General features: G+C 40.0%; 4 protein-coding genes and 5 non-coding genes across 9 annotated transcripts; 6 read left to right on the top strand and 3 right to left on the bottom strand.

The window, feature by feature from the left end:
- The first annotated feature begins 8552 nt into the window (after window positions 1-8552).
- Window positions 8553-14768, top strand: tmem33 (transmembrane protein 33). The gene is made up of 8 exons (XM_018735629.2): window positions 8553-8670; window positions 9768-9847; window positions 10501-10595; window positions 11596-11783; window positions 12381-12448; window positions 12607-12740; window positions 13439-13522; window positions 13633-14768. The coding sequence occupies exons 2-8, from the start codon at window positions 9800-9802 to the stop codon at window positions 13760-13762; spliced, it is 747 nt and encodes a 248-aa protein (XP_018591145.1). The 5' UTR covers window positions 8553-8670; window positions 9768-9799; the 3' UTR covers window positions 13763-14768.
- A 397-nt stretch (window positions 14769-15165) lies between these two features.
- On the top strand, window positions 15166-15238 carry trnaf-gaa (transfer RNA phenylalanine (anticodon GAA)). Its single transcript has one exon. It is a non-coding gene; the product is annotated as a tRNA-Phe (tRNA).
- A 349-nt stretch (window positions 15239-15587) lies between these two features.
- On the bottom strand, window positions 15588-15660 carry trnaa-agc (transfer RNA alanine (anticodon AGC)). The gene has a single exon. It is a non-coding gene; the product is annotated as a tRNA-Ala (tRNA).
- Window positions 15661-15855: 195 nt separating this feature from the next.
- Window positions 15856-15927, top strand: trnaq-cug (transfer RNA glutamine (anticodon CUG)). The gene has a single exon. It is a non-coding gene; the product is annotated as a tRNA-Gln (tRNA).
- A 383-nt stretch (window positions 15928-16310) lies between these two features.
- trnai-aau (transfer RNA isoleucine (anticodon AAU)) lies at window positions 16311-16384 on the top strand. Its single transcript has one exon. It is a non-coding gene; the product is annotated as a tRNA-Ile (tRNA).
- A 274-nt stretch (window positions 16385-16658) lies between these two features.
- trnaa-agc (transfer RNA alanine (anticodon AGC)) lies at window positions 16659-16731 on the bottom strand. Its single transcript has one exon. It is a non-coding gene; the product is annotated as a tRNA-Ala (tRNA).
- Window positions 16732-17378: 647 nt separating this feature from the next.
- Window positions 17379-22411, bottom strand: exosc9 (exosome component 9). The gene is made up of 12 exons (XM_018735751.2): window positions 22189-22411; window positions 21672-21766; window positions 21437-21556; window positions 20870-20972; window positions 20386-20523; window positions 19960-20042; window positions 19654-19786; window positions 19326-19414; window positions 18673-18819; window positions 18239-18408; window positions 18048-18126; window positions 17379-17681 (listed from the first exon to the last, which is right to left on the bottom strand). Exons 1-12 carry the CDS (start codon window positions 22252-22254, stop codon window positions 17603-17605), a joined length of 1302 nt encoding a protein of 433 aa, XP_018591267.1. The 5' UTR covers window positions 22255-22411; the 3' UTR covers window positions 17379-17602.
- A 1051-nt stretch (window positions 22412-23462) lies between these two features.
- On the top strand, window positions 23463-38465 carry LOC108924354 (annexin A6-like). Its single transcript, XM_029259292.1, has 27 exons — window positions 23463-23562; window positions 23807-23846; window positions 27315-27399; window positions 28514-28608; window positions 28808-28921; window positions 29078-29168; window positions 29337-29416; window positions 29554-29604; window positions 30064-30157; window positions 30292-30387; window positions 30652-30710; window positions 31094-31216; window positions 31466-31522; window positions 33632-33710; window positions 33863-33903; window positions 34823-34907; window positions 35074-35168; window positions 35360-35473; window positions 35711-35801; window positions 35991-36070; window positions 36267-36317; window positions 36547-36640; window positions 36745-36840; window positions 37131-37189; window positions 37441-37563; window positions 37650-37728; window positions 37946-38465. The coding sequence occupies exons 2-26, from the start codon at window positions 23835-23837 to the stop codon at window positions 37710-37712; spliced, it is 2028 nt and encodes a 675-aa protein (XP_029115125.1). The 5' UTR covers window positions 23463-23562; window positions 23807-23834; the 3' UTR covers window positions 37713-37728; window positions 37946-38465.
- Window positions 38466-40443: 1978 nt separating this feature from the next.
- Window positions 40444-45616, top strand: LOC108924355 (annexin A5-like). Its single transcript, XM_029258898.1, has 12 exons — window positions 40444-40488; window positions 41640-41724; window positions 41902-41996; window positions 42154-42267; window positions 42471-42561; window positions 42790-42869; window positions 43065-43115; window positions 43674-43767; window positions 43876-43971; window positions 44225-44283; window positions 45119-45241; window positions 45347-45616. Exons 1-12 carry the CDS (start codon window positions 40486-40488, stop codon window positions 45407-45409), a joined length of 954 nt encoding a protein of 317 aa, XP_029114731.1. The 5' UTR covers window positions 40444-40485; the 3' UTR covers window positions 45410-45616.
- Window positions 45617-55941: the final 10325 nt, after the last annotated feature.

The following is a 55941-nucleotide window of genomic DNA, read 5'->3' as shown; positions in this document are numbered from 1 at the left end:
GAGGAAGATGCAGGGTTCAAAGTACAGGATGGGGACACGGCAGAGTCGGCTGTGTGGAGCTCTGAAGTTCAAGAACAGAGCAAACAGAGCATGCCAACAAAGAGAAAGGGACAGCAGTCAACTGCAATGGAAAATAAGTCAAATGATGCCGAAGGGAAAAAAAGGATTCCACATTAGATATGGGAAAGTTTAGGGAAGGGGTCATCAGGTCAAGAAAAGTCAACAAGAGTGCAGTCTTTATGACAGAAGGAATTTAATATTAAAAATACATAAATCTTCAAGTGAGGGCAGCAGCATAATGGACACAAAAGGAGGGAGTGTTGGAGTCAACATTGATTTGTTAACAGCAGCAAAATGGATTGTTCCAAGTTGTTAACATTTAACACAAAAGTTAACACCCGAATAAAATGTTGGGTGAAATTGAGCAGCTTCTCCTCTTTAAAAAAACTCTGCAAAAATGTAAAAATGCAGCACTCAGCTAAAATGATGAATACAAAATATATTTTTTATCTTTTTATTCATTGATAGGTGACACTGAAAATGATAAAACATCCTGTTCTAAATATAAAATGTTAAAATGCATTTAATTCCTCAGATACTGTGGGCTAAACAGGATTTTTTTTTTCCATTATCTAAAGTTTGTTTCCCAGTAAAAAAATAACAAAGCTTCTTATTTATAAGAATTTACCCAAAATTTGTTACATTCAATAATTTACACAAGAAATATATATATATTTTTTTATCCAACACTAAGTATTATTTCAGCTGTTTTCAGTTTTATCTTTGAAATGTTACTGAATATTCAGACTAGTGCAGAGATATATTAGAAATATTTTAGATTCCACATAATTATAGGCCTACATAAAATCTGTAGAAACTTGTGCATAAAAATATAAATTGCAAGTGGTTCTCATTGATTAATTACTTTAATACTTCACGCAGAAATCACTGTACCGAGAGGCAGAACCAGAATGCAATGCATTAGACATAAAGCAGATATCATCACACTGGAGAGACACCCTCTGGGCTAAGCAGTAACCCATACACCTCATAAAGAGACATGGCCCTGGGTTTGGTTAAATGTCCTTTACCACCATTCATCAGTCTCTATCCATTTATCCTTTTCACCAGCCGTGTACTAACACGTATGTATCGATTGCACACCTTGCAAAATCTTTCATCATTTTTTCAGTTTTTCTTAAAGTTTTTTTTTTGTCCCGAGTCTTTAAATCCCGGTACCCTGTGCCTGAATGGACGAGTATGACGATGTTTCATTTGTTTACACAACTTTTTCTTCATTAATCATAAAACACATCTTTGTAACACATTCTAGCAGCAATATTAAATTGTAAATTCTCTTTTAAATAGCTGGTCAACCTATGTTTCCAGTTGGACTAGTCACATCATAAAGTTAATTATATAATTTTTTTTATTATATGAAAATTTAATTAATTCTTTCTTAATAATGTTTTACATTATACATTTACATGATAACTGTTGATGCAGTAATACCCCCTAAGAAATGTATGGTCTAGGATCATGTATTAGAAAGCAGTCAATTTGCTGTAAAGTCACTGTGGTACTTTACAAGGATAGAACCCACAGCAAAGGACCATTAATCGCATTTAGTTGAATATATGTACATACAGGACAGTTATGTTTTAGATTTTCTCTTACATTAAAATGAATCACAGTTTTAAAACTAATGCATTGCCTCTTTTATGATTTTAATAATATATTTAGGCATTTTGAGACACAAAAGGATTCCTGTATATTGCAATGAATTTGCATAGAAATCAATATCAGTTACAGGAGGTTCAATCTTTTTTGTGTGGCAGAATGTTTATAAATCACATCTGCTGCCACAGTGCCATTCCTTCAACTAGCTGCCATCTAACAGTCCTACTGAGAACTGAACTGTACAGAACTGGACTGTTAATTTGCATAATGGGGAAGGGTTACATCTTTTCTGTTTGTTTTTTAGTAATGAATTGTTTATGCGTGGCCCTCTTTGTGTCGTTGCATTGTTTTCTAAGTGTACTTTTGTCGTGGGTGAGTCTTCTGTTATATATTGTGTTTTAGTGATGAAGGCACGTACCAGCATTGGATTAAGTGACAGAATCTTGTATAAAGTAAAGCAGCCGTTCCTTATAACTAGGACTGATGGTAGAGTTTGTGACTGTAACAAATAATCTAATAACAGAATTCGAGATTTAACAAAAAATACATAATGTTGCTGAATTGTCATTATAGTGTCAAGCACCGTAATGTGTATCAGTCACTTGTTGTGAACAATCGTTGTTGGCACATTACCTGTTTTATGTATTAGATTGCAATTCTAGGGTTAAATTACTGGTAACTCTAATATCATGCATGTAACCGTAGAAATACCTTGTGGTTTGTAGAGCGATGTAGAATGTAAATGTAATAAACATTTATCTAGAATTCATTTGATTTTTCTTGCACAGTGGGACCACATGAACACAGTATTATCATGGGAATGTCAGTAAACCACCACACATGGGTACTTCTCAAAAATAATGTTCTTACTTTTTTTTCTGAAGAGCTACATGTGACCTTGGAGTTTAAGGACCTTCTCCATCCTGCCCTTTATTAGCTTCTGACGTGTCTACAAATTCGTAAAATGTCATAACTCTTCATCATGTGCCTTATTAGGGAAATCATTTCTTTCTGACAGAGTAATTTAACCCTTTCATGACACCAGTCATTTGTCTTTGGAAATGAGGCACACATGCAGGATAGGGTTCTCTGCTGTTTTTTATAATAAATAAAAACCTTGATTTCTTAACATCTTGACTATACGAAAGAGACCGAGCACGATGAAAATGCCAGCGCGCGCGCACACACACACACACACACACACACACAGCCCTAACACCCTTAAACCCAAAACATAACGACTATAACGGATTAAATCCCCACTTCTGTCACAAACTGCTCAATTTAGCGATCCTTTAAGCAATTTTTGAAATATTTTCCCAGCGAGAATAATACACAAACACCGAATCCGGGGAGACCTCACCTTCCTCATCGCCTCAATAAAATAAGCATAAAGCCCGGTCGATGAGTGTATAATTTTTAATATATATGCAATACATGTTCACTTTGTTACCTTGACTGACAGAAAATAATATGGGCAAATCGTAATATCCATCCATTACTTGCAAATGATGTGCACGTTGGATCTGCTTGCGTTTGATTAATCCATCCCCCGATTGAGTGTGATGAAGCAATAACTATGTGCCTATGGCTTTGACATTTGCTCTTCCTGGGGGGAGGAGTGGGGGGGGGGGGGGATCAAACGACCCCACCTTAGGGAGCAAGATGATAGAGTTGTTTAAACCTTATATATTTTTAATGCGATATAATTAATTTTTGCCTTGTCCAGAAGGATGCTCGCACAACACTGCACTCCTTCGGAAGAGACGGGTTGGGGGGGGGGCACCTATTTCTGATGCTTTTCCACCAACATCACTTGTCACTCAACCTTATATTTCCATTCAAAACGCTTACGGTCCCTTCACTCTAACTGTATGTTAATCGAGAATTAAATACGTTAATGGCATCTTAAAAAGGCAATAAAGTATGATGCCATCGATACATTTTATTCATTTAGCTGAGGTTTTTCTCCAAAGTGACTTACAGTGTTAATCTATGTACAGTTTTTTTCCCCCTCATTTGTACAGCTGGGTAATTTTACTGGGGCAAATTAAGGTATGTACCTTGCTCACGGGTACTAGAGCCGAAAGTGAGATTCGAACTTGCATCCTTCGAGGCCAAAAGGCAGCAGCTCTTCTTACATTTATAAATAATAAATAAGTACACACCAGCATACATGTACAAATTCGCGCACGTGTATCTATTTAGTGTATACCATAATTGACTGTAGTCAATAGTGTTTCGTATTATATTATTGTAATATTAATAGTGTATACCATAATTGACAAATATGTAGCGTTAGGGCGAGAAAATAAGAGAAAAGCAACAGAACATTACAAATGTGACTTTTTAGAGATGAGCAGATCCTGCAAAACTGTGACTGAAGAGGCGGAATTTGCAATGTGGAGAAGTGAAGAATTGCTCCACCCTGTACTGACACTGTCACCAGACACCGGACTTTGATGTGTCCACAAGCATCCGCACACTTCTCTTTCTACTTGTACAAGAACAGGTCAAAAAACAGGTGAGTGGATTAAATAAAAAAAAATAAAAAAAAAAAATAAGATGGGCGTTTTCTTAGTTCTGCCAATGAAATATATTCACTCCAATTTCCTGCAGTTGGAAATGAGATATTAATAAATAATAATAAAAAAACACACTTCCTCTTAATACACTATTATCCCGTAAACAGGGTACATGAACGAGGAAATGAAGGTGATAAGAGAAAAAGAGCAGCGCAGAATACAGTTGGAAGGTGTGCGGTTCCGCCCGGTCTCTGCGAGGACGCGCACTGCGCATCGGAGCGCCTTCAATGTGAAAAACAACTACAAATGTCACACACACACACACACACACACCTTTTTTAAAGTCTTGCACTATTTTTGTCTTCCAAGAGATTTTTCCTTTTTATTTACATTTCAGCAACGCGTTAAGAAATGCGTTTTAACTATACGAATATAATTACAATTATTTTATATGCGAATAAATCACATTATCGCTTTATACTTCTATGCGCAGCACTACGCAGGAAAAAACAATGTGGAATAATAATGCTTAGAAATGCGATATTTAATAGCAGAATATTGTTACGAATTAGGCAGAGGTATTATATAAACTACAGCTACAAATGGTTAAATGCTGCAGTTAAAATAAGCTGTATAAAATATTTGTTCTAATCAGAAAAGCTGTTTTTTTTTTTACTGCGTTACAGTGCAACCATTATAATTTCCTGTCTTCTATTTTAAAGAAAAGCTAACAAAAACTTTTCTTCGGTCATGTCATGTGATAATATTGAGAAAGTGAGAACACTTTGATCCTTGTTTCTTTCATTTGAATATTTTACATGGGTGTTTTCCAGCCCAAAAAGCTTCAGTGTCCTGAACAAAATATATTCCCTTATTTACCATGTTCCTGCCACCCTCATTTCAGCCCTCTTTTCTCTTGTCATCGTTCCTGTTTGTGGGCTTTCATCTCTATTCTCTCCCCTGTTTTGCTTTAATTCTTTTTATTCCAATACAGCTGGGGAAAGAATACAGGCTTTTTTTTCCGGATTCTAGAACTAAACCTCTTTAGAAGCTTTGATTTCTTCTTTTTAGAATTCCTTGGGTTGACTTGTCGATCGTTTCCTTTTGTTTAATCCACTTCTCTACACCAGATTCTCGTGAAAAACGCCTGGTACCCGTTGATGGATCAGTTCTAAAAACAGGATACAAAGAATGCTTTATAAAGGACATAACAGAGAGAGTAACAACTTTAAGGGCTATTTTGCCCTTTTATTTTGCTGTAAATATGTTATTTTAAAATAGTGTACCATCTAAACGTATTCCCTTGAATACAATCAGTTAAATGGAAAAAAAATATATTTTATTTAAAGAAAAATTCGATATAGCCACGGATAGTACTAATACTATATTCTTTTTTTTCCCCTCCTGGTTTATTATTGTATTATAATTTGTTGCAACTTCTTATTCTTTCCTTTTCCATCTTTCACCGTAGATGAACAATAATAATAGTAGCTAATATGCACATATAATATATAGAAAATATATTTCAACTGTCCGAAGTTGGATATTTGGATGCGATACTGTATGCTGTACATTATACAATAAAAATGTCAATGAAAATAAAATGCAAAAAAGTTGTTAATGAAATCAGTATAAATTCTGTTTGAAGAAACTGCAGCAAACCGAGAAGAAAAGGTATAACTATGATTTAATTCAACCTGTTGCGCCTTTAAATAGACAAAAAGTAACGAATGCATTTTATAGTCACATCTTTTAAGATCCAAAAATGTTTTATAAGAACTCCGCAATCATAATTTTTCCCCGCTACAAAAATAGGCCATATAGCCTTAAAATAATCCATAACTCCAATGAAGCACTGACAGTGGAAAAACATTCCGAGCGATTTTTTAAAATTATCTTTTTATTGCTTTTTTCCCTGTTTTCATCTGTAAGGTTATTATTATGATTTTAAGGAAGCAAAGGCGTACAATGTCTCCCAGAAGTGCATGTATAATAACAATAATTCGGTGCCACTGAGTCTCCAAGGTGATTTCCAGCAACAGTGAACTTAATAGCTGTATGGAAAAACAAGGACTTCTAAAGACACATCTTACATTGTGCGAAAAAATGAAACGCACATATCATAAAACGCCAATGCAATATGAACACAGACAAAGCAGAAGGAAAAAAAGATTAAAATCGCCATAGCAGCAGATACTTACAGTGAATGTGCACCACCCTGGTGGTATACTATATATCCATTTTTGTTCCTATATGGTGGGATTTGTCTGTTTCTCTGTTACACTTAAACAAGTGGGAACTTTGCATCCTTCTGCACCATTTTATACATGATGAGCCGTCAGTAATAGGATTATTAAACAAAAACCGTCTCAGGCGCTGGCGTTAACCTTTTTAAATGCCTAATTAGGTTTTTGCACAGAAACAATTTGATTTAACATTGCATTGCCCACATTTTCGGTAGATGCTAAAGCAATTGCAAAATGCATTATCCGGCTCTCTGCCAATAATCAAAATATACATATTTTCACAAACATTAAAGGTATTGTATGGTATATTGTTTAAAAAACGCTATCTGTATGATCCACTAAACTAATTACTCTCTGCTGCTGCCTGCCCCCATTAAGTTGATAAAGAACACTATTTTGCGCCATCTGGCGACAGATTGAGGAAGTGCAATCACCTGCTACCCGCGATCCAGATCCTCCTTAGGGCTCTTTCGATCTTTCTAACATTCCTTGTAGCAAAACAGTTTTTAATGAAGGTGTTCCTCTGTAAAATATTATACGCGTTCCAATAACACAACACATCAACTACAAGAACAGTAACACCAGCGGCCCTGAAAATAATGACTACCAGTGGCAGTGAATATTTGATTGTACGCGGCTCTTTAAAACCTTACATGCATTTAACTTGGAGATATTTGGACATTTTCCCGATGTCTGCCCTGCAGAAATTGTCGCAAATCATTAGTGATATAAAATATATTTCAGCGAGCCGTCGATAATACTAAATATATTTCAGCCCTATGCCTCTTATTGGTGTAGAAAGGTGTTCCTTTTTTGTAAAGTGGCGACCTCTCGTGGTTCATAGATATAACTGTAGGATTCCGCAAATTTCTCCCTAGGAAATTGGTTCCGACTTATTTACATTTATTCATTTCGTATAAGTTTTCGGGTTCGTTTTCTTAGATACATTTCTTCCTTTCGTATACGTTTTTTTTTTTCTCAAAAAGCGACGTGCAGTAATGGCTGTGTATTTTATCTGACACCTTTATTATACAAGGTGGCATGATGATGACACACTACACTAACCGCCTGCAGTCCTTCACTCGTTTATAAGCCAAAGCCACGTGTAACATACATTCCCATATATTCATTTAGCAGATACTTTTCTCCAAAGCGACGGATATCTTAGAGAAAAATACAATGACTACATTACACCATCAGAAAAAGTAACTTGGATACAGATGCGTGATTCTAAAGCACAGTTAATTTGTCATTTCCACCATATGAATCAATGTGCATCACACGATCGGATTATAGGACCATAAAGGTTCATCCAAATAATCGATAATTCCTAATCACAAAATTATAGCAAACATTTACATCAATGCGAGTAGCTGCATACATACACGTACTTTGTTACTATGGGAAATTTAGAGTCATAAGTTCACCTGCAACATATATAATATTTGGACTGTAGTGTAGCGGGAAACCCACTCGAACACGGGGAGAACATGCGAACTTCCGGTCCGACTGCACTACCCGCTGCGCCACCGTGCCGCCCTTTTTTTACTGGATTTTTTTGTATTAGTATTAATAATTTCTATATACTAACGGTTATTGATTATTAAGATTATACCAGGTGTAGTGTTAAATAAGACACATCTGTTAAACTCGCACACGGGATAAATGTAAGTTTTTCGTCTGAGAGAGGCGTAGGATCGGACGAATCCCACTCAGAGTCAAGTCTGTGCGGGGCTTGCACACTTTCACCGGGGAGTCTACATTGCCCTCACTCTGTGTGTGTGTGAGAGAGTGTGGCTACTCCGCGATAGACTGGCCTCCTGTCCAGGCCTTGCGTCCTGTACCTCCATTTACAACCTGTATTTCTTTCGAATGCACCATTAAAAGAACGTATTGCGCATTCAAAAAAGTGAAATATTTACTTCCGCACACTTCTATGAACGGTTAAAACCTTCAGCTTCTGTTGGGCGTTATACAAGTAACAATGGGAGGATAAATAATAAAAAAAAAAGATAATTTGTGTAAATCTCTTATTCTAATCACGTCCACCGAGAAACAAGGAAAGAGGCCGGATACCACGTGACAGGAAGTTCAATTTCATTTCCGGTTGTAGTCAAACGTAAGGGAACGAACGACAGGCTGAAGATTTGTCGTATGTCTAAGTCTTGTTAAACAGCTGTAAGCTATAAGACGGCCACATTCTAAGGAATAATTTGTTGGTAAGTGTTTCTTAGCAACGTTTTTCTTATCTTTGTTTCTTATCTTGTTTCTTTCGCTGTCTGACAGCTCTATCCTGTCCTTGACAGGCCCAGACTAGTCACAGAACAGTGAGGTAATTCTCGAACATTCTTCGTGTCGGAACTAGTTTTCATAACCGTATGGCTTTTAGTTTACTGTGAACCTTACAAGCGGCTTATTTCATTAAATTCTCCGACAGATTATCTTTCAAAGTAGTTTTAGACAAAGCTATTACGTCAAGCAGAGACAGCTTTGTTTTGTGTCAGTGTTACACAGACTTTAAGTTTAAATTAGCATCCCAGGCCTCGTCTGGTCTGGTGTTCACATACAAATTATTGACGTTAAATCTGCGTATTACTAAATAGCCACAATTGAATTGTCAACAATGAATGCTGACCGTAGACAATGAGAAATGTTGTGTAGCATCCGTAGGGCTGCTGGGTATCGATGGCTATTATTATCAAAGAAAAACAAATGAGCCCCCTGCTGCAGTGATGAAAAACACACTGACTGACTCTACCGTTTAAGATCGAAGAATCTCTTATTTTGTTACCCTGTAGTATTAAATTGTTAAACCTTTGAAATTGCCTTTTTTTCTGTGGTGTTTTTTAGGAGTTTAGGTTTTGATCCTTATTTTTCTGTGCATATTTTCAAAGTCTTAGTTGTTGTTAAGGCAGTTAACCTTTGTTTTAGCTGATGCTTTTTTAAAAACCATTGTTAATGAACTTTGATTTACTTTTTTGTACAGCAGTATATTCTGACTGTATCAGTTCAGGGTAACTGCCTTGTTCAAGGGGACTACAGCAAGGTAATTCAGACCAGTGACCATGTATCACTGTATTGGGATTGGTTAAATTCAGCTGCACAGCTAAAAACTGCCACTGGGGTTACCTTGAATACCTGGAAACATTTAAAATTGTTTGAGAATGGTAAGAAGTTTAGTTTGGAAGGCATAAATGTTTCACTGTAAAATGGACAGAAAGGTGTATAGTGTTTTTAAATTTTTCACGCTTTGCAAAATGCTGTAAAGGTTTGGCAAATTCATGATGAGAATAGATCATTCCATGTTATCTTTCAGGCTGAAGCAAGTTTGCAGAGGGAGACTGAGCGATGGCTGACAATGAGAACACAAACCCTCCCCGCCAGGAAGGTCCTGTGGTAAGTGGCAAAATAGACCAGTGTGTGATAAGCTGACAAGCAGACTAAATGTGCATATTCTTTGAGTCAGTCATAGGGCTTATAATGATTCATTTGTTGCACAGTATTTTTATTTTAAATGTATATTGTGGCCTATTGAGGGATAGAGAGAGCCACAAGGGTGGGACAGAGGTGCCAAACAGCAGGACTTTCCCATAAAATGACTGCTTTATTTATGAATCAGAAGGGGAAATGGCATTCCTTTAATGCAAAACCAAGCAGCTACTCAGAAGAAAACCTGAACAGTTAAGATGAACACCAAAATAGAACAGCTGACTTGGCCAAGTCCCTGGGAGGTCTTGTGTTCTGCGCACACCTCAAAAGTTTCTTCCCCAGTCTCCCCTGAAGTCCTCAGACCAGTTGCTCATGAGTCTCCTGTGATTCCTGCTCTGTTGTCTGTAGCTGGTTGTCATTGTTCTGTTGGGGCAGGGACAAGTCATTGGAAGCTGTCCATCAAGGAAATCCTGCCTCTTACCACAGGCTGCACTGTCCATATGTGTTCAACCAATCTTTTAAAGTTGTGTGAAGTGAACACACAATTTTTTTTAAATTTCTTGAATGTTATATTTATGTAATTGTTCATATCAAACTAACTTTTTTTGCTTGTTTTGCAGCAATACATGTTGAATAACAAACTGGAAACGGCAATGTGGCTCTCACGTCTGTTTACTGTGTACTGCTCTGTTTTATTCATTCTGCCTGTCCTGGGGTGAGTATGGTACATGGTAACCTTTTTTTTTATAATGAACTTCTGTAGTTTGGCATTTTAACCTTAACATGCTATATTAGAGCTCTCTGTGTGGTGTGTGTGTATGTATAATATTATTTATATATATATATATATATATATACACACCCACACATATATGCACAAATCATTGAGTACTGATTTGCATATAAAGGTGTATAGCAGTGCACCTAGACTTGCATATACATATAAAATAAAGTTTATAATGAGCTGAATTGCTTTTACTTTTTTTCACATCAAATTCCTATCTGGCTAAAAAATGTTGATAAAATTTGACGCATTTTGGATCTGCCAAAAACTTTCGAAGTTCCACAACATTCGAATTCGAACTTGGCCACATCCCTACAGAGGAAGACTAAGGCAGTAGCATTAGGTGGAGTGGGAGGAAGCTGAAGGTGGCAGTTTCAGCCCTTGCTTTCTTTGATCTCATTGAATAAATGGTCCAAGTTGTAGCTTTACATTTATTAATTCACCACACACTATACGCTTTAAATCTTCCGACACCCCCCCCCCAAAAAAAAAAAAAAAAAAACTATGAGCCACTCATGGATGTGTTGTCTTCTTCTCCACCTTAGTTAAACTTCTTAGGAACTTTTTTTTTTTTCTTTTTTAAGAAACAGCATTATAATAAATAATTGCACAATGAAACCTTAGTGGTTCAAAATAGGATGGAAAAACATAGTGGATAATACCACCACATGCATTTTGCAAATTGCAGTAATGTGTTTTGTTACTAAATGTTTTCAGTCATAAGATCAGGTTTACATATCAATCCAAATTTTTGCAGTTCTTTAACAAATCAGTGTAGGGCATTAAATATGTCCTAACGTTGCTTTTCTCACTCGGTTACTGAACATGGTATTGATTCTAATGCTGGACCTTCATTGCTTTCATTCTCAATCTATTCATCTTCAGTTAGATGGGTGGATTACTTTACTGAGATATTTGTCACCTCTACCAGACTGCAAGAAGCTGCCAATTTTTACCAACGTGCCTTGCTGGCCAACGCACTGACAAGTGCATTGCGATTGCACCAGAGGCTGCCCCGGTTCCAGCTGAGTAGAGCTTTCCTGGGCCAGGCGCTGCAGGAAGACAGCTGCCACTACCTGCTCTATTCTCTTATCCTGGTGAACTCCTACCCAGTCACAAGTATCCTCCATCAGAATGTCACTAAATTGAGACCCTAATAGCTATTAAGGTCTCATGTCTCGAATGCCGAGCCTGCCTTGTCCAATGTTGATGAAAAGCTGGTAGACCTGTTGGTGGTGATGGCTGATTTCTGATTTGTTTCTTGAACATTAAGTTATTAATAACTTAAGTCATTCTTTCAGAAAATTATGAGGAAGTCCACCTCTAAAATCAAATTAAGTAATGGTTTAGTTACAATTGCCTCAGCCATCTAACACACTTGCCTATCCCAGGTTTGAGTCATTGAAATGTTTGAAAATAAAAATGTTAGCAATAGATGTTTGTTCCAGTTTATGTAGTCTTGGAATGAAAAGTATTAGTTCAGAAATAAGTAATTGTTTACGGTGCAGGCTGTGAACCTGGTAAGCCGATAACTGGCCAAATTCGGAGGCTTTGCAATGGCAAGAAAATCCTTCAAAAGCACGATCTGTAAGACTTCTGATATGGTTAAATTAAGGTACTGGTACTTGAACGGGGGATTGCACAGGTTTGGAAGGTGTTGTCAGTCTTGTTAAATTGTAATCCTGTGTTCAACTTTTCCTTAACCATTATGCTCAGTGAGTATATTTCCAGTCTTTCTTTTCTCTTTACTTCATGCCACCACATACACAAAAAAGGTCCTTGATGTAAGTCACTTGTGTACTCCTCAGTGCCCACCCCTCCAATTCCATGCTGAATGTTAGGTTTCACATTGACAATTCAGTGTCTTTGTGTTTAGCTTCACTATGTATGCTTTTTTGTAAATGCAGCTTTTAAAATGATGGGTCTTGGGTCTTCTTTGCAGACAATGGGTCCCAACAGTTTGGCGTTTGTGAGGGGCTTCCTGAATAAGCTGACTGCCAACCAGCAGAACATCCTTAAGTTTATTGCTTGCAATGAGATATTTCTAATGCCTGCGACTGTCTTCATGTTGTTCAGGTGTGCTTGTTTATTTTGTTTTTTTAGGGAATATGGATTTTAAGTTTGCTTTTAGCCTTGGTTTAACTTAGGTTACTCAAGTTGCTGTAATTCTAAATAAGCTTTATAATGTTATGAACCACTAATAGTGTTAACTACAATATAAAGTTTTAAGTGAAACTTTTAGTAAGTTAAATCTGAATTGCATATTTTGAATTAGACTAATCAAAATCCACAGTCTGCTACGTATTGATACGAGCCATTACTTAGCCATCACCTCTTGTACAAGGCAAATTCCATTATGGGGTTTGTACACTAAGCTACTTAATATTTTTACCGTATCAAGGGTGTTACAGCAGGAACAGTGATTCAGATGTGTGGCCTTGAACTGTAAGGAAGTAACTGACTTGAATAGTTTTAAGGAGAGAAAGAGAAAGGAGGCTGACAGAAGTGACTAAGGTTTTGTTTTATAAATATACTCAGGTGAAACAAAGTCTCAGTGTCAAAGTGATCCTGAAAATACAATTTCTCCAAATATTGGAGTGCAGATATCTTTGTAAATGTAGCTTGTAAATGTAGCATTACCCACCTCTGCTGAAGACCAAACTGGTGCTTGTGTCAGGAACTGGAAATTGAATATATTCATTGAGGTTTCAGTTCTTTCCCTGAATTTTTTTTTTTTTTTTTTTTTCTTCCCCCTCCCTTGTCTCCCTCTTAAGTGGCCAAGGAAGTTTGCTGCAGCCTTTCATTTACTACAGGTTTCTTACCCTTCGTTATTCCTCCAGAAGAAACCCATATTGTCGGTAAGAGGCCACAAATGACATTGAATCTCTGTACACTGAGTATTTATACAAGTTGTATTTATTAGTGTGCTTCTATCTTTTACATTTCTAATGGCCTGTCCTTCCTCCAGCACCCTATTCACGGAGTTGCGCATTCTTCTGGAGCATTTTGTCATGAAGCCGTCATGTCCAGCCTTCCTCAGGAGGATGTGTTTGAGCAGCATTGCCTTTGTCAGCCGTCTTGCGCCCACTGGGGTATAACCCCTACAGCTCTTTGCCACAACTGAGTTCTCTGTCTATGGCAGTTGGCAAGAACCAAAAGGAAGGAAAAATGGGCAGATTACATGTTCAAGCTGTTCCTGCTGCTTTTTTCTCCATGTGCTAGACTGCTAGCTCTGAATCACACTGCACTGAAAATGAAAGCCCTATTTTTTTTAATTCTTGAAGTCCTTGTCAAAAACTACTATTCCAACAAACACTGTACTGTTACGTCATTCATATCGCAAGAACACATGAAACTGAGTAGCTGTTTGAGAACTAAATGTTCAGTCTTTTAGTCCATACATTTTTTGTCAACTGAATTTTCAGTTACAGAAAATTGTTTTAGTTGCATGTAGGAATAGTTTGTGCTAGTCATTGTACTTTAAGCCAAAGTGATGGAAAGTCCTGTATACGGTTTACGTAAAATTGGCTCAATTTAAATATGGTACAGGCACTGTAAACATAAGCACCTGGCAGAGATGCATTTATATTTTGCCATTATTGAATATCTGTTATAAAATTTAAACTTTGGGATATGTACAATGTGTAATGTTCTAAGCATTTTAAATTCCTACAAGTTCTAAAGAATAGAGTTAAATCCTTAACAATATTTGATTTCCATGCTGCATACAACCTGTGTCCTGGTGGAACTTTTTTAAAACACAAAATCTTAGTGATGGAACATTGAATTATGCATTTAATATAGGAATGTGGATATTTCTCATCACATTTTCTTACCTTTTTAAAGCCACCAGTGGCTCCTTTGAGTTGTAGTGTAATGTATAGCAAAGCTTTCTAGGTACAGATAGAATTTCAAAGTAATATGTGAACTTAAGCACTAATTTAAAAGGATGATTATTTATCTTTGTTTAGCCATTTCTGCAGCTGTAGGCATGGCTGACTGAACAAATGTACAAATGTTATTTACGGTTTTCTTTTTGGATTCTTTCCACTTCGGTTGTTTTACATGATGTATTACAATAAAAGCAAATGGCTGCATACATTATTTGTAGTTATTAATTTAAATGGGATTATTCTTTTTGGTTCATCTTTGAGTTTTTTCTGAAGAGTATGATTTCCTTTCAGCTGTATACTTAAGTGTTGTGGCTTGGACTAAATTTGGTGCACAAAATACTGAAAATGCACTGATAAGAAATTAAATACTAGGCTTTTCAATCAGTACAGGGGGGCTGTGCTGTGGCTCATTTGAGTCAAACCTGCTTTTGAGACCAAAAATAGCCATGTGAAGTCAGGGTGTGTTGTCACTATATATTTCTTTCCTTTATTAACCGCAATAAAAAAAAGTTTCTAAATATACCGCTCAACAGGTGCAAACAACGCCAACGCAAAACTGTCTGAACTAATACTTGCAGAGACTGTGGACTTTATTTCTAGGCGAAGGTGCCGAAATAGCTCAGTTGGGAGAGCGTTAGACTGAAGATCTAAAGGTCCCTGGTTCGATCCCGGGTTTCGGCAGGTCCGTGTACTTTTCTGTGCAAAAAAAATTAACAATTCGATTATTTAATTTTTGTACTGCAGCACTCTATCAAATTTAGATATTCAAAAATATGCGGCGACAACTATAAACTAATACTTACAGTATATGCCAAATAAGGTGTTAATACAAGATCGTTATTTCGCGGACTCCTGACCTGTTTATACTTTTTGTATTTTTTTTCCGATTATCCTCTGTTGCTTCCCTGTTTCATGACTATAGTTAATAATGTAAAAGCTAGCCGCTTTTTACTTCATTTGTAAATTAGTTTAACGTCGCTTGCTTTCATGACATTGCTCAAATACTCTGCTAGTTGCTCTGTAAAAAGAGTGGAGAATGCGGGCATCGATCCCGCTACCTCTCGCATGCTAAGCGAGCGCTCTACCATTTGAGCTAATTCCCCTTTCGGATTGCAAAACTCCCACAGGAAGAAACTAAAAGTTGTCAAATACACAAAAATTGCGGGAGAGTTGTGTTTGTTCAGAAAGAGAAGCACTTTCACAGTTTCTGAGTAGAGTAACTGAAGTACTGGAGTAGAGGTAAGTAGAGTAACTGCAGTAGGTGCGTGTTTGCGTGCACACAAATATATTCGACTACGGGTTCCATGGTGTAATGGTCAGCACTCTGGACTCTGAATCCAGCGATCCGAGTTCAAATCTCGGTGGGACCTTTACTTTAGCCTCGATGGCGAACACTTATTACCTTCCCCAGCAATGACGACTCTCATTCTAAAGTTCAGACTTCAGTTCCTCCCGGTTCTGAACTTTACACAAGCTCCTCGCTGTCGCTGAATCCACTGTAACTGTCGCCGCTCTGGACTCTGGGAGCCGAGATGAAATCATTTTGGTGGAACCTCGCCGCCTGTCTTTGTCGTTTCCAAACAAAGTGTCTCTTCACCTGTAGCGAACGAGCCTCAGGTGTTTCCTGTGAAACATACAGCCGCCACCTGTTAGACGCGTCACGTGTTTCTCAGGCAGGGAGTCACTGAACGTATTTCCGCAACGATGTGTTTCTTAAAAAGAAAAGCACATCGGTAGAGCGTTTAGGCACCACGGCCGGTTAGCTCAGTTGGTTAGAGCGTGGTGCTAATAACGCCAAGGTCGCGGGTTCGATCCCCGTACGGGCCAAGGAAGTCTCGCTTTTTGCTCGGCGGCTCTTTCCACTTTCTTTGCCCTTTCAAAACGCTTCGGGCTGCTTTCTCAGTGCACGAGACGACGGTGCTGCAGCGGAGACCTCAGCTTCGCTCTATCCACGTGTTCAGCATGTGCGCTTTTCGACATCAGGCGCGCCGACTTCCTTCACAAGTATGCGCGCGTGTCTGCATGAAACACACACACAGCACGCTTTAGACACGTGTCTGGAATGCACGCGTGAGAGTGGATGAGAGCTCTGTAAAAAGAGTGGAGAATGCGGGCATCGATCCCGCTACCTCTCGCATGCTAAGCGAGCGCTCTACCATTTGAGCTAATTCCCCTCTTTGAATTCAGCTTCTGAGATTCACTGCAGTACAGTGTTAGGTTTAGTTTAGTGACTTCCAGCGAACACTATAGTGTTATTGGCCCACACCTTATTCACCAAGGTAATTTACACTACTTAGATACCCTGCTTACAAAGGGTCATGACTCATCCATAGCATGTCTTTGGACTGTAGGAGGAAACCAGAGCACCCCAAGGAAACCCATCCAGACATGGTGAACATGCAAACTCCACACTGACTGAACTGGGATTAAACCCATGTGCTGTGAGACAGCAGCTGCTCCCCACAGGGACCAGCCTCATTTGTGCTTTCTGATCAACGAAACCATTCTGTTGCTGCTGTTTGGCAGAGTCTAAAGCTTGAAAAGTTAATCTTTCTCTATTGGACCTCTACCACAATCAGGCTTGAAAAGTATGCTTCGTGGATTTATATGTCAGAGCAATTTCTTAATTTTTTGTTAAAGCAGATAATACATTTAATACTGTCCAAGTCTAAATTATTTTCTCAATTTAAGATGTAGTGTCATTTACTGTACTCACACTGTGTAATTTTCACACATTCAGCCCTCCAACCAGTTTACAGTAATGACCCCTGGCCAAAAAAGATGGACATCTCTGGTTCAGGATACAAAGACTTGAACTTCTGTGCTTGTTTAATGTTTCAAATTTTGTCCCAAATATATCTGCCTGGTATGCTTTGAATTCCTAACCCTCCAAAAATCTATTCAACATACTGAAAGCAGACTTTTTCCCCATAGACATGTAAATCATTTCCCACCTTTAAAAAAATATATATACAAATCAACTTTACTGAGCAGTGCCATTTATGCACTTTTCCAACAATGACGGTGCAGCACAACAGGATTGTTTCAAATGACTTGCTTCTTCCTCCTCCTCCTCCTCTTCGCTGTAGACGGAGCTAGCTGTTGTGAATCCACAGACTGCTTTCTGTTAAAAAGTGAAAGGTCTTAAAATCGATTAAATATGACCAATAAATAAAGAGTAGACAATAAAATTTTTGTTCAAATCATGCAAATCTTTTGTACTCAACAAGCAAAGAAGAGCTGAAAGAATGACATGTGAATATAAAAAACATTTGTACAAACAGAAGAACTGGAATCAAAACCCGAAGCATGCAGCACGTAAGACAATTTCTCTGTAAGCTGTTATGGACAAAGGCATATGCCAAATATATAAATTAGAAAAACTACAACCATAATAATATAATACACAATATTTCACACTACTGAAATTTTGTCCATAAGAAAATATCACATTCAAATGGACTGAAAAGCACAACATAAAAGTTCTCACTTGACATGTTTTACTTGTGTTCCTTCATGTAATATCACAACGTCTTCCTCTTCACTGTCTGATATTACTACGACATCCCCTGAAATGAGCAGTACAACAAAGAAATTATGAACAGCAAGAAAAAAATGAGAAAAAAGGAAAAACTTGAATGAGTACTATTCACCAAGAGTTAGTGAGGATTGAATACTTGCCTTTTTCAGCATTTCTGCTTTCCTCCTCAAGCTGTTCTCTCATATCCTGTTCTTCTCTCTCTTCCCCCACGTCATCCTCCAGTGCGTCCACTTCCTCCAGGCCCCAAGAGTTCTGTAGGCCTTCTCCCACCTGTCCTGTGCCAGGGGCACACACCACTGGTGATGACACACTCCTTTTGTTAAGAAAAGCAAGGACTCAAAGCTGTGAACTTTTTGTGAAAAACCCTAAATGTCAACTGACATTGTGAACTAAGACACAGTGATAGATAGCTGAAGAACTATTCCAAGACAGGGTGACAGAACTTCTTAATCAATCCAGGATAGATAGCTGAAGAACTTTTCTGAAACAGGATAACAAGCTTCTTAATCACTTAATCACTCCAGCAATCCAGTGTCAATATAGTTGACGCATTTTTTTCCCCCTCAAAGGATACACTTCAGATGGGGCTTCAGTTCTGCAGATGATTTCCTTGGCCTTCTCCTCAATGTCTGTCATCTCCACTGGAGCAACCTCAGTCTTTAATGCTGTGATTCGTTCCTTTGGCATTGATTCAGCGAAGCCAAACTTGCCTCCGTCCTTCCTAAGTACAGGAAGTACAAACTGCACTTTAATACCACAAAAGACTGCTTGTGTCTGCACAGGCTGTTATTTATTTATTTAATTAATTAATTTAGCTGATGCTTTTTTCCAAAGCGATTCACAATGTTAAGGTACTTACAATTATTTACCCATTTATACAGCTGAGTAGTTTTACTGGAGTAATTTTTAGGGTAAGTACCTTGTTCAAGGGCATTACAGCCAGAGGTGAGAATCAAACCTGTGACCTTTGGGTCCAAAGGCAGGAGCTCTAACTAACCACTATGCTGCCAACTGCCCCTACTTGTCCTTCACTGTCTCAAGTTCCTATATGATCCATACTGGCAATAGAGAGTTCTAAGCTCTGACTTTAAAACACACAATCAGCTGACATGCACTGTGCTTCACCTGACATGAAATGCATTAGACTGAGTTTTTTGCACATTTAAGAAAGCACCAGACTGGTTATTCCATGTTATTTTCACACTGTATGATAAACACATATCCCACCTGACTTTCCTGTCATTTTCCAGAGCTTTATTGATTAGTTCTGTTATTTCAGTCACTTTGACACTCGCAATCTTGCTGCATCTCAGGACCTACAAAAGTGGATGAATTTTTCAGAGTGGTGGAGAAAAATTCACATTTTCATCCACAAATACCAAACAACAAAATAAACAAACGAAAGGGAAATTAACCATGGACTAGAATATGTATAATCAAATGGCACCTAAGGTAGAAATAGTAACAACCAAATATAAAATGCTACGCTTTCATTTCATTAGCGACAATTATAAATAATAAAGAGAAAACATATGTGGGAATCTACTGATCTCACCTGCTCCTTCAGCAGCATAATCCCTCCACTCGACTGGATGCAGCAGATCTCCCGATGCTTGTTCATGGCTATAACCAGAAGACCATCCATAACCCGTTCTTCACGCTCGCAGGGGTCCACTAGGAGATACGTCCTATACCGAAAAGTCAGTAACGGCAAACTCTATGCTTATTTTTTTCCAAACATCAAGAAAAGAAATTTGTATTTTAAAAAAAAATATATACTCAACCAAATAAAACAAAGAACAAAAAAACTGGATTTTGCTACGCATGGTAATATGATGCAAAAGTATAGAGACTGACTAACCCTTGTTGGAAAAAAGAAAAACTGACACAGATGGGCATGTGGTAGACGCTTAGAGGAATCGGGTCTCGCTCCTCCAGGGCATACTGTGAAAAATATACAAACATTTTTAAAAAAAATTAAGCCTGAAGTCCACCTCCTTCAGTTCTAGGATTTTTGTGTTTTTTTTTTTTTTTTTTTTTAAATTGTAAACTTGGTCATTTAGAACTTGAATGTGATGTACTGGGTGTCACATTCCTCCAGTTCAGGCCATGACAGTCCTGTGTTTATGTTATTTGGTGTAAAAATCTTTTTCATTCACTTCATTTCACTTCACTTCATCACTTAATTATAACACTAGCGCAAACACTTGTTGACTGAATACATCTATATACAAGATCAACACTATTTGAAGTAAACATAAAGCTTTAGAAAGAGAATTCTGCTCACCACAGTGACCTCCTCTCCCTGAATCCCCACATCTGGTCTTCTAAAATGGCTCAGCGCTGTGATTGCTGCAATGCTAGCAGCATCCATGATGTTTCCATCATGGTTCAACACATGAATGTCCACTCGAATCTGCCACACCTAACAGGCAAGTTTGTGCAGTTACATTTATTCATTTAGCTGACACTTTTCTCCAAAGCGAGTTACAGTGTTAATATACTTGCAATTATTTACCCATTTATAGAGCTGGGTATGTTTACTAGAGCAATTTCAGGGTAAATACCTTGCTTAAGGGTACTACAGCTGTAGGTGAGATTCAAACCTGTGACCTTTGGGTCCAAAGGCAGCAGCTCTAACAAGTACACTACCGGCTACACACGAAAACAAACCAGTAACTGGAAAACACAATTTGCTCATAGTTTTATTTAGAAGCGATCCCCACAAATGGGAAGACAGTGATGCATCAGATATGTTACTGATGAATTACCTTTTCACCAGCTACCACACACAAAGACTCTGTATCAATACACTTGGAGTTCCTGAGACATCGTTCCAATAGCCTGTTCAACTTCACAAGTAATTCAGACTGCCTGAAACAAAAGAACAAATGCAGGCAACAAATAAAATACTGGGAAGCAGTTGTAGCAGAGATGATAGCAGCTGGGTTCTTTAAGCAGTTAAAAGAACATTAAGATGATTACTGAAACCACCGAACATTTTACACAAACTCTTTAATTCAATATAAACAAATTAACACAAATGAAAGTGTTGCAAACAGATGTCCCACACTCCTATTCTGCCTAACATCTGGACACGAAACGCCGGCAGCTTTCGCTCCGAAAAGTCACATTTTAAACAAGAGAATAATGAAGACAACGCTTAGGAAAATAAACAAACCGAAACGGGTCAACGAGAGCTCCGTTAATGAACTCGCGGTTCAAGTGGTGTCTTTGCAATACATCAGTACTGTAACAAGTACTATATGGAAAACATTGAGGACATTACTGTCTGGCCAAAGCAATATCCAGTATTAACACTTTGAAAAGTTAGGTACCTGTTGGACTCAAAGGCCGGCGATGCCATGGATGACAACTCCAGATTGAAGAACAGGATCCCCTCTGTTGGACGACTGTCTTTTGGAGCCACCAGTTCACAAGACACTTGTGCCAAGACCCTGAATTAAAAAACAAAAAACGGTGTCAATATTCAGCAATCGAGACACTTCAGTATAATAGCCCAAGAGATTTTACACTGTCATTTAGTTTGTCGAAAAATCACATCAGATTCACCTGGTCTTCCCAATGTCAACAATGCAGCATCCATAATCTGTCCCAAATGTGATCTTGATGTTCCTGTAATCATACGTCTGTCTTCCATCCAAACGCTGCGAGAACGGACAGATCAAGTGAGAAATACGACAAATATTACAGCGGAAATGAAGTTCCGTACAGCCGTGGCTGTGCTGTGTGTTGAGCCTGAACGTTCAACTGCAGTGCAGAGCAGACATATGATTAATTTGCGTCTCACTCGCCTCGTCTCTTTCAAAACATCCGTTACCTTAGAAAAAAAGCACAACTATTTCATCACTGTGACTGTCGGAGAACTGAAAGACTGGGGGGGAAACAAACAGAAATCCCATCGCATTAATATCCGTTAGCTAAACTACGGAAAACACAAGTGCAGAATTAGGTCTACGTTGCAGACACACACACAGTGAGTGTAAAACAAACAAATAACGCGGGAAACTGTAGCGTGGTGTAAGGCGTAGCGTAGGCATTGCCTCAACTCTCGTTATTTCTAAAGTACCTTTTTCTCTTCGATTGCTTTGAGTAAAAACTGCCGTTCGCAATTCGATAAAGGAGTTTCTTTCATCTTGAGTTAAACGCAAAGTAAATTTCAGATCATCTGTTTTTCCTCAACTTCCCCTTACAACACATGTGGTCGCATACTGATGACGACATCAATTCCCGTCGCTTAAAAAATACGTTGAGAATTTTTTAGGGCGGTCTTCCTAACGTCCGTAGGTCAGAGAAAGTTAAAAGTAACAGAGCATTTTCTGATGTGCGTTTCTAAAAGCAACTGCAGAAAAATTTGCAAGTTATTAGGGTTGCTTTACATATACCAGCACATATAAAAGCATACCTTAAGTTCTTTATTGTACCTTATGGCTTGATGCCAGTTCCACTTCTTACTATCATTCCCATGTTTAAGCCAAATAATGTTTTGACATTTGATTCAGCGCTATGTCTAAACCTGCTGAGTGTATTAGGTTGCAGGCCTAGCTCTAGGTAGCTGGTATTATAGTGGTTAGAGCTGCTCGCTTGTGTCTAAAGGTGATAATTTCAATTCCCCTGCTGTTGTAGTACCCATGAGCAATGTACATATTTACCCTGAATTGCTCTACCAAACTGACCCACCTTAGTACATTGTTGGCAGCTGAACATAGTAAATTGCTTTTGAGAAATATGTCAATATTGGGATTAATGAAAAAGTAACACTCAACCAGAAAAATTAAGTTATCTACATAAGGAATATGGAGTACCACCAGAAATTTTTATCACTGGGTTCACAGAGCAAAAGAGAAAGCAAGTATTCAGAGTGCATTCAACCCTGTGTATTTACAGTATGTCTGCTGTTTAAGTCTGAATTCAAACAACAAATATGCCACGTTAAAACAATCCTTCTGTATGGACATTCCTCTTTTGGATGTGAAAATTTTGCAACGGAACTTCCGGAAGCTGAAATAACCACAATTTAAAAAAACTTGCAGAAAAAGGTACTTTCGTGTACAACTGTGAGTAACTCCCTAACGGCAGACACTTCAAATTTAAAAAACAATTCTCAATTTAAAAAATGTGCTAAACATCTGGATATCTGTAGAAAAAGAACCACTTGTGAGATTTCCTGTTTTCGCGGCACTTCCCAGTTTCCTAAATAACGGCTTTGTTTTGCCGCTTGTCGCTAACGGAGACGAGCGCTATCGAATGGAAAAAACCAGAGAAGGCTCTCGAAACGACATTTCCCAGACACCAATGCAATCCGGTGTTTCCGTAAGGCGCATGCGCGTTGTTCACGGGACTCAGGGTGCGGCAAGAGTGAGGGAGAGGGAGAGAGTGAGGGAGAGGTGGAGTGACATCACTGTGAAACTTCACTCTTGAGTCTACGCTGAGTGTGACTTTGGTAGGTAAGATTACTTTTTGAGGCGATTAAAGAGATCCTTTTAAAATGTTACAATAGTACAACAAGGGCCTGAAACTTCAGTGAAGTGTAAATATGTATATATTTCTTTGGGTAGATGATCTGAGAAGTAAGATTTTTGTGGATGGGGCGTGCCTCAGCGTAACGCGTTCACCTTCAAGTAGTTAAATAAAATACAGATTTTCATTGTATGTTGTTGTCAGTTGTGTGTTTTATACTCCAAAAGCAGGTCCCGCGTTGAAGTTCAGAAGTAAATGACAACAATGGTAAGTTCTATAAGGTTTTTTTTTAATGTTCTGCATGTCTCTGTCTGTGCATCTTTTGTGTCAGGAATTTAATTTTGAACTTAGCACCGCTCAGTTTTGCATCATCATGGGCTTTTAAACATTTCATGGCGCTCACTAAGTGTGCAAAACTGCAATAATTTGAACGTGTGCTCTTGATCATATACGTTTCGTCCCCGTTTATAAAGTTTTCATTTTACCAAAAAAAAAAAAAAAAAAAGGAAAAAAAACCATCTGTTACGTTCAGGTTGAAGTGGACTGATATTTTTTCCAAAGCTTTTTAGGCCCGCGCATAGTTGTGGTTGTTTTTTTTAAAGTGCTTTAATGCTCCAAGACCAAGTTCTTTAGATGTAAGGAAAGTTTACAGAATATTTCATATATACATATATAATATACAGTGTATATATATATATATATATATTATATGTGTGTGTATGTATGTATATATATGTGTATATATATATATGACTCAAGGGACATGGCTATGGACTTTTTTTTATTTATATATATATTACACCATTCACTACACCACCAAATATATAAAAATTTGGTGGTGTAGTGAGTGTGGGAGAGTGAGAAGTGTTTGCCAGGGTGTGTGTGACTCACACACACTGTGGCGCTGAGCCACAAAGGGAGGGACCCTCTTACTCACGGGCCGGGGTTGTTTCCACAACTCGGAGTCTGTCGGGAGTCATTATCTGATGAGGAGAAGACCACGGCGGATTAGGTTCCTTGGACACCCGGGCCGGATGGAGTTGTTGGCCTGTATCTCCAGGCGGAAGTTTATTACACAGGACGCTGCGCCCACTTTAAATAAACGTTGCCTTGTGCAAATACGGTTTCAAGTTCCCTGTGGCTGATGCTTATGGAGGACTTTTTTTTTTTTTGCTCTGAGGGAAGCGTTTGCATTCAAGAACAGAAAAAGAAATCAGTTTTGTCACCCTTTGGCATTGTAATTGTATCCTTACGATCAGATTTGGGGTAGAATCTTTGAATCTCATGAATCAGTTTTAAAATTCAGGAAGAAAAACATCTTTGTTTGCAGTGGAATTAGTGCGCTCTTGGTTATTTGCATTGTATTGTGAAATCGAGAAAGATTTCACTGGATAGGATGGTTGAAAACGGAGCCGCTGGTGTTTCCCAAGTTCAGTGCCTTACAGTGTAACTTGAGCACCACACGCTTCGTGATGCTCTGTCCTTGTAACATGATACGTTGCTCACATTTGCTTTACATACAAAGGACGTGGTCTCTGAATGCTCGTTGTACAGTGAGAACACCTGTTTCCAGGTGTGTTTAATCGCTCTGAGTGTTTACGACCAGTATGTAGTAACACAGCCACAGTGAAAATCATATTGCAGAGACTACTTTTTAAAAGTTCAGCTTTTTTGAAAATAAACTAAGTTTGTGTTACTGGTGCAGTATTAGGAGGGATAACTAACATTTTCTACTGTATATCATTATGCAATGTGTTATCACTATACAGTGTGGTTTCTACTTAGTTTTACTTTTTTCAGGTTTTTTTGTTTGGCTTGGTTCTCTAGAAATTCTTCTGAGAAGTAGATTTAGGATGGGCTGTTGGAGCTTAATTCACCCCTCCCTATTTTCTGTTAGGCCATGTCCAACTTTGTGGTTGTGAAGTAGTCATTTGCTTATGCTTATTTAACAAAGTGCCTCGTGATGATGAATAAAGCCATCGTGGTTCGTGGCATTCCGCGCCCTTGGATTCCGTAGCTGCTGCCGCACATTGTGCTGGATTGTTAGGAGTACGGCACTCTTCCCCGGAGGAACTGCTGATGTCAGGCACTGGCATTCCTGTGTTTTTCAAAGAGTCTGGCTGTCGATCACTATGGCCTTCAAATGAGCAAACCGTAACCCTAAATTCTCTTAACCTTTAAATTATGGTCCATATTTCTGATGTGAGGTTTATCAGTCTTATTACAAGTATTACTGAATACTGACCTACTGACAGTTATGTATCGACACAGTTTTCTGGCATAAATACCTTAGCAATTTTAAATTTATTGATGGTTTGCGCACATCTCAAGGGTTAAAGGCTGTATTTTAAAACAATGGCCTCCGTGTACCTAGGTTCGCAATGAGTTAATTGAAAAGAGATTGTTACAGTGAACGTGACAGCGTTGTTTCCCAAACAGTTTATATTTCATGTTGTCATTTAGCAATCTCTGTGTATAAAATGTATAGGTTATGTGTTTTGGAGGTTTTTAGTTTTGGGAACCCGCTGTATGTTGATAATGCAAAATACAATGTAATAAATGTTTCTGGAAATAATATGATGCAATAAAAGTGAAAGAGGAACTATACCAGCTCTTCTGGGTAAGTCGTCTGTCATACGAATAAGTGCGCAGGAGGTGAATCCCACTCACAGCTGTGCTGTCAAGTGAACATATGTGAATAAATACCTGAATACCTGAACAGCTGTTGAGTTCCCTAACTTGCAGTTCTGCTTACTTTAGCATAGACACTAAATTGCAAAGTTACAACATGGAAGAGAGTTTCATACATACATTTTTTTAATTACATTTTAACCCATGTCAAAATCACGTTTATAAATATAGACACGTAAGGGGTAAAAATCTGACATGTCCAATCCTTAGTTTGCTTCAGTTTTAGTATATATTTAAATATGACATGAAGGTATTCAGTGATGCAAATGGAAATATGAGTATTTCTCAACTTATCTTGGGGTTCTGCTCTGATGACCTTGTTGGTCAACTTCGTCATATGTCAAAAATTCCCTTAATGCTATTTTATATGAACTATAAGGATATATTAACCGTTAACATGCATGAATGCGACATTGAATAATGGGGCTTTTTTGTATTTTTTCCCCACAAATTTCACACGTTATTCATGTTAAAATACTACTAATGGGGAATAATAAAAAACAGGTAGTATAATTATATTTTTATGATACACTACTTAATTTTATTTCTAAGTATTCTGCTTTTTCTCTTCTGCACTACCAGAACACTATTTTTTCTTGTTAGTGATTCCATAGAAAAGTTACTTAAAGAGATAACAAACTAAACAATCTCTAAGTAACAGTTCTATAAATAAACCACAATTGCTGGTAGATGCACAGACCGAGTCAGTAGGAATGTGGTACCTTGTGGCAGTGTAGCCAGCCCATGTTGTCACGCTGTAGATGTAGAAGTTGTCGTTAGATGTTACGACCAAAATTCAGGATTGAAAAACAGTAAAAGGTTGATGGGACGACCAGCATTAAGGCTTTTTTTTTCCGAAGATGGCAGCATATTAATAGTCTTTTTCTCAGAAATGTTCACACTTCTGTGTACTTTAATGTGACTTGGCTGATGTTTGTGTCAGACAATGAAAGTAATTGTGCTAGATGGGCCTGGTTTGTAGGTCTGGTTAAAGTGAAATGTAAATCATATCATGGAAAATGAATATTGCCTTTTACCTACCAGGCCACCAGGGGGAGTGTGAAGCCCTTTGCCAATTTCAATGCCAATGGTGATGCCGAGGTCCTCTTCAAGGCAATGAAAGGGCTGGGTAGGTACAGCTCACAGTTCAATGTCTGCAACTCTATCCATAAACTGTTTAAAAAGTCTCTCATTTCTACTACTTTTTATCAAGAAGATGAAATCAACAGATTTAACAGATTTTTTTGCATTCTCTTGTAGAGCAGTGACACATTATCTTGGGTCTCCAGAACTTTCTCCAGTGTAAAATGATGAAAATTACTGCTTTGGCTGGTAATAGGCCATCTGTGAGATCATACAGTTTCTTTTGTGAGGGCTGCATTCCTATTTATTTCTGTGAAAGTGCAAGCACAGAGATAAAATTGTATAAGTTTTTGCTAAGATGACCTGTGTAATAATAACACCATAATGCCATGGTAACTACAGTGTTTATGCTTAGTGTAATGACAGAGAAGATCTGTTAGGGGAAATTCTGTGGCCTTCACTCATTGAGGGCTTTCTTCCTTTATGTTCTTTTGACATGATGGACTGCCTTTTCCAAATACATGATTCACTGTATCCAATGTTTATTTTCCAAAAAGTTTTTCTCAGCGACTGGGTGTTTCCCAGATGGAATGAACCATAATAGCAAATTGTGTTAAAAGAATAACATTATAAGACGGTGACCATGGACCACAGTAAAGATGCAGTGCGAGTAAAAAGGTGTTTAGGCGGACCATGCTTTTGTCTAAACCTTTGTGATTAAATTCAACAGACAGATTTGTGTATTAATTGAGTTCAAGTACAGATGTCGTTACTGAGTGCACCATATTTACTCTATACAGTTTACATTAGGAAAGCTGTTTTCCTGAATATATTTACATTAGTGGAAAGCCTCTATTTTGGTTTGAGTCAACATTTAGGATTTTCAGAGAAGGTTCTAGAGCTAGTTTTTTTATTAATGCATAAATCTGTACACTGTTTGTTTCAGGATATCCAAGCACATGCATAAAGTGGAAAACTCTTGCATGACTGGAGAAATACCATATATGACTGTAATTAAGGGACAGTAGTCTGAATTTTACACCAGTAAATGTTTGTCTGTTTAGCTGGATTTTCTGTTTCGTTTGATGTAAGAAACTGTTATTCTGGAGAGTTTACTTAGTCCCTGGTCTCACAGTGAATTGATAAACATTGATTTCCAGGGACTGATGAAGATGCCATCCTTCAGCTCCTAACAGCACGCAGTAACAGTCAGCGCCAGCAGATTAAAGCTGCCTACAAGACCCTGCATGGAAAGGTGAGGACTATGGGTGATGTGAACACTTAAATTCCCTAGTAATCACACCATAGGGTTATTTTACACTTATGATTACAGAATGCTGCATTGAAAAAATTTTTACAGCGATATTTCCTTAATGAAGGTTAATGGTATAATAAATTCTGTATGTAATATATAGTTGTTATTTTTCCTGAACATTGTTTTTCCTCACTTTTAGGACCTGGTTGATGATTTAAAATCTGAACTTGGAGGGAAGTTTGAAACGGTTATAATTAGCCTAATGACGCCTCCCCTTTGCTATGATGTAACTGAACTGAGGAATGCAATCAAGGTAAAGAGGGCTCTTCTTTGGTTTCTCCCGTTGATTTTCAGATAAAGGTGTGAAGATGCGGTGTCCATAGCTACTCAACCTTTCACTCACAATGTCAGGTTGTTCCAGACAGATTAGCGTTAGCCGAATCTGTCCTCTGCTGCTTGAACTTTTTAGGGTGCTGGAACAAATGAGAAGGTGCTGACTGAGATCTTGGCCTCCAGGACAGCTGCACAGGTCAAGGAGATCATCGATATGTACAAAAAGGGTGAGAGCAAAAGCCTAAGTAAATGAAAGTAATATCTTGGAGAGAAATGTGTACTTTTTCAAGAGAAGATGTTTATAAATGGATAGAATTAATCCTGTCCTGATAGCTGAGCTGGTATCATTTTGTGGTTTCTGTACACTGTTAAATATTTGTGCTGCTGTTCCTCAGAGTATGACTGCAGCCTGGAAGATGACATCACTGGTGACTGCTCAGGATACTTTCAAAGGATGCTGGTGATTCTTCTGCAGGTGATCTGTCTACCTGTTCTTTTTTTTCAGGATATCCAAGCACATGTTTGTCTTACATGTATTAGTTTTTTTTTTTTTTTTTTAAAGTTAATACACAACTTTACGCAAACAGCTTTGTTTTCCTTTTTTTCCCTCAGGCCAGTAGGCAGCACGGAGTTGATGAAGGCAGCGTTAAAACTGATGCAGAGGTAAGCCACGTGACATTCATTGTATATGTATTGCAGGTAGGTAGGTAAGTATTGTTTTTATGGAAATCAAAACGATTCCAGAATTTCCTTCAGAAACCTTGATATATTTTTGGATGATACATTTCATGTGCAAACTCACATGAATTAAGTAATCAAATCTAAATTGTTTTAACACTTGAAGTGCTTTGGATGAAATAAAGATACAGATACAATGAAAATAGTTGGATTTTGAAAACCTTGACACACATTCTTTCATGTCCACTTCACATAGAAATTAACATTAATTAGGATTAAGGTATCAAAGGTGAAGTAAAACCCAAGTAACTTAATGTACATTCACAATTAAATTATCACAACTGAAATGTTCCCCATTACTCCTGTCGCTATGTGAGTTTAGTAGAAATCTGTGCAAAAACTTGAGATTGGACGCCCTCTATTAGTCAGTATTCCTCTGTTCAGGCCCTGTTTGCTGCTGGAGAACAGAAGTTTGGCACAGATGAGGACAGATTCATCAGCATCCTTGGAAACCGAAGCACAGTCCATCTGAAGAGAGGTGGGTCACCACAGCACTGCACAATGCCTCAGTTAAAAAAAAAAAAAAAAAAAAAAAAAAAAAGGTCATCCCTTCTTTTATTTTGAAGCCCTATAGTGTGTACAAAGGACTGATACAAATGTGTTTGGCCTCAGTTTTTGATGAGTACAAGAAGCTGTCCGGGTACGAGATCGAGGAGAGCATTCAAAGGGAGACTTCTGGGAGTCTGCAAGAGGTGCTCCTGGCTGTGGGTAAGAGCTGGTGTGAGGCGGCTGCTGTTCACACCCTTCAAAATGACTGGGCTGTGTAATAAGCCCATAATTGGATAAACAGTGTGGGGTAAAATCACCCAGTCTGTATTTATAAATATTACACTGTGTGACTGACTGCACCTTTGCTCCAAAGTGGAGGGATGATTGGCTGCAGAACACCTTTTTTGTTTATTTCAGGTCTGTGTAATTCTTCAGCCCATTAAAAATGGAAATACAATTAAACTATACATTTGCTCTTCGCAGTGAAATGCACTAGGAGGGTTCCCGCCTACTTTGCAGAATCCCTCTACTATGCAATGAAGGTCAGTGTCTGTGTGATACTTTTGGAAGAAAAATAACTTTTTACTATATATATATATATATATATATATATATATACACACACACACACACACACACACACTGTATATATATCTCAATGTATAATAATATTTATAAAGCCATCTATTCCTTTCCGTCCCAGCAGTGAGTTTTAGGAGAAGCATTTTTAAAAATCCTCATATTTCCTAGAAATACAAAGTAGGTGTCTATTTCTAATAGCAGTTTAACACAAAATTTGTGTTGGATGATGCATTGTGATGGGTCACAGAGGAAAACCAGTGGAGAGATAATATTCACACCTATATAGCGGGAGAGAATTTGGATTATACGTTACCGTAGATCAACTGAACACTTAATTCCCCAGGGTGCTGGCACTGATGATCAAACTCTGGTACGGATCATGGTGACCCGCAGTGAGGTGGACATGCTGGACATCAGAGCTGAGTTCAGGAAGATGTTTGCAACCTCTCTGTACTCTATGATTAAGGTACCCAGTGATGCAATGAATGCAGTTTCCCAGCATTTATTCAGGCCATACATTGTGATGTCAAATTGAAAATGCCATATATACATTGTAAGCACGGGTGTGGTACATGGTATGAAATAGCCTCAGGCATGGTATTAGTTATTTAAGTTTTCAGTGCCCACCATATTTCATTCTTCAAAATGAAATATCTGAGGGTTGAGTTTATGATGAACTGTGCGTTTGCTGACTGAAGTCTATTGTGTGTTTCAGAATGACACTTCTGGTGACTACAGGAAGACCCTCCTCCTGCTCTGTGGAGGGGATGATGCATAATGATGCTGGTTGAGGGGTGCAGCATAACATCAACCCTTTAACCAGCTGCTTAGCTAGCACATTTATTGATATTTGTTGTGTGTATCTGCTTGATAAGTGCTTTGCTCTCATATTGTGGAATTCCAGTTAATTTAGCAATTTAATATTTATTCTGCATGTTCTTGTGTAGCAGCTTTTTTCCCCCTAAATCTCTGAATGTTTTGTCAACAAGGCATCTGACCAATGTTTTGTCACATGTGAAACTGAGTTTTTTCCTAACAGCCTCTTGTCAGATTGAGGATCTTGTGACTTGAGTTTTGAAACCTGGAGTCTGTATCATTTCAAATTTATTATTCACCCCTCATGAAGAAATAATCCTTTGGAGGACCAATTACTTTTCTAACACTAGAAAAGGGTAACCGCTTTATGTAAAATGAAATAAATTCCATGTTCGCTTGTTGTAATTTTTGTTCTTTTCACGGCTGTTTCTTCCTTTGTTCAGTACAAACAGTAGTTAGAAGAAAGTTGATAACTGTAGAGCAGTTACAGTTCACATATGCAATTTCATTCAGTCAGAAGATTCAAGATTCAAGAGTTTGTCATATGTACAGTAAACAGTCTTATACCATACAATGAAATTCTTACTCTGTGAATCCTCCCAGCAGCCTATGACAAATTATAAGGACATCTCAAAATTTTTGGCAACACACTTAATGTTGTATCAAGTGGAATCACTTGAAGTACAGTGGAAACGTATGATATTCCTATGGAGACCCTGGAACCATATAACATCCCTTTACTGTTTGCACAACACACATTACAGATGTGGGATTAAGGTGAATGATGGGTTTGTGTAACTAAGGAGCAGGAGTGAGAGCATCAGTGTTTTTTGCTGTGTTGGAAATCCAGTTTATGACATCATTCATTGTGTTGAACATGTGACAGAAAAAATGTAGGTGTAATTACTTCAAAATGCACCCCAAATACTTCTCCACTGTCATGCATGAATTTTTTTTTGTCATGTTCTAACTTTGAATATTTTCCCATTTGGGTAATTTAGGGTAAGTATATTGCTCAAGGGTGCTATAGCTGGGGGTGGATTTCTGGACTTGCAGCCTTTGGGTTTAAAGGCTACAGCTCTAAGTACTACACTACCAGCTGCCCTTATACAGTGTGTAGAAAATGTATCACTAACCAGTTAAAATTTGCACAAGATTTCTGGCAAAATAGGATTTTTCCTTTGACATCTGTTGAACTAATTCTTTTGTGAAATGGGACTTTTGTGACACACTAAAGATAAAACTAAAGTTGCATGAGTTAATTTAGCTTGAAGCTAGTTATTTTGAAAAAGATAATTTAATTGCAATTTCAACAGACTATGTAGTGTTCACCTGCAGTTTGTTGTAATTGATGAGGGGGAAAAAAACTACATCATCGCAACCTGAATCCTTACATAATCTCGCACACACGCTGGCCGAAACTACTTGTCCCAAATGGGGTCGCAGCGAACCAGAGCCTAACCTGGCAACGCAAAGCGTAGGGCTGGAGGGGGAGTGATATACCCAGGATGGGACACCACTCGAACCCCAGACCCACCATAGAGCAGGACCCAGCCAAGCCCACCGCCCCACTGCACCCCCTCCATAATCAGCTCGTTTATTCTAGGTCAGTGACCACTTCACCTGTGCAGAGTCGCAGGGGTCTGGAACCTAACCCTGAGGCATAGGGTGTGAGTAAGGGTCCACTCTGGATGGGACAACATCACAGGATAATGGCACACACACTTTCACTCACACACATACACACTAAGGGTAACATAGTCACAATTTCATTTAAAACACCTGTCTTTGGACTGTGGGAGGAAACAAGAGCACACACCAAGAAACACACAGAACCAGAAGAGCCACTTAAAACAACGTTCCCTAGGAATCTCAAGTATACGCGTTGCATTATAGGGTGTGTTACATCAGAGGGACGCCCAGACAGGCTTTTTATGTGGTTGTTACTAAATGGGTGAGACAGTTTGACTGACACCGCGGTAAACTCCAGGTAAGCTACTTTTCAGCTTGAAGACTTGAACAGCACTTGTTTGCAGATTGTAAATGAAAACACGTTTTGTCCAAGGAGTGGATAGGCCTGTTTCCTTGTCATCTGAAATTTCCTGGTTTGAATCTCAGCTCCTGCTGTAGTACGCTTGATCAAGGTGCTTTTACTCTGAATTGAAACAGTAGGAAAACTTTGTCGTATAAATCCAGAAGCATTGCCGAAAGGTTGCTTACCTCAGTTTCAGTGACGTGGGACAGAGGAGTCGACTAAATACAGCTTAGTGGTGATGTGATTTTTCTTTTCAAACAGGTCTCGTTGAAGTACTGTACCATCCTGCGCTTGAAACAATGGTAAGATCATTTTCAGCTTTTTTGTTTTTTCATTTTTTTCTCCAGACTTTGTTTTACTTTATGAATCCAAGTTCCTAGATTCTCTGAAATCCATGTTTTTTTCTTTAAATAGTTCTACAATTATATTCTAATTCAACATCCTTATAGAAAATGTTTAAAAAAGAATAACCAACATGAGTAAAGTAATGTGTTTTAAAAATCTCATGGGTAGGTGTTCTTTTTGAATATTATCTTGATGTACCGTCATCTTTCAGTGAACTTGCAGAACGAGGAAGCACTGATACAGGCATAGTGGTCTGATATCATGAGTAACAATAACACACAGAGATAAGGTGTCAAGTGTAAAGTTGTCAATGTTTTGTTTAAACAGTTTTTTATTTCTGCAAATGGGGCAGCTGGTAGAGTAATGGTTAGAACTGTTGCCTTTGGATCTGAGGGTTCAGATCTCATCTACCGCTGTAGTACCCTTGAGCAAGGTACTCACCCTGAATTGCTCCTGTGTGGGATTTGCATGTTCTCCCTGTGTCTGTGTGGGTTTCCGCCGGGTGCTCTGGTTTCCTCCCACGGTCCAAAGACATGCGGTTCAGGCTCCTCCATAGCGTGTGAGTGACAGAGAGAGTGTGTTCCACTGATGTATGGATGAGTGACCCGGTGTAAGTAGAGTATTTAGCAGTGTAAGTCACCGCGGTGAATAAGGTGTGTGGGCTCATAACACTACATAGAGTTCACTGGAAGTCGCTTTTGGGAAAAGCATCTGCTAATTAAGTAAATGTATAAATTACCCTGCTCTATAAATGGGTAAATACCTTAACATGTAAGTTGCTTTGGAGAAAAGTGTCAGCTAAATGAATAAATGTAAATGTGTATACAAAAATAAGGAATTTCGGCATTATTTTGTGGTTTTGACTTTATCTTCCAGGCCTACAGGGGGACTGTGAAACCATATAGCAATTTTGATGCCAAAAAAGATGCCGAGGTCCTGTACAAGGCAATGAAAGGCCTGGGTAAACAGATCTGCACACTTTGTGGTTATTTCATGCCAATTTTGTTTATGGATTGGAGCTACAATTTCTTCCATGTCAACTGCATCTCGAGGGAACCGTCATATTTGATTGGAGCATAACGTGCATTTTAACTGCATTTATGTGTGTAATGCACGTTGACTTCCAGGAACTGATGAAAAAACCATCCTTGAGCTCGTAACAGCACGCTGCAATGCTCAGCGACAGTACATTAAAGCTGCTTACAAGACCCTGTACGGGAAGGTGAGGATTATGGATAAAAAGAGTTTTCATATGACTAATTAATGATTCCACGGAGCTCAAGTTCACAAACGCTTAAGCAGAGTTAACGGCAACAATAAAAGCAAAATAAAGAATGTAACTGCTAGGAACTTATTGATATCTAAAATTGTTGTTGTTTTTCTTACTGGATGTGTTTTTTTTTTCATTCTTAGGACCTGGTTCATGATTTAAAATCTGAACTGGGAGGACAGTTTGAAACCGTTATAATCAGCTTAATGGAAACTCCTCTTTCCTATGACGTGACTGAACTGAGGAAGGCAATCAAGGTGAAGACGACTTTCCTGTTCGGGCCTCCTGCTCATTTATAGATACACCCATGCAAATGTGAAAATACATAGCCACTTGTTCTTTTTCCCTTGTTTCTCTCTCTCTCTTCTCTCTCTCTCTCTCTCTCTCTCTCTCTCTCTCTCTCTCTCTCTCTCTCACACACACATACATACAGTTAGACCGCCCATGGTGGATTCATGTTAACTGAATCTGTCTCTGCTGCCCATGTCTTTCAGGGTATAGGGACAAGCGAAAATGTGCTGATCGAGATCTTGGCCTCCAGGACACCCAGCCAGGTCGTGGAGATGAACAACGCTTACAAACAGGGTGAGAGTTTGCGCATGACAAAGGATGCGTAATAATTTGGTGACACAATAAATCCTATGATTTTTACGGAAGAAATTAATTTCAACAAATGAGGTATCCGAAATATGGATGTAATCATGTTAATCAAGTTGTTTTTGATCAGCTTTTACTTCTAGCGAATGTGTTGATATTTGTACTGTTGTTGCTCAGCATATGACTGCAGCCTGGAACATAGCATCACTGGTGACTGCTCAGGATGCTTCCAAAGGATGCTGGTGGTTCTTCTGCAGGTGATCATCTGACTTCTCGTGCTTTTTTGTTTCCGTGGATCTAAGCAAGTGGCTATGCTGCATGTATGGCCAGCTGCGGGAAATTTACCTGTGTGGAACCTGTTCGTTCTCAGGCATTGTCGCCTTACGAACTCTCGTTTTTTGGGTTGGGTGAAGCACGGTCTGAGCTCATGTTGTTCCTTTTGGATTCACGCAGGCCAGCAGGCAGCAAGGAGTTGATGAAGGCAAGATTAAAAGTGATGCTGAGGTGAGTTATGTGACATTTATTTAATAAGTAGTGGGGAGCTTGAATGAAAACTTGAACAAATCTGTTTCGAAATCCCTGACGTGTTCCTGGATGTCCATTCCATGTATGAATGCTTTTATAACTGAAATGTTTCTGATTAAATCTGAGTTAGTATAAAAACAGTAGAAATATTTGCCCAAATTTTGCGAGTTGGCTTTCTCTGTATTGTGTGGTGCGCGTCTTCCCACAGGCCCTGTTTGCTGCCGGAGAGAAGAAGTTTGGCACGGACGAGGACCAGTTCATCACGATCCTCGGAAACCGAAGTGCCGATCACCTGAGGAGAGGTGGGTTCCCGCAGTACTTCGATACTTCAAATTCTCCTTCGCTCTTTGTTTTGAAGCCATAAAACCCCTGGACACTGGAACGACAGCAATATTTTTCATTGCAGTTTTTGACGAGTACAAGAAGCTGTCGGGATTTGAGATTGAGGAGAGCATCAAGAGGGAGACCTCAGGCAGTCTGAGGGATTTATTCCTGGCTGTGGGTAAGACCTCATCTGACTTCCTCTCCCGTTTACTGCTGTTTACCATCTTGACAAGTGACTGGGCAGAGTAATGAGTGTGCAGTGGGATAAGCAGTGTGGAGCACAATCAGCTTGTCAATGACTCAGTTTTACAAGGTGCTGCCGATTGTCAGCCTCCGCTGTAAAGTTCTGGGATGGTTGTCTGCAGTTCACTTTTATGCTGTTTTGTTCTGAGCTTTTTAAAACCCATTGCACATGGAGGTGCACACTGTGATTATTTTAAAAAGGCTGTGCATGTTTCCTGCCCGCAGTGAAATGTGCAAGAAGTGTCCCAGCCTACTTTGCAGAATGCCTCTACAAGGCAATGAAGGTGAGCACATTCATAATACGAGTTCTACCTTTCCCAGCCCTTCTCAGCTTTCCCCTAAAAATACTAGAATATGTTTCATAAAAAGCAAAGAAAGTGTAGCTTTTTCAGTGTAACATTTTGCTATACAAAGCACTGTTTTATTTTTTGATGATGCGTTATGAAGCACTATGACCCGCATTAAGACAAAAGTCAGCAGTGTTGGTAATATTCAGAGCTGTGCGGGTAGACTGACTGAAATCTGCATTTCCCAGGGCATCGGCACAGATGAGCACACGCTCTGCCGCATCATGGTGAGCCGCAGCGAGGTGGACATGCTGGACATCAGAACTGAGTTCCGGAAGATGTTCGCAACCTCTCTGTACTCTATGATTAAGGTACCCAGTGGCATCACTGATAGTAGATTAAAAAAATGAGAAGGTGAACATTGTGTTTGCTGACTGGAGTCGGTTGTGTGTTTCAGAGCGAAACCTCTGGTGACTGTAGGAAGACCCTGCTTCTGCTCTGTGGAGGGGATGATGCCTAATGGTGCTGGATGAGAGGTAACGTGTCGAACTGACCATGTGAACCGACACCAACCCATTGACTGAAGCCATAACCAAGTGTTCACCAGCTGGAGATACTGTGGAGTACTAGTTATCATAACAATATGAGGGCAGAGCGCAGAGAAAAGACAGATCACTTGTTGACTCGACCTAAACGCAGTCTCCAATATTAGTGGTCTTGACAGTTTTCCTATTTTCTCCACTTTCTCCGCAGTGAAAGATGAAGATGCTGAAACAGAGGACATCAGTACCGTTGGTACTTGCTGCTTTCTGACAGCCTCATCGTCTATATGCTTCTTTGAGATTTGTTTTTCCTACTTCTGTCAATGCAGTGTGTTTGTTTTGTAACCATTGTTTTGCCTGTTGAAGCCCCTAAATGTTGCTTTATGATTTAAAAAACATTGCTCTTTATGTTCACCCTACACCTGTGATCATACCTTCCTTCTCCCAAAAGACCTATGATGTTTCAATTTTGTGTTTTAATGTAAATCAGCATTTTTTACATTTTATCTGAATCTTGCATTTTTTGTCAGTACAACAGCAAAGGTTTTTCACACCATCTGAAGTGGGAAAATTGTGAAGTGAGTCATGAAACTGGAATCTATAAATTATAGATCCATCGTTTGTCATAATGAACTGTCAGCCCAAGGAGCAGCTTATTTCCTCAAAATAAATAAGGATAGCCGTCCCGTACACTGAAAATCTGAAAGACATAATAAAAAAAAAAAAAATCCTAGTAACTACTTTTACTCTTTTATTTCTCCAACACCAAAACATTCAAAGGAGAGTTGATGCACCCTGTAGCAGTCATACTGAATTTCCTTCCTATAATTTTTCCCAAGAATCTCTTTCAGTCATTTGTGCTGTATACTTAGACAGGTTACTCGCTCACATACTTGTACAATATAACCGTAATGATACCAGTAAATGTGCTCTTTTTTTGCTGACTCATCATTCAACATTCATACTAATGATACTGTCATACCATGCAAATATTTTTTGTACCCCCTGAAGCCTGGCAAATTCCTTCTGTCAGAGACAAGTATATAATCTCACACACACACACACACACACACACCTTCAGAACTGCTTGTCCCATACAGGGTCACGGGGAACCGGAGCCTACCCGGCAACACAGGGCATAAGGCCGGAGGGGGAGGGGACACACCCAGGACAGGACGCCAGTCCATCACAAGGCACCCCAAGCAGGACTTGAACCCCAGACCCACCCGAGAGCAGGACCGTGGTTCAACCCACTGCGCCACTGCACCCCCAGAAGCAAAAACAATAAAATATAAATTCAAGAGAAAACTAAATGGAGAGAAGTGAAAGGAAGATATAATCATAACAAAAATATATTTTCCTACAAGGTTTTGTAAAGATAAATTCAAGTTCAAGTTGTTTTTATTGTCATTCCTCTGTATTGCATGTGTATATAGTGGAACGAAATGTTGTTTCTCCGGAGACCATGGTGCAACACAGAGCAAGACAGTAAATAAATACACAGAAGAGGATGCAGACATGGGCTGTGAACTGTAGGCAGTTTAATACACACACACACACCCCAAGCAGGGTGCGGCAAGCTGGAACATAACCCAGCAAGATAGGGCACAAGGCCGGAGGGGAAGGTGACACACCAAGGACGGGATGCCAGTCCATCACAAGGCACCCCAAGCAGCGCTTGAATCCCAGACCCACCAGAGAGCAGGACCTGGCCAAACCCGCTGGACCACCGCACCCCCAGCAGTTTAAAAGTAAATAAATAATAAATAGTAAATAAGTAATAAGTAGTAATAAAAATATAAGAAAAATAACAGTAACGGGGCACGGTGGCGCAGTGGGTTGGACCAGGTCCTGCTCTCCAGTGGGTCTGGGGTTCGAGTCCCGCTTGGGGTGCCTCGCGACAGACTGGTGTCCCCTCCCCCTCCAGCCCTTTGCCCTGTGTTAGCAGGTTAGGCTCTGGCTCTCCACAACCCCATATGGGACAAGCGGTTCAGATGTGTGTGTGTGTGTGTGTGTGTGTGTGTATTTAAAAAATAACAATGAAAGTAAATAGTTCAATTACTGCTCTTTTTCGTTACTCAGTATTTGATTCAGTTCAGTGACACTTCTTTGAGTTCAGCATACCGTTGTGAGGTGGGGTGTGTATAACCCGTGAAAAGGAACAAAAAAGCAAAAGCAGACCAGAAGAACCACTTTTAAACGGCATTCCCCACACATCTCACCTTCTTCATGCATCCCATGTCAAGGTCTGTTACACACCTAAGAAAGTCCAGTGACACTGGACTGGCAGGACAGTTTGACTCTGTAGTGAACACCAGGTAAGATCTGAATTTAACAGCTTATCAGGACCTAAGATTTTAAATACTTTACTCTGCTCTCTAATTACTTATTTGTAATTGAAATTTGCAGAAAAATATTACACATATTACTGAATTAATGCTTAAGATATTGCTGAAAATGTTCAGTGTTTTATGCAGATTTGAAACAGGAAGGTTAAACAGGTTTCATTCAGGTAGTCTACTGGTTAGGGCTGTACAATAATTAAGATGGTTTAAATTTTTATGATTTAAATCTTGCTTCTTCTGCAATACTGTTTGAACTATTTGAGCTAACCCTGAAGAAATGCAGTAAGAATGTCCTGAAGTATGAATTTATGTCATGATAAGCCACCTTTGAAAAACTGAAGAAGGCATAATAATAATGTGTTTTCCACACCAGGTTCCACTGAGGTGTCATCCTTTTGTTACAACAATGGTAAGATTATCACCTGTTTTTGTTTTATGTTTATTTTTTTGCCTTTTCTGTTAGCATACATGAAGATTTACGAATGAGAATACTAGATAATTCCAGAGCTTCATTAAATGATTCTGGAAAATTCCATTCCAGTTCCAAACTCTTATGGAAAATGTATCAGTAAAATTTATTTGTGACAGAAGAAATATGTTGCTAACAATCTGGGAAATTAGCATGTAACAAAGGCTAATTGAGATTATAGCATTAACTGTCTCTTTATAATATTGTTTAAGTGAATACTCATAATTACTCTCCAGAATATCAGTTTTCAATCTCTCCATTCAAAGTATATTCATCAGGTTTTTAATTTACACTGTCCACATTTATGGATTCAGGCGCATAAGTGGGAAATCAAATTCAGGAGGATGAGGGCTAAAAAAACACACTTTCACCATAAAACTGTAAAAGGAGGGTATGCATTAAACAGTATGATAGACTGCACACTATCCAAATTCTCCATCTTCAACGTTGGTCACATTTTTGTTTGTCACTCATTCAAAGTCATGTGTAGGTGTTCCTTTTGAGCATAATCTTCATCTGTCTTGATCTTTCAGTGAACTTGCAGAACAAGAAAGCACAGACATAGGCATAGTGAAAGTTGGATTGCAATGGGAACCTCTAAAAGTATTTCTGCTTGTGAATGTCAGACAGTAACAAGTACAAGGTCTGACATCATCAGTAACAATAAGGCACGGAGCTAAGGTGCCAAGTATACAATCATCACGTGAATCAGATATGTTCAAATCTCGTAGACTTTTTATTTCTGCATCAACAGCTGACGTACAAAATCGCAAAGTGGTTTTGACCTTAGACACAGAAAAACACTGACCTTTCACCTTCTTCCATATAGGCTGGGCCTTTTTCTCAAATGCCAGTCATCTGTGTGTTACATATCATATCAAGAATCTTGCACTTCGGAGACAGCCGTGTGATCATTGTCAAAATATTGTCAGATACAAAATCTGTAATGGTTAAGTTTCTCAGAGGTTTTTCTGTGCTTATTTATTTCAATTAATAATAATAATAATAATAATAATAATAAATGAAAGGCCAAAAGTGTACAAAAATAAGGAGTTTCAGTGTTGTGTAACGAATCATCTTTTACCTTTCAGGCCTATAGGGGAACTGTGAAACCCAATTACAATTCTGATCCCCAAAAAGATGCTGAGATCCTGTACAAGGCAATGAAAGGCTTCGGTAGGCATTCCTACATACATGGAAGAGGGTGTACAATTATAATTTTTGTTAATGAATCTGAAGCACAATTTTTTCCCAAAGGTTTGGCTCTATAAAGGTCCATCATATTTGAATTGTTGGTGCTCTATATTTTAATTGCATTTATTTGCCTGATGATAAATGCATGTTGACTTCCAGGGACTGATGAAAAAGCCATCCTTGAGCTCCTAACAACACGCTCCAATGCTCAGCGCCAGCAGATTAAAGCAGCTTACAAGAACCTGCATGGGAAGGTGAGGTCTACGGAGGATGTTAACATTTGAATTCCATACTCATTAATCAGAGAAGCCGTTTGACTAAAGAAAAAGGGAGCTGTGTAAATTAATTTAAATAATATTTACTTGAGGTACCGTGCATTTACTAACTGAACAAAGTTTTCCCCATTTTTAGGACCTGGCTGATGCATTAAAGTCTGAACTTGATGGAAAGTTTGAAAAACTTATTGTTGGCCTGCTAGCTCCTCCCATTTCTTATGATGTAACTGAACTGAGGAATGCAATCAAGGTAAAGGAGACTCTTCTTTTCTACCTCTTGCCGATTTGCGGATAAAAGTAAAGATATAGTGTCCTTTTCCACTCTGGAGCACACACCCAGTCTCCAAACACACACACACACACACACACACACACACACACACACACACAATGAGGCTGCACAGGTCGGATTAGATTTTGTTGAATCTGACCTCTGTTGCTCGTCACTTTCAGGGCCAGGGGACAGATGAAAAAGTGCTGATTGAGATTTTGGCCTCCAGGACACCTACCCAGGTCAAAGAGATCATCAGTGCCTACAAGCAGGGTGAGAACTGGGAAACAGCTAAGGAGATGAAAATACCTCTGAACAGCGCTCATTGAAACTTATTTTGAGGAAGAAATATATACAAATGTTTGACACATTACAGATCATATCCTGAATATAATCCTTCACAGTCAAGTCATTGAAAATGCTGTGGTTACGGAGTCAGCAATTAACATACGGTACTTTCCGTCTACAATGTGCTTTTATTCTTTTGCTCCGTTTCCTCAGATTACGACAAAAGCCTGGAAGGGGACATCACTGGCGACTGCTCGGGAAGCTTCCAGAACATGCTGGTGGTTCTTCTGCAGGTGATGATCTGTTTATTAATATTTCACATTTTCTGCGAATCCAAGCGAGTGACTCTTCTGCAGACATGACTAACTGTGAAAAGAAACTGTGTCTAACCTGTTTTCTCTTTGGCATAGCCGCCCTATAATGCCTGTAGTTTTTTGGATAAGGCAAAGCATGGTCTGAACTGATGTTCTTCCCGCTTTTTTGCACAGGCCAGCAGGCAGCAAGGGGTTAATGATGGCACCATTAAAAGTGATGCTGAGGTGAGCTATATGCTATTGTTGGAATAAGTAATGCAGAAGCTGGTAAATATTATCGCGCCACAGCAAGTAAAGCCGTCACAGCATCTGACTTGTGCAACGGGACCTGGGATCCGGTCCCCACTCGGTCTGTGTGGAGTTCACACGTTCTCTCCGTGTTCACATGGGTTTCCCCCCACCGTCCAAAGGTGTGTTTCTGGAGGACTGGCGACTCTAAATTGCTTACAGGGTGTGAGTGTGTTGCTCTGGTGTATGATGAGTGCTTCACTGTAGGTAGTGTACTGTACTGTATCTGGCACTGAAATTCACCTTGGAGGACAACGGAGTCAGTTAAAGTGCTTGTTGTAAGTTGGTGTGAAGAAAAGTACCTGCTGGAGGAATTAAAGTAAACGTATCGAGTTGAATTTTCAAAAACCTTGCCATATTCACATATGAAGTTAATGAGGATTAAGCCATCAAAACCAAAAATACTCAATGGTCAAGCAATAAGAGCCTTTTTTCAGCAAAAATTGTGGTTTTTTTAACTTAATTTTATACACTGAGTGGTGTCCCTCTTCACAGGCCCTGTTTGCTGCTGGAGAGAAGAAGTTTGGCACGGACGAGGACCAGTTCATCACGATCCTCGGAAACCGAAGTGCCGATCACCTGAGGAGAGGTGGGTTCCCGCAGCTCCGCACGGGGCTTCTCTTTTTTTCGCAGTCCTCCCATCAGTAAACTGCGAAACCTGTGGACACAGGAATGACATGAATGTTTTTGACCGCAGTTTTTGAAGAGTACAAGAAGTTGTCAGGTCATGAAATTGAGGAGAGCATCCAGAGGGAGACCTCGGGCAGCCTGCGGGAGGTGCTCCTGGCTGTGGGTGAGACCCCGTCGGACTTTGTGTCTCGTGTCGGAACAAGCGACCGCGCCGTGTCACGAGCCCGTAATAAATAGAACAACAAGTGCGGGATAACATCACTTAATCGGTTTATAGAAACACTGGATGTTCTTAGTGACTGTGTGCCTCCAGTGTGCTGGGATTGTCTGTTAAACACCTTTTACTTTACTTAGTTATAACTGGGATTAAATGGAAGTATGACCTCATTCAAAAAATGTGCATTTCCTCCTCACAGTGAAGTGTGCCAGAAGTGTCCCGGGCTACTTTGCTGAAAGCCTGAATAATGCAATGTCTGTGAGTGCATTCATAATAGCAGCACTTTTCCTCTTCCTGTCTCTACTTTCTTTTACAAAAATCCCAGAAAAATTCCTGTAAGAAGTGAAATAATTTTCTTTTTACAAGTACAGAATTTCCCTGCACCATACGTTGTTTTACCTTTGGATGGCACAGAGGTCAATAGAGCTGTGACCTTGGATTAACGCGTATAGTGCTGTGATTTGACATGAGTTCAGTCCTCACTGTCTGTGTGGAGTTTGAATCTTCTCCTTGTGTATCTGCATCATCTGAAACCCCTTGTCCTATGTGGGGCTCGCGGGGAGCTAGAGCCTAACCCAGCAGCACAGGGCATAAGGCTGGGGGTGGGGGTGGGGGTGGGGGGGGACACACCCAGGATGGGATGGCAGTCCATCACAAGGCACCCCAAGCAGGGCTCAAACCCCAGACCCCCCGGAGAGCAGGACCTGGTCAAACCCACTGCACCACCGTGCCCCTCTTCTCTTCTCCCTGTGTTCATATGATTTTTCATGGGGTGCGCTGTTTCTTCCCAGAGTCCAAAGATGTGGTTCAGCTGATTGCAGATCCTTAAAAAATTGCATCTTGCATGAATGTGTATAAATGTCCAATGCATTGCAGTGTGTCTACATTAGAGCTTAGTGCTGTGTATCTAGTGCTGTAGGACACCTTGGACAAAGGCGTCAGCTGATACTACGATACTACATAGTAGTTATTTTACATCGCTTTGGAGAATAAAATCTGCTAAATGAAGAAATGTAAAAGTAATGGGAAATATATATGGGAAAGCGCTCAATAGTTAAGTGACAGTAGACTGACCGAAAACTTCATTCCTCAGGGTGTCGGTACAGATGATCACACCCTCACGCGCATCATGGTGAGCCGCAGCGAGGTGGACTTGTTGGACATCAGGGCTGAGTTCAAGAAGAAGTACTCAGTCTCTCTGTACTCTAGGATTAAGGTACTCCGTGACACCATGTGTACAATTTACCATGGAGCGTGGTGTGTGAGTGATGATGATGGGCGTCGTGTTTGTTTGCTGACTGGAGTCTGTTGTGTGTTTCAGAGTGAAACTTCTGGTGACTACAGCAAGACCCTCCTGCTGCTCTGTGGAGGGGACGATGCATAAGAACCTCTTTACCGCAGTTTACACTGAATTAGCTGCTTGCAAATTAAGAACTAAGACAAGATTTGGTTAGTTAAATTTGCGATGCGCTGCCTAACATGTCCGTTTCGTCTTGCAATTTGTTAAGGCTTTGTTAGATATTCTTGCCGAAGCAGCAGTTAACGTCTGTGTTTTCGCATCGATTGATGTTCAAGTCGTTAAATAAAGGAGCATTCAACTGTTCTAATAGGAGGCAAAAATGTGAAATTTATTGCGATGACAAAAATATGAACTGCCTGTTTAAACTTTCTCCAATCTATGGTCGCAAATCCAGTGTTTATCTCATTAATACTGTCCTTGCGACCAGTACACTTCTGCTCTTAGTTCTTTATATGGTAAAATAACATACAGAGAGATATTTTTCAATCCAGGACCACTTGAATCAATACAATCTCGGCACTAGTGGAGTATAGTGATGCTGAAGCCTAGTTCTCTTACACACAGACACACACACACACTTGCTGAAGCCGCTCATCCCAAATGGGGTTGCGGCGATCTGGAGCCTAACCCGGCAACACAGGGCATGGGGCTGGAGGGGGAGAGGACACACCCAGGACGGACGCCAGTCCATCACAAGGCACCCCAAGCAGGACTCGAACCTCAGACCCACCAGGGAGCATGACTCGGCCAAACCCGCTGCACCACCGTGCCCCCCTCATCTCCCTTATTTCTCTGGTAATCTGAATAGGAGAATTACTCCTAGCAACGTTACAGTAGGTCATGTATTTTTCTTCATATCGCAAACTACCATGACGAGGGTGAATCAACAAGTTGCCTTTATGCTGAGTCCTTTTCGGCAAAGCAGCTATGCTATTTCTATTATTCCCTATTATAATCAAACTACCGTTCCCCACTGATGAGAACAAAGTATTTTCATTTGTGGCTAAATATACATTTCAGGCTTTGTGATTTCCCTCATGCTCAGGATGAGATCAGCCCTGTTATCCTCATGCATCTTTTGGAATGAACGGACCTGCCATTGGATGGCGCTAGAGCCATTTGAGGTCATTTTTCCAGTTAAACTTGAGGTACTTGTTTTCCTGTAAGAAATTCCTTACAGTTTATGGTGTAATACCAGCGTGATTATGGTAGCTGACCCTGACCCTGACCAGACTCTGCATCAGGCATGAGTAAGTTTAAAATATAGTCGTCCAAGTATTCCTCCTGAGACCCAGCTATTCGTTTTTGTCCACTCTAGAGGACATATACACACACACACACTTTCTGACCCGCTTGTCCCATACAGGGTCGCAGGGAACCAGAGCCTAACCCGGCAACACAGGGCATAAGGCTGGAGGGGGAGGGACACACCCAGGATGGGATGCTAGTCCATCGCAAGGCACCCCAAGCGGGACTTGAACCCCAGACCCTCCGGAGAGCAGGACCTGATCCAATCCACTGCACCACTGCACGACCGCCCCCCCCCCCCCCACTAGAGGACATGCTGTATTTTTATTCATTAAAAACAGAACAGCTTTGCAACTGGGTCATTTTTGGCAGTATCAGTTCAGGAGAAGTGCCTTGATCAGTGGTGCATCTGCAGGAGGCACGATTCAAATGCGGGTTTTTCGACTTCAGGGGCACGGTGGGTTTGACCAGCGCTCGCTGTGTGGTGCGTCTGGGGTTCGAGCTGTGGTTGGGGTGCCTTGCGGTGGACTGGCGTCCCATCCAGGGTCTGTCCCCTCCCCCTTCAGCCTTGTGACCTGGGTAAGGCTCCGGCTTGCTGCGACCTCACTTGGGACAAGCGGTTATAGACTGTGTGTGTGTGTGAGTGTGTGTGTGTGTTCTTTGACTTCCAGGCAGCAGCTGTAACCACTCTGCTACCTGCTGCCCCCTAAATGATACCACAGGTTTGGTGGGGCTCAGAAAACACCCTAGAAATTCTTCACACATGTCCAAAAACATCTTTAAAGGGTTCAATAATGACCCCCCAGGCTATACTTTTTACTTTCACAAACTTGCGCTGATCGGGTGTTCTTATGATATTGCAATCGGTAAGAATGACAATGAAATGGCAGTCTTATCATGGAAGCTGATCAATTATTCATAATTGACAATCTCACTGAATTTCATTATTCATACCTTTGGCCGCAAACTGAAATAGTGTGCATGTCTGTGCAAGACTCTGTATGAATCACATACTAGTGCTGTGTTACAAGATCAAGTTTTGCAGGAACTGGTCCTGATTCATTACTAAAGTTGTACGTGCGATGTCTCTAAATTGCTTTAAGCTGTGAGTACAGCTTCTGGAATCTCATTCTTATCGTTTTCTCCAAGAGCTATAATCTGCCTGCCGAAACCCCTCCAGCACGATCCTCTGGCCCACACGTTTAGTCAGTCAACCTAGGTCCATGGAGCCCGGCTGTGCGTCATGTCTTTCTTGGCTGTAAGTGACTCCACATGGGACTTCATGTGTAGACTGGGAATTAACCGAACGGTTTTATGTTAATCTTTATGGGCTTAAAGATAATCAAAAGCATTCCAAGCGATACAGCAACGAGTAGAACAAAATATCGTCAGCACAGAGATATAAAACTCCCACATATCATTTGTAAATGTACAGATAATCCAAGACAACACTGGATGTGCTCTATACACATATTAAAGCATCACTACCAAATACCCTGCACTGTTCAAGCAATGGGATGGATGGGTAACAATTCGTCTGAAGCATCGCCACTTGAGTGACTTTACTACAAAAAATGACCAGGCAGTAATCAACGTGAAATGCTCGGTCAGCTGTGTAACGGAATGATTGTCCCCAAGCTTTCTGCTGAACCTTTACCTTCACCACGAGATAACCTGCTCTGTCTGGGCCTGGATCCCAGTTAGCTGGGATCAAAGGTAGGATTCTGCTGTTTCCGCACGTATTTCACTTTACATTATGGCGTTTTTCAGCGAATGCCTGCTGTCCTTTCCATATTGCAGTTGTGGCAGCTGCTGATATAATCTCCGCTTTGTTCTACTACTTGTGTATTGTTCTTCCTTTCAGAATTCTGCTGCTTCTCAAAAAAATGTGGGAGGTACTTTGACTCTTTCGAAAGAATATTTCTTTTATTTATAGCCTTTGGCTTCAAGGAAAAATGAAGCACGGGTGACCAAGATGACGACATCAGAGTAAGAAAACGTTCAAGGAAATAATTCTGCTCTCAGCTGGATACCATCCCTGCGCCAGTTTGGATCTTAAACCTCTTCGTAACCCTTTCAGTTGACCTGTAAGGGCCCCTCTACGTGGGTGTTCCGGGGTTCTTGTCATTGTCACCGATTGTTTTGAGAGATCAGCCAATGGCGCGGCTCGGAGCGCCGATGAGTCGCGTCAGGCCACCTCAGTCCACTGAGGAACAATGGCTGGCTCCGCCCTTCAAACAATAACTTCCTCAACATTCCAGCCCACGACTGCATGTGAAGGCAGGCTGGAGAACAGCGGTCGGGGGGCGGGACTGACGGGGGGCATTTTGTTTGTGAACGGTTGGACCATCCCAAAGGAGGGCAGCTTCTTAAAAGAGTAACTGACACCGTTGTTGCTACGAAGGGGTCAGAGGCCCTACGGCAACACCTCTTCGGCACACCCATGAACATTACCGAGCTTGCGCTGGTGGAAGGTTCCGGCAAGGCTAAGACCCTAGTGTTGCATTCATCACTAGCCTTAACCGGCACCTACACCATGCTTGTAAAAACACAACATTTACATGTACATTTATTTGTTTATCAGACGCTTTTCTCTAAAGCAACGTACATCTCGTAGAAAATACAGTTTGTATTATATAAGAGAGGCATAGTTGCAGATGCGTGATTCTTAAGTACAATCAGTTTCTTTCTTTCCACCACATGAATCAATGTTCATCACACGAGTAGCTGTATAAAACTTTATCAGAATATTGACAATTCCTGATCACCTTCCTAGTAATTTTTTTTTTTTTTAGAGATACGTGTAAACATTTATGTTACATTACAGGAGTAGCTGTGTAAAGGTGTATCCAGGAATGAGCTTAAAGTTATAGTGCGTGAACACTTACACTTTACATGAACTTAAGAGTTTTTGGGTGAAATGAGTCTGGAAGAGGTGAATTTTAAGACCCTTTTAAATGTGGACAGAGTTTCAGTAGTTCTGAGTGAGAGGGGGAGGTCATTCCACAACAACGGAGCCAGAACTGAGAACCTCTGTGCTTTACCTCTTGCTTGTGGGACCACCAAGCAGGCAGATGTGGAAGAGCATAGCGGTCTGGTTGGGGTGTAGCGAATGATAAAGTCCTGCAAATAACTGGGAGCAGTTCTGTTGATGCATTTGTAGGCAATAACCAGGGTCTTGAATTTGATTCTGGCAGCTATGGGAAGCCAATGCAGAGAAACGAGTAGAGGAGATACATGGGAACCTTCGGCAAGTCAAACACAAATCGGGCAGCAGCATTCTGTATCAGCTGCAGAGGTTTGATGGCAGTAGTGGGAAGGCCAGACAGGAGAGTTGCGGGAGTCCAGACAACGAGAATCTTTTCAAGACCGATACATTAGTATTTTTAAGTGTATAAGGTATCACACACACACACACACACACACACACACACACACACACACACACACACACACACACACACACACACACACACACACTTTCAGAACCGCTTGTCCCATATGGGGTCACGGGGAACCGGAGCCTAACCCGGCAACTCAGGGCGCAAGGCTGGAAGGAGGAGGGGACACACCCAGGACGGGACGCCAGTCCGTCACAAGGCACCCCAAGCAGGACTCGAACCCCAGACCCACCGAAGAGCAGGACTGTGGTCCAACCCACTGCGCCACCGCACCCCCTTCAGTATAAGGTATCAGTCATATAAAAATCTTAAAGTGCAAGTACTGTACTTGATATCAACCTATTAGATATTAGTCAAACAAACTGGCAAGATCCAGCTATTAACAAAATAAAATTATTATCAACAGCACAGGGAAACTGATATGTTAGGTTAAGGCCTTGGCCTTTGCTATCTTTGAGGAGCTGCTCTTTGTCACTGATGCTGGTCTTAGTTTTTGCTGCTGAAATGTAGCAAAACACACTTGCTACACTCTAATAAAAAACAGTAGAAATAATTTTTTTCAATAAAAATAAATTGCCTGTTATCCAGACTTTCCAGCAGTGGATACAAGCTTGGATAACATGCAGTTTTAATTCTGAACCAGGGTGCTCTGCTTGAAAAGGAAGGCCCCTCTGGTGGGTGGTGTAATTAATTATAAGATTTTCCTGCTACCGAAAACCCTAAGCTAAAACCCTGCACCACGACTGAAATTTTCATTTCAGGAAAATGGAATTTTACATTGCGATACTTGTGATTACAGTCTTGACGGATCCTGCGGTGAGAAAACAAGTTCAGATTAAGGGGCCGGGCAGAGCAGTGATGCACCGGGTCCACCGCCTACGTACAGTTACTGCCGACTTTGTACCAACTTGTCCTCATCTCCGCAGCTCGACTTGTATCTCACTTCACGGTGGGGTGAAAGTGCCTCCTGCATCTTTGCAGTCACGCAGCAGTTAGATATCAGAATGTCAGTCAGCGTTAAATGTCATCACCATAAAGGAGAAGATTATGAAAAAGAACTTACAAATATTGTTAAGCTTACATACTTGGTCATATTTGTACATTCTTACAAGCCCAGCAGAAGGAAAGCATCTGTACCCTTTCATGAAGTGTTGTTCTTGTGGGGAAATTACATTTAATTGTTTAGCTGACACTTCTTTCCAAACCAACTTTCAATGTTAAGGTTACAATTATTTACCTATTTGAGCAACTGGGTAATTTAGGGTAAGTACCTTGTTCAACGGTACCTCAGCAGGAGGTGGGGATCAAACCTGTGAGCTTTGGATCCAAAGGCAGCAGCTCTAACCACCACACCACCTACTGTCCCAAAGTTGCTATTTTTATTGATTTATGTTCCCTGAGAAAAATGTTTAAAATTGTAGGGAGGAGTCAGATTTCTGCAGGATGCAGGATTAGAAAGACAGATTCCGAAAATCTGCCCTGTCCTGCAGCTAACTTGAACTGCCTGTTTGATTGATTCGTTCTTCATAAGAAAAATGAAAATGACAAAAAAAAAGCATGATGTTCCCGCTCTGTGTTGACAAGCGTGTTGGAACTCATTTATAATCAGTGCTATTATCTTAATTTAAATGAAAAAACGTGGCATATAATGAAAAATGGCAGATGAAGTGATGATGTACTTTTCATCACTTTCAGTGAAATATCAGTTTCATATCACTCTGGACATTTAAAGCTCGAGTTAGTTACGGTATGAGGCCATCAGTCAGATGAAAATTCATACATCGGCGCTTGGCAGGACACAAATGACACTCATCCATGGCCAGGGGGAACCAGCAGAAGCAGTGCTTAAAGAGTGATGGAAAACATTTCAAATTGTTCGGGTGGAAGGAAGGAACCAGCCTACGCTCTTACCAGTGGCCATTACACAGCGCTGATGGATGGCTTCTATTAAGGCTTCTTCTACGTGTGGCACATTGCAATTTTCTCCCGATCCAGCACCTTCTAATACACCTGCAGGTACCTTTGTCCTGGACAAAAGTATAATAAGGTGATGGAGAAGAATAAAATACAATGATATTTTTGCCATAGTTTAGAAGATCATTAATTTATGTAATACTGGTAGATGTGTGTGTGTATTACTATTCGAAAGGAATGTTTTTGTGTTTTTTTAGTAGAAAATGCATAACATTTTCCAAGTGGAGCATTCTTAGATGCTGTCAGAGTAATTCAGTAATTCCTACCTGCAGTACCAAGTCAGGTTTCAAATTGCTCATGTGAGAGGTGTTTTCGAGAATCAGGAGACTTGTAGATTTCACAATTATTGGCTTGTGGATGACACGATCGCTGCGTTCCACCAATCGCTACAGATATGGTAATAACCCCAGCCCTCCCCGTGCTGGTTTACAAAAGATTATGTTCTAGTAGCTGCTTGCCAAAGAGTGAGTTTATATATCTGGCAACAGTCCACGGCCACTGTTCACTTTACCTGGGACAGGTAGCACAACAGTGATGGAACACTAATAAATAATATTCAATGGGCGGACAATAGAGCGCAATTGCGTTATATAGCGCTTTGTATGTGCGTATGGGACTGAAATGTGCGCATGGGAAAGAACAATGGATTAGCCGGAAAGCCTTGTAAGACCTCAATAATCTGATTAAATGGTATTTCATTCTCCCTCGGAGAACATCGGACTTTTGATCTGTACATACAGTAGAGCACAGGATGCATGAGTCATTGTGCCTCGTAACTGTGACCTTTACATACAAAACGCTGCTGTGGAAAGGGGCAGGATGAAGACAGGTTTAGCAGAACCTTTTTTTTATTGCTCTTGTTTTCCTGCACCCTTTGGTTAACTTCTGTGGCCACCACTCATCACACGCCTGCTCCGTATGGAGCATTCCTGTCACAGTGAACCCTCTTGTGCCATTTCCTCCACCCACCCCACTGCTGTGTTGTAACAGGACCACCCAGAAGGTTCACAGTGCTCATAAATGGTCTGCTTCACTGGGTACTCCAAGGAAGTGTCTCTACATGACCACTACATATTAGCTGACATTGATCATCTACATTTATTTAGCTGATGCTTTTCTCCAAAGCAACTTACTCCAGCTGGGTGATTTTACTGGAGCAATTTAGGGTAAGTACCATACTCAACAGCTGGAGATGGGATTCAAACTTGCAACCCTTGAGTACAAAGGCAGCAGCTCTAACAACTACACTACCAGCCATCCCTTCTGAAGAGCCACACAAGTTGAGATCACGAGATCTTGGCGGAGATCACAAGTCTCGATGGAGTTTCTAATTGACATTATGATGCAGCCTGCCTCTTGAGGACTGGTTCGGAGAAATGCTTAACAGAAGTTTATATTATGAAATTTTAATACTCATCTACAATCCTCGTAATCTAAGGGTTGGGTCTGACATGTAAGAGCGACAGAAGTTTGTCATGCACAGGGCATCACTACGCAGAGAAATCTCGGGGATTTGCAACACACCACCATTCCCACAAGGGTTCTACTGACAGCTCCGTTCTCCTTTCACCTAGATAACAGTTCTGCCTTTGACTAATAAGCAGAGTGTGTTATAAAGACAAACCCTCTTAATCAATATATGTGGTCATCAACACAGTCTTAAGCTAACAAAAAGATCTCGACCTTGGGGTTTCGCTCTACGTTCAAGATCACCCATCTAACTTAATTAACAGCAGCAGATTATTCATAATTTACATTAACTTTACATCTACATTTGCCTGACATACAATGAAATTACTACACATCAAAATGTACATTATCATTTTTTAAAAGTCTTATAAATGTCAAAATAATGAAGACGAGTGAGTAATTAAAGGAGGACGTTGGAGCAGAAACCTGCACTCAGTCAGCCAGGAAAGGAGTTTCATTGCCCGTCAAATTCGTTCTTGAAAAGTGGGAGTTCCGTCTTGGATGCCAAAGCCACAGGTGAATGGATGAGTCATTGCTAATTCCTCCAGAATTTTAACACCCAAGTCACACCATGTTTGCTTAGCACAGAGGTGTGTGAACCTCCACAAATTGCATGCAATGTTTCATTTATTTCTGAGTCCTGCAGAATGATTAATGTCGCATCGCAACAGCCCACAAACAGAAACCGACTGCTGGCAACTTTCTAAATACTGAAATTCTTTGGAAAATACCCTTTTCCTAGATAATTGTTTATGAGTCTAATGCATATTTGATTTGTTTTTTCTCCCATACGGGCATTAACATTATTAATTTACAGTTATATGAAACTTTTTTCCAAAGCAACTTAAAATGGTTTACCTGTTTATACAGCTGGGTAATTATCACTAAAACAGTTGAAGGTAATTACCTTGCTCAAGGGTACTAGACTAGAAGGTGGGAATTGAACTTGTGACATTGGGGTCTAAAGTCAACAGTGCTACCCAAGTAATACCATTTCCTTATACATTATTAAAGGCTGCATGGTATTATACGGGGTAGTTCTGGCCTAATAGCGACAGGCTGTGAGTTTCTATCTGCATAGACTTTTCATGTTCTCTGATTTACATCAGTTTCCTTACATTGTCCAAAAACGTGCTTTTAAGTGAACTGGCAACTTCATGTTGCCCATAAGGTATGTATGTGTGTGACTGCATTGTGATGGACTGACCTCCACTACAGGGTGTACCCTTCCTCACACCCTACACTTCGTGCATAAACTCTGGCACATTGCACCCTCACTGAACATCAACTAACAACAGATGCAGGTAAATTAACTGAAGAAGTGTTTTTTCTCTGATTTTGGTACAACATTTATTATACAGATGTGCTTTTATCAAGCTGTTCATTCTTCACTGCTGTGTACAAGAGGCATTGACATAAGACAAATATCTTTTGGGGTAAACCCAACATTTTTGCTATCTTCTTTATGCCTTGGACCCTGGCGGGATGCCGCGGTCCCCATGTGGTCCACTTGTGTATTTTGACAGGGCAGTCTTCATTTGCATAGTGGGAGTGACTCTTTCTCTGTTCGTTAGTCCAGATTTCATGTGTGTCTGTGTGTGACTGTTCCTGGGGACATCACTGTGTACAGTAACAGTCCCCATGATGGACCCCTCCTGCAATCTGTGTCCACACAGAGCGACTTGGTTTATGGATGCAGACTTTGGTCTGTGGTTAAGGTAGTGCAAGAAGAGGCTCATAGACACCTGCCTCCTCTAAAGTTCCCTGTACTGGAATGTGAGAGTTTAACCTGGTGTAAGCAGTGCAACCAGAGCACATTGTCAAACATGGATTCCTTACAGCAGTTTAGCCAAACTTACTGTGTATAAAGCATCACATCTGCCTGTACATTTTTATTTTTATTAATTTTCATATATTGTTTTTATAAGAGATCGTGTGAGACTAAGTTAATATAACAGTATATTTGAGAGTGCTGACATTGCATCTTTAGTTTTTGTCAATAGTATTATAAAGCTATTGTTTTTTTTTTTTTTTTATTACTTTTACTAACTGCTCGTCCTGATCAGGGTCACAGCAGTCTGAAGCCTATGCTAAAATCAGTGGGCACAAGGCCAGGGGTACCAGTCCATCACAGGGTAGCCACGTATGCACTACAGATAATTTAGCACTGTAAATTCACCTAAGCTGAATGCCTCTGGAAGGTGGGAGGGAACCAGAGCGCAGAGACAGGAAGAACATGCAAACTCCACGTAGACTGAGCCAGATTTAAACTACTCCTAAACAGTACAAGTGCTTTAAAGCAGCAGTGCTACCCGCTACACCACTGTGCCACCCTGATGGAGTGCAATCACCTCATTCTTATTTATTAATTCTTTAAAGAAAATGCTGGTGTTATATATCTTTCTTTAATGCCAAAAATCTTTCAGCGGCATTCTGTATTAACTAACTGTGAAACAGCATATTTCACACATTGCCTATCCTTAGTGACCAGAACTAAATGGAAGCACTCCAAGATGATAAAGA

Source organism: Scleropages formosus, chromosome 16, assembly GCF_900964775.1.
Source record: "Scleropages formosus chromosome 16, fSclFor1.1, whole genome shotgun sequence".
Taxonomy (NCBI): domain Eukaryota; kingdom Metazoa; phylum Chordata; class Actinopteri; order Osteoglossiformes; family Osteoglossidae; genus Scleropages; species Scleropages formosus.
Note: the sequence above shows the minus strand (reverse complement) of the source record. Positions and strands in the feature narration are given on the sequence as shown.

Coding starts and splice junctions, on each gene's coding strand:
- tmem33 (XM_018735629.2), top strand. CDS start 9,800: ATGGCTGACAATGAGAACACAAACCCTCCCCGCCAGGAAGGTCCTGTG. Junction 9,848..10,500: donor CCCGCCAGGAAGGTCCTGTG/GTAAGTGGCAAA, acceptor CTTGTTTTGCAG/CAATACATGTTGAATAACAA. Junction 10,596..11,595: donor TTCATTCTGCCTGTCCTGGG/GTGAGTATGGTA, acceptor CACCTCTACCAG/ACTGCAAGAAGCTGCCAATT.
- LOC108924355 (XM_029258898.1), top strand. Junction 43,972..44,224: donor GGAGGTGCTCCTGGCTGTGG/GTGAGACCCCGT, acceptor TCCTCCTCACAG/TGAAGTGTGCCAGAAGTGTC. Junction 45,242..45,346: donor CTCTGTACTCTAGGATTAAG/GTACTCCGTGAC, acceptor TGTGTGTTTCAG/AGTGAAACTTCTGGTGACTA.
- exosc9 (XM_018735751.2), bottom strand. CDS start 22,254: ATGAAAGAAACTCCTTTATCGAATTGCGAACGGCAGTTTTTACTCAAA. Junction 20,524..20,869: donor GTGTGGTAGCTGGTGAAAAG/GTAATTCATCAG, acceptor CTTGCCTGTTAG/GTGTGGCAGATTCGAGTGGA. Junction 18,127..18,238: donor AAGCAGAAATGCTGAAAAAG/GCAAGTATTCAA, acceptor TGCTCATTTCAG/GGGATGTCGTAGTAATATCA.
- LOC108924354 (XM_029259292.1), top strand. Junction 34,908..35,073: donor CAAGGCAATGAAAGGCCTGG/GTAAACAGATCT, acceptor GTTGACTTCCAG/GAACTGATGAAAAAACCATC. Junction 36,841..37,130: donor GGATTTATTCCTGGCTGTGG/GTAAGACCTCAT, acceptor TCCTGCCCGCAG/TGAAATGTGCAAGAAGTGTC.